We start from the raw sequence: 72,089 nt of genomic DNA, 5'->3' as shown, positions 1-72,089 counted from the left end.
GTTTAAAATTGTGTGTTTTGATAATTGTGTACTTTAGATATCATATATTTGGAGCACCTAGGTGGCTCAGTTGGGTAAGCATCCAGCTGTTGATTTCGGCACCATCATGATCTCATGGTTGTAAGCCCCATGTGGAGCTTCATGCTGGGTGTGGAGCCTGCTTCCGATTCTCTCTCTCCTTCTGCCCCTCCCCCTCATTCTCAACAAATGTAAATAAATAAATAAATAAATAAATACATCTTATTTTGCTCTTTAGAATGTAATCTGTAATATTAATTAAAGCTTACATTATATATATGTATATGTGTGTATATATATATATATACACACACATATATATTAATGTTTATTTCTGAAAGAGAGAGAGACAGAGTGTGAGTGAGAGAGGGCCAGAGAGGGAGAACAGAATCTGAAGCAAGCTTTAGGCTCTGAGCTGTCCACACAGAGCCTGACACGGGGCTTGAACTCACGAACCGCAAGATCATGACTTGAGCTGAGATTGGCGCTTAACCAACTGAGCCACCCCAGGTATCCACCATTTTATATCTTTTTAATTTGAAATATAGTTGGCATATAAAATCCCATTAGTTTCAGGTGTACATCATTGTGATTTGATATTTTTACACATTATGAAATGATCTTCATAAGTCCAGTTACCATTTGTCACCATAAACAGTTATTACAATATTATTAACTATATTCTTATGCTGTGCATTACATCTCTGTGACTGATTTATTTTATGTCTAGAAGTTTGTACCTCTTAATCCCCACTTCTGGCTATTTATCTGAAGACAAGGAAAATACCAATTTCAAAAGATATATGTATCCCTGTGTTCACTGCAGCATCATTTAAAATAGTCACATTTAATTCAAAGTCTCTCATCATTTTGAAAAGAGTACCCAATATATTCCTAGAGACACTGTGGAAACTATGACAACTCTTTTAGCCAGTAATTATTTTAACCTTGTAAATATTATCCAGTTAACTACAAAAAGAAATGTTATAGAAAAGTTTTACTTCGTTCAATATTTTGTCTGCAAACAGTTCTGCTGAGACTCTTTTAGGAGCTTACTGCCAGATATGTTCTTCAAGTGTTTTAAAAATGAGTGGCAAGTTTATATAAAAATAATATATTTTGTGATGTGATTGTCAATTTAAACAATGTGAAGACAGACAGAAAAACACCGAACACATTATTTTCATGAGAGTTGCATTGTTTTATTTCATTGGCCCATATACATCTGTTCACCAAATCTATAGGAATTATGGTAGAAACAGACACAGAAATAATCTATATTTAAAAACATTTATGGCAACACACAATGAAAGTGTCACAGTTCTGGTGGCCAATGTGTACACACAACACAAAAGAAAGAACATTCTGTGAGGTCAAATGGGTGAGGATTTAGCAAGAAAGATGATATATTGTCAACTCATTCCAGTTTGAACCATAATGATACTCATTCCAGTTTTATCTATAAACATAAACATAGTGATGTTCCCTCCCTTGGAGGAACATTGTGTTAGAAAAAAATTAATAATAAAAGAAAAGCATAAGCAAATGATTCTTTTATGTAAAGCATCAAAGAACACTGGAAAACAAGGACACCCTTATTTTCTCTACTTTTAGCTTCTTTAAAGGTATACAGCTTAGGAATTTTTTCCAGAAGGAAATGGATTAGGATCATTTTCTCAGTTGAAAAATAAGAAAATAAAATCATAAGTGACTTTGCATCTGAGTGGGTTAATTTTTTCAAGATTAATGCAGTAAGAAAGTTTAGTACCTTTTGAAATGATATTTATTTAAAATGATGGTTAATTTTATGTTAATTTGGTTAGACCACAGTATCCAGCTATCTGGTCAAACACTGGTCTGGATGTTGTTAAGGTATTTTTTAGATGGAATTATATCTATTTTAGAGAAAGAGATGGGGGTGCGAGTGGAGGAGAGGGTCTTGGGAGACAGAGGGAGGGAGGGAGGGAGAGAGAGAGAGAGAGAAAATCCCAAGTAGCTTCCACACTCAGTGTGGAACCCCATGCAGGGCTGGATCCCACAACCCTGGGACCATGACCCGAGCGGAAATCACAAGTTGAATGCTCAGCCAGTCAACTGAGCAACCCAGGTGCCCCAGATATAATTAATATTTAATCAGTAGACTAATTACCTCCATAATGCGAATGGGCCTCATCCAATCAGTTGAAGGTTTTGGTGAAAAAAAGACAGACCTCCCCAAACTAAAATGAAATCCTACCAGCAGACTGCCTTTGGACTTGAGCTAAAATATCAACTTTTCCCTGTGTTTCTAGACTACCAGATTACACTGCAGATATTAGACTTGTCAGCCATCACAGTCATATGAGTCAATTCTTTAAACTCTTTCCTTTTCTCTCTCTCTCTCTCTCTCTCTCTCTCTCACACACACACACATCCTATTGGTTCTGTTTCTCTAGAGAACTCTGAATAATACAACAAAGATGTGATGAAACTAATCATTTATTCTTAAAACAATTCACATTAGACATTTTAAATGTAAGATAATTCTACAGGTACTTGAAAGTTTAATGAGCAAGTGTCACAGAGTCCCAGGCTGACTTGTACTGACAGATTGTCATTTTTCCCTCAATATCCATGTGTCATGGGTAAATCCTTTTGAATAGTTAATTAAAGTGGGACACATTACCCGAGTTAGAGATAGCTCTAATTTCTAAGCTGGCTACTATTTTTAAGTGGATAGCTGTAGGGTTATTCATTCACAGTAAGTGGTTGTAATGAGCAGTAGAGAAGGAAAATCTCAATGGACAGAATTTCATGTTTTATATCTCTTGGTTTTTGGTTTATGGCATTTCTTCACCTACTAGAATAAAACTATCGTAATAATGGGTGCACTCATGGCTCTTGTTTGAGACTTTCCTTATGGCCTAGATCACCTGGCAAGATTCATATGGAAATACTATTCTGAGCGATTTTTATTAACATTTTTAAACAACAAAAAGTTGAGTAAGAACAAATGTAACTTAAAAATGCAATTTGAAGAGACAACTAGCCCATCACAATCTAACAATATCGTTAGAGATTTTTACTCCAAACTACCTTTTGATTGGCTACTTTAGCCACTCTTGGCAAATATTATACTGTGGTATTCATATAGTCTATACTTAAGTTTATTTCAGGGGTCATTTGATCATTCTAACCAGCTAGAATATGAGTTCAACACTCCTAGGACTACAAAAGTTTTAACCACGAATATATTCCTCATGTATAGCAGAGAGTCTGGCACATAATAGATATTCAGATAACTTAGAATGACTGAATGGGTTAAATATTTGATAAAGACCTATCATATATTTGAATAGGCATTTATCAAAATAGTTGAAACTATTGTGTATATGGATGTTTACTAACTATGCTATTCATTAATTTAAGTTGTAAGTATTTGTACCTTAAGTTTTTTTAATTTTTTTTAATATTTATTTATTTTTGAGAGAGAGAGATAGAGTGTGAGTGAGGGAGGGGCAGCGAGAGAGGGAGACAGAATCTGAAGCAGGCTCCAGGCTCTGAGCTGTCAGCACAGAGCCCAATGTGGGGCTTGACCTCAAGAACTGTGAGATCATGACCTAGCTGAAGTCAGACACTCAACTGACTGAGCCACCCAGGCGCCCCAGTTTGTACCTTAAATTTTAAGAAAACGTAAACACTTCTAAAATACCTGCTGTGTGTTAAACAGCATACTGTGAATCACACATACACATATAATTTAATCACTTTAATACGCTAGTTTAACTACTGTATTATATCTTATTAATGCATAAAATATCAAAAATAATAAGCAAAATAAAAGTGAAAATAAAATAATTTAAATTATTAATGTTGAGAGTTTTCATTTTCTGCATTATCACAAATTAAGTCTGTTGGAAGAGATAAGATTTAGAAGCTATGTATCCCATGAACATATATGTCTAGGCATAGCTCTGTAAAATAATTTCAAAATTGAGGCAATAAATAATTTCATGGAAAAAATAAAAGAAAGTAGAAGCAAACTTTTTCTGAACAACTTATTTGAAATATAACTTTGGAATTATTTCATGGACATGAAAACACGCTTATTATATTTGTCATGTTTCAGGAAATTACTAGATTTGTTATGGACATTATTTTGTTGTTGTTATGGACATCATTACTAAAACATTAAAAACAGGAAAATTCTATTAAACTTCATTTTTGACAGGTTTATTTCTGTAGCACATTGAGAATGGAAAGATACTGAACAACTTGCTATTCCTGTGATAAATCAAATATTTGACTCAAGAAGATTTAAAAATATTTATCTTTTTTTTTAAGTTTATTTATTTTGAGAGAGAGAGCATGCACGCAGCAGGGGGAGGGGCATAGAGAGGACAGAATCTCAAGCAGGCTCAGCACAATCAGTCCAAAGACCGACATGGGACTTCATCTCATGAACTGTGAGATCATGACCTGAGGTGAAACCAAGAGGACGCTTAAGTGACTGAGCCATACAGGTGCCCCTAAAATTATTTATCTTAAAGGGAAAATAACAGTATTAAATTAAGATGGCTTGAAGAACTCTTTTTCTTTTCTGTTTTTTTTTTCTGCAACAGGAAAGATTCATAAACTATTTCCTTTACAAAGAAAAAGGATAAATATTCTTATATAAAGTGGAAGCAAAATACTAAATATATATTTTTTGCAATCATTGCAAAAGCTTGTAGCTATTTTGATTCCTGCAGAACTTTAATGAGTATTATTTCAAGTGTAAGCCATACTTATATCTATTCAAAAAATTAAAACAATGTAATGCCAACTAAAATTTTAAACTAGTCTCTAATTAAATGATATTCTTGCCCCAAATAAAAACATTATATATCTAAATAAGAAGTGTTGAAAGAAGTAGCATTTTTTGTCATGAAGCAAATAATGGATTTCTTGATTTCTGGTAATTAGCTTTTTTGGGACTCATGCACAAATATTAGTTTGTTAGAATGAAATGTAAAACGAAATGTTAGGCATTTTTACATTTGTTTTCCTTTTCAAGGTTAAAAAGTAATTCATATAATTCTTATACCTTTGAGCAAATATATATTTAACATATATAAATGAACATGCATGTTTCAGAATAGTAATATTCTGAGATTTTTTCCAAATTTTCAAAAACACTAAAAGCTAAATTATTTCACTTCTTATTAGTCAATTAAAATTTTTGAGAGTCTTAGTCTCAGTAACAGGCCATAATATTCAGTTGCAGGCCTGAAAGATAAAATCAAATGGAATACTTACTCAAACATAAAAACTGCAATAAATTGTCAGTTGTTCAGTTTGGTTGACTAATGTAGAGATATCTCTGTTTTATCATTCATTTGCCTTTCTAAGTACTTCACTCCCTTGTCATCTGAAACTTAATTTGTCAACTTCTTGCTCTCTATCCGATCACTGTCATTGGCTCAAAAACATGCATTAGTGTTGCCAATCTTAAAAAAAATAAGCAAAAATCAAATAAAATACAAATAAAGTAAGCCTACCCTCCTCCAAATATTGTCCCGTTTTTCTATTCTCCTTAGTGATTACATTTATCAATCTGTTGTTTACTCCTGGTGACTGCATTGCAGCACACTTTACCTATCTTTCTTTTGTCCACACTCCCTTGTTCTTCGTGATGTCATAAAACCAGAGTATATCATCCAAATTTTAAGAAAAAAGGATAGCCAACACATTGAATTTTGTGTACAGAGACGGAACACTGTCTGACTCTCTACATCTGACCCTTCCAGTCTTTGTTTACTCTTTCTTATTCACTGAATCACCAAAGAATGAAACTCTTTAGAGCCCAGTTCTAGCTCCATCTTTTTTCTCTATGTACTTTATTCACAGATGATCTCTTCCATTCCTGTGAATTTGAATAACAATCTATCCAATGATGGTATTTAGATATAGATCTCCAGGGCAAATATATGTGTTGAGTTTAGTCATATATCTAGTGGCTTACTAGATACTTCTACCTGTATGACACAGAAGTATATCAAACATAACACTTGTTGAATTCTTGATTTTTTCCTTCAAGCCTTCTTTAACCTCAATCTTCTTTTGCTAATATCAATTTTCTTTGACCCAAATCAGTAATCTAAGCATCATTTTTTTTATTTAATAGTTTGTTGATTTATTTCTTTGTTATTGCCTTCTTCTATTCCTTCTAGACCGGAGTTTCTTAGGCTTGGCCCCAGTAGTATCGTCCCTAGCTGCAACAACTAAAAATGTTTTTGAACATTGCTAACTGTCACCTGGGGGCAAATTTCTCCTAGGAGAGAATTACTGCCTAGATTGTGAATTCCATAAGAATAAACATGATTTTACTTCTCTGCTGTATCTCCAAAAATCTATAATGGTGGCAGATATATACTTTATGAATACATTTGCTTAATTAATTGTCTAGTTTTCTTGATACATTGTTGCCATAGCATTGTGCATAGAATATAGACTGCATTTTTGATAAACAAGAAAAAAAATTAAATTCAATGCAGTGTTAAATGCAACACGTTTTCAGTTTTAGTGCCTATCTTTACCAGTTATTTCTGTACCTTATACTGTTGGTAGAAATGTGACCATAGGAATTTGGGAACTTTTCACTGTTTACTTCAGTATAGCACCTAATGTGTACAGATTTGTATCAACATGAGAACTGGTGGGGCTCACCTAATGATTCAAATGAAATCAGTGTACAAATTATTATTTGTGAAATATAACTCCGAGGGACCTTCTCTTTGTTACTTGGCAAAACACCTAAATTTTAATATTATTCTTATTTTTTTGTTGTTGTCATTTCTGCCAATGTTTTTAGACTGTAGAGTAGGCACTCAGCCTGTCAGTAAAGGCCATAGACTTCTGCAAAATGAATTTCAAATATTGTGTGACACATATTTTTACCATTTTGTGCTATTTTTGACAATAACACTAACTAGAATAAATTATTGTATCTTTTGGAACTTAAAACTATTTGTAAACTTATGTAATCATTACTATAAATTTATAAAATATTTACCATTATCCCAAATATAAAAATAAATAAAGAATGCACAAGGTCAAACAATGGCTAAGGTAGATAATGCTGAAGAAGTTAGTGAATGATAGAGTCCAGATTCAATTCTCTTTGACTTCAAATTCCATGTTTTAAATTATTATATCTATACTTCTTCATGTAAGTGGGCACTGAGTCATGACATGAGGGATACTATAAAAAGTCAAAAATTCAAAATGGCAGGCAAAAATGCCCAACATCCAGAGACCTATAGAAGTGACAAAGGGAATGTAATGTTTCTCAGAGACAGATAGATGGACAGACAGCACACAAGAGACTGCAATATTATGTTTTTTGGTTTTTAAAAACCGGAGGTATGAAGAACAGATGTAATCACATGATCATTTCAATAGATGTGAACAATAACATATAAAAAATTCAATACACTTTCATAATAAAAACACTCAATAAGCTAGCTATAGAAGGAAATTATCTCAACATGTAAAAGGCCCACAGCAAACATACTCAATGGTAAAAACTAAAATCTCTTCTCTAAGATCAGAAACAAAGCAAGGATGCCTACTCTCACCACTTGCTTTTAACAGAGTACGGGTCTTAGCTAAAAGAATTAGAAGAGAAAAAATAAAAGACATCCAAATTGGAAAGGAAGAAGGAAGTGGTCTGTTTACAGATGACGTGCTTATAGGTATAGAAAACCCTAACTACTCAACAACAACAAAACCTTTTGGAACTAGAAAATGAATTCAGTAAAATGTCTAGTTTTAACTGTAAATCAGCAAATACAGCAACCGTTGCATAATAGGGGCATGGGAATAGAAATTTAAAGCGCCCAGAGATGAGAATCTGGGTCAACTCACCAGAAATGCCACCTAAACCAATGGAAATGCAAGTTGAGATTGAAAGTTATCAAGAATGGGTGGTAGAAATAGTAAAACAGTGATGAACATTAGCCAAGGCTTTGGGAACAAATAGAGTAGTGGGGATTACTGTTTGTCTAACTAGCCCCCTTGTAGGTTTCCCCCAAATTGTGGTCAGCCATAAATCTATAAGCCTGGAGAAACTTTGCCTCAGTTATGTAATTTAGTATAAGAAGCAAATGTATCTTGGTGGTGCAGGGCATGGGTTATCGTGGGTATTGTTGATGCCCCAGCCAGCTTATGCACCTATATGCCAGCCATCGTGAAAAACTCATAGTGCTGTCTTTTCTGGAGAAAGGCCATTTGCCAAGTGGGAGGCACTATTCTCACAAGACTATACTCCCCATAATGACATACCAGGGCATCTCTCAATGACTGACTCTCATGGGGTATGTAAGACTGGTCATGTGTCCTTAAACGTGAGCTTAATTCCTTGGTGTAATTTGTATCCCAGATTATTCTCGTGGGATCAGCTTGAATATAGTCTCCAGCTGAGACCACATTCTTACTTAGTTTCTTATCTTGCCCTCTGTGCTTTCTTTTATTATTATTATTATTATAGTTATTATTTTTAGTAATCTCTTCACACAATGTAGGTTCATATTCATGACTCTGAGATCAAGAGTTGATGCTCTTCTGACTGAGCCAGCCAGGAGCCCCATCTTCTGTGTTTTCTTTATTCAATTTCCCCTAAAGTCACTTCTCCAATACATTGCCTAAGAATCCCAGTCTCAGGGTCTACTTCTAGAGAACTACACCTGAGACAGGGTTAATAATGGTATTAGCTTGTAAACACTAAAGTCGCGTTTTCAGGGTATTACAAGCAAATTTTGTAGTTGGTTTTATTACTATGAGTATTGAGATATATTTTGAATCATTCTTGCTAATATATTGTCTCTCCCCAAGATTAGTGTTTTATAATCTCACTTTATTTCCATAGGAAAACCGTCAGTGTGTGAAAAAAATTAACCATAAAAAATGGAGGTTATATAAAGGTAAATAGCTTGCTATGGATGTCAGTGAATACTGCTGATTAAATATTGATAGGAATTTCTTAAGATGGAGTTTGCAAATGAAAAGGGTAAACACTGCCAAAATCCATTTTGCTCATCATCCATTGTAGGACCTGCCGGGTACAGACAAATTTTTGTAAGCTTGAGTGAAGATAATTAAAAATGTAAAAACAAAATAAACCAAAAAAATAAAATTATTTGGCATTTTATTTGGATGAAACATTAAATAGAAAAAGAAATCCTATTGCCTAGAGTTAGAAGGCTTGAGATATTCTAACTGCTAAAATGAACTCTCACAACTTGGCCCAAATCAATTTAGCCTATTTTGACCTGGGTCATCACATCTGTAAAATATCAAAGTGGTTTCCCCACTTTAGGAGCAATTCTATGAAAATTATTATCATTGTTTGCATGACATTTTAAAAATTGCTTTTAAACCATGGGATGCAAAATAGAAAACTAACTTCAGAATTAAGCTTCTATAGTTGGACTACTCTCTGTAGGCACAATCAAAATATCAAACTTTAGCATAAAGGAAATATGTGGTAGAACATCATACCTGACACTGCTTAGGTGGGTCTTCATTTTCAGAAAGATACATAAATACCATTCAATTCTTTCGGCAACAGGAAGAAAGAATAAAATGAATCATAATAAATTTTACCTCTCTTTTTTTTACTTTCAAGGCTCACAGGTTACCAAAATAATCTTTTTTTATAATATATGTTTGTTAAGATATTCTTTTCTTTTGAACATAATGATAATGGTCAATGTGCAAAATGTGACAACCAGAGTTATAGCAAAAAAAAAAAAATAAAAGACAAATTAAGCAAAATCAATTTGGGAAACAAATTTAATTATTTTAGTCACTCTCCACTTGTCACAACTGGCAATATTTAACCAGAAAAGACACTATGATACTACACGAGGATAATTAATACTAATAAAAATTCAAAGAAACCAAATAATATGAATGGATTTTGTACACAAAGAAAGAAAGCAAGCTTGTAAAAATTCTAAAGAGGAAGAGCCCAGGCCTGTGGATTTTATGGCAATAATTATTTTACTGGGCCTTTTAAATGTCTGTGTCAAAAGTTCAGACATGTACTTTGTAATTTTAAATGGAGTTGGCTCTTAAAAGTAAGATCTGCCATTTAGTTGTAAAACTATAATATTGGGATATCAGAGAAAGTAATTATCTGCTCAAAAGCTTTAGAAAAGTCTTCCACTTATTCTGTCAGCTTGTGGTAACAACACAAAGCCACCCGGGAGAAACCTAAATTCTAAACCCTGTCCTTCCACAGGAAGGAGCTACAAAAGGAGGAGTTCCTTTGGTCAAGGTCTTATCTTTGTTGATTTGTTTTTAACCAGTAAGTTGGAGACAACTTTTTCCCTAAGATCTGTGTAGATGAAATGTCACCACTGTCTTTTCCCTAAGCCTTATCTTTCAAAACAGCCCTTCCCTGGCAACAGTAAGAACAGGATCATACAAACTGCTCAGCAAAAGTGTTCTCTTCTACCTCCTATTTGTGAGGAGAAAAAAAAAAAAAAAGCTATCTGGAGCGATAGAGAAGATCACTGGCGATAACAACCATGTATACCTGGAAGTATATTTGCTAAAACCAGTAAGAAAAAGCACCCTCGCTCTTCATGAATTATGAAATTATGTCTAACATTCTAATATTCTGGAGAAGGTAGTGATGGTAGAGACTCAGCTTACACAGTAACAATCGAAGTGTGTTTCAAGATGCCTCATTTTATATATTAGATTTGATGTTCTCCCAAAGCCCTTGCTTTTCGGATAGATCTTGAAATCTTTTCATGCAGTGTATAACGTGTGGCGTTCATTTAGTTACTAAGTTGAAAAGCCAAAATCTTCGCTTGATCACTGTGTGGTTTTGGTTCTGTCTCCACTACACTGAATCTCAGTTTCCTCACTGGCAAACTGGAACTAATACTATCCTATTTCCCAGGGTATTCCTACCCTTCCTACTTAAGGGTAAATATATATATATATATATGCATATATATGCATATATATATATATATATAATGTAAAAATATGTAATTATGTAATGTAAAAATGTGCTTGATAAATATCACTCAGCTGTGTAAACTGTAAGAGTATCTTGTAGCTTGAACCAGTTTATTCCCACAGGTTATTAGTTTTGTGGCATTATGTTTGCATCATTCTGATCCTTGCTGTTTTTGTTCAACTATTTCTCTTGGAATTCTTTCTGTGCCAGTCCGCAAAGTTTTTATTATTTTTAACAGTTGAAGAATATAGCAAAAATATACCATTTTTGTGCTTATATACCAGGTTGTGCTTAGACAACTCTCTATCTTACTATTACAAACAATGCTGAAATAAATATCCCAGTACTAAGCTAAAGGTAATAATCACTTTGAATTTGATAGATTATCCACATTATTGAACAATGTGGCCATACCAATTAAGAGAACCTCCAACAGCATATATACGTACCGATTTTCCGCACTTTTGCCAAAAATTGAGACTACCAAGTTTCAACCTGGTAATAATCTGATATGCAAAAATGGTGCCATTTTAATTGATATATAAATTACCTGCAGAAACTTGTACAAATCATAAGAATTCAATGAATTATTACACTCTAAACAAATGCAGGTAATGAATTGAAATGTTGCCAGCATTCAGTTGGTCCCCAAGGAATGGTTTCTCCCAGAGATCACAACCAACACTGCAGAAATACAAATAATAATAAAAGAATATTAGGAGCAATTATACACCAATAAAACGAGCAATCTGGAAGAAATGGACAAATTCCTAGAAACATATAAACTACCAAAACTGAAACAGGAAGAAATAGAAATTTGAACAGACTCATAACCAGTAAAAAATTGAATTAATGATAAAAAATCTCCCAAAAAACAAAAGTCCAGGGCCAGATGGCTTTCCAGGGGAATTCTATCAAACATTTGAGGAAGAGTTAACCCTTATTCTCTTGAAGCTGTTCCAAAAAATAGAAATGGAAGGAAAACTTCCAAACTCTTTCTATAAAGCCAGCAGTACCTTGATTCCAAAACCAGACAGAGACCCCACTAAAAATAACTATAGACCAATTTCCCAGATGAACATGGATGGGAAAATCCTCAACAAGATACTAGCCAACCGGATCCAACAATACATTAAAAGAATTATTCGCCATAAGCAAGTGGCATTTACACCTGTGATGCTAGGCTGGTTCAATATCTGCAAAACAATCAATGTGATACATCACATCAATAAAAGGAGAAGACCACATGATCCTCTGAATAGATGCAGAGAAAGCATTTGACAAAGTACAACATCTTTTCTTGATAAAAACTCTTAAGCAAGTAGGGATAGAAGGATCATATCTCAAGGCCATAAAAGCCATATATGAAAGACCCACTGCTAATATCATCCTCAATGGGGAAAAACTGAGAGCTTTCCTCCTAAGGTCAGGAACACGACAGGGATGTTCACTATCACCGCTGTTATTCAGCATAGTATTGGAAGTCTTAGCCTCAGCAATCAGACAACACAAAGGAATAAAAGGCATCCAAATTGGCCAGGAGGAAGTCAAACTTTCAGTCTTCACAGATGACATGATTCTCTATATGGAAAACCCAAAAGATTCCACCAAAAAACTGCTAGAACTGAACCATGAATTCAGCAAAGTCGCAGGATATAAAATCAATGCACAGAAATTGGTTGCATTCCTATACACCAATAATGGAGCAACAGAGAGAGAAATCAATTTATAATTTATAATCCTATTTACAATTACACCAAAACCCATGAAATGCCTAGGAATAAACATAAGCAAACAGGTGAAAAATCTATACACTGAAAACTATAGAAAGCTTATTAAAGATATTGAAGAAGACACAAAAATATGGAAAAATATTCCATGCTCCTGGATTGGAAGAACAAACATTGCTAAAATGTTGGTACTACCCAAAGCAATCTACATATTCAATGCAATACCTATGAAAATAACACCTGCATTCTTCACAGAGCTAGAACAAACAATACTAAAATTTATATAAACCAGAAAAGACCCTGAATAGCCAAAGCAATCTTGAAAAAGAAAACTGAAGCTGGAGGCATCACACTCCTGGACTTCAAGATATATTAGAAAGCTGTAATCATGAAGACAGTATGGTACTGGCACGAAAACAGTCATTCAGATCAATGGAACAGAATAGTGAACCCAGAAATGGACCCACAAACACGGCCAACTAATCTTTGACAAAGCAGGAAAGAATAACCAATGGAATAAAGACAGTCTCTTCAGCAAGTGGTCCTGGTAAAACTGGACAGCAACATGCAGAAGAATGAACCTGGACCACTTTCTTACACCATACACAAAAATAAACTCAAAATGGATGAAAGACCTAAACATAAGACACGAAGATATTAAAATCCTCGAGGAGAAAGCAGGCAAAAACCTCTTTGATCTTGGCCGCAGCAACTTCTTATTCAACACGTCTCCAGAGGCAAGGGAAGCAAAAGCAAAAATTAACTATTAGGACCTCATCAAAATAAAAGTCTTCTAAACAAGGAAGGAAATAATCAGCAAAACTAAATGGCAGCCAATAGAATGGGAGAAGATATTTGCAAATGACATATCAGATTAAGGATTAGTATCCAAAATCTATGAAGAATTTATCAAACTCAACACCCAAAAAACAAATAATCCAGTGAAGAAATGGACAAAATACATGAATAGACACTTCTCCAAAGAAGGCATCCAGATGGCCAACTGACACATGAAAAAATGCTCAACATCGCTTATCATCAGGAACATACAAATCAAAACCACAATGAGATACCACCTCACACCTGTCTGAATGGCTAACATTAACAACTCAGGCAACAAAAGATGTTGGTGAGGATGCAGAGAAAAAGGCTCTCTTTTGCACTGCTGATGGGAGTGCAAACTGGTGCGGCCACTCTGGAAAACAGTATGGAGGTTCCTCAAAAGCTTAAAAAATAGAACTACCCTATGACCCAGCAATTGCCCTACTAGGTATTTATCCAAGAGATACAAGTGTGCTGTTTCAAAGGGGCATATGCACCCCAATGTTTATAGCAGCACTATCGACAATAGCCAAAGTATGGAAAGAGCCGAAATGTCCATTGATGGATGAATGGATAAAGAAGATGTGGCATATATATACAATAGAGTATTACTCGGCAATCAAAAAGAATGAAATCTTGCCATTCGCAACTACGTGGATTGAACTAGAGGGTATTAAGCTAAGCAAAATTAGTCAAAGAAAGACAAATATCATATGACTTCACTCATATGAGGAATTTAAGATACAAACGAGATAAACATAAGGGAAGGGAAGCAAAAATAATATAAAAAAACAGGGAGGGGGATGAAACATAAAAGACTCTTAAATATAGAAAACAAACAGAGGGTTGCTAGAGGGTTTGTGGGAGGGGGATGTTCTAAATGGGTAAGGGGCATTAAGGAATCTCCTCCTGAAATCATTCTTGTACCATATGCTAATTAATTTGGATGTAAATTGAACAATAAATTTTAAAAAAGAAACGGTTTCTCCAAAACACCAATCTTTCCTCATCCCCCAAATTAAATTCTATCCTGATATTTTACACCACATATTAATCTGGGATGTTTGCAAATTCACTTAAATGGAATGTAGAGTATTTATTATTTAGTTCTGGCCTTCTCTTGTTCCATAGTATGCTTGTGGGATTTACTTATATTACTGCAATATTATGGCACTCTTCATTTGTAATTGCTGTATAATATTTCATTATATGACCCTACTATAGTGTATTTATGTATTTTAAACTTGAAACACATTTGCATTCACAGAAATGAAATTTATTTTTGTATATGCATCTTGTAACTAGCAAGTTTGAATTATTCATTTAGTAACTCTAAGTATTAAACTATTGGCTATTTGGTGTTACCCCATCAAATTAACTTGGCATCTTTACTGAAAATCAATTGAACATATAAATGTGAGTATTCTACACTTTATTTTGTTTGATTAAATATTTGTCTTTACTTACACCAGTACTACATTGTCTTGATTATTACAGCCTTATATTAAATCTTGCAATCACATGGTACATTTCCATCAACCATGTGCTTCTCTTTTTAAGATCATTTGAGCTACCCTAAGTCCTTTGTATTTCCAAGTAAAATTTGAAATAAGATTGTCAATTTCTCCTGAAAGGTACATAGGATTTTTAAAACAATTTTATGTGGTTGTCAAGGAATGTGATAAGATTTGCACCGAATCTCTAGGTCAGTTTGTAGGGACCTACCTTCTACAAAATATTGTCTCTCCCAACCCATGAGAATGATACTGTCTATGTAGTTAAGACTTTTACATTTCTTTTTGCAATATTTTGTAGTTTTTCACATTATGCGATTCACAATTTTCTAATTATTTCCTAATAAATACAAAGAATGACAATTTCTACTCCTAAAATATTATATATATATAATATATACATAAATATATATTATATAAATTATATAAACTAAATATATATAAACTAAATATATATAAAACTAAACTAAATAAACTAAATAAAACTAAAATAAAATTATATAAACTAAATATATATAAAAATATATAAACTAAATTTATATATAAATATATATATATAAATATATATATATTATATTTATATATATATATATTTATATATATATAAATAATATATATATATATAATATATATATATATATTATATATATATTAGGTTCTGCTCATGTTATGAGAGGAACAGGATTATTCACAAAAGAGTTGCAAAACCCTACTAGTGTGCACCATCTGGAATTAGCAGAACCTGGGACTGAAGTTTGAAAGTGCTAGAATAGGTGGAGTGGCACAGTATACAACTGTATATGAGAATTTATTTAAGAGGCATTCTTAAAATTCAACATTTAATAACCCAGTAATGTCACTTTGTGTCAACTCTAATTTGCTACTGGAATAGCTCTTTGAAAGTTGGAAAAGGATGCAAATAAAATGGAAATTCTGTAACTTCCTTGGTAGATAAAAAATAAAGGGTTTTTAAATGCCAAGGGAAGTGAGGAGTGCCTGGGTGACTCAGTCACTTGAGTGGGTGGCTCAGTCACTTGAGTGTCTGACTCTGGCTCACATGATCTCCTGGTTCGTGGGTTTGAGCCCCACATCAGGGTCACTGCTGTCAGCACAGAGCCTGCTTTGGATCTTCTGTCCCCTGGTCTCTCTGCCCTTTCCCCACTTGCGTTCTCTCTCTCTCTCTCTGTCTCTCTCAAAAATGCATTTAAAAAAATTGTTTTAGTGTCCAGGGTGGTATACATGTTATGCTATAAGGCCAGAAAATCCACAAAAAAACTGTGTTTCCAGAAAGAGTAAAAATGATACTCCCTTTACCAGATTGATAGGGAATTTGCTAATGAGAGGAGCAACAGTATTATTGAAAATCTTGGTGGTCCTCTCTGGGTCAGGATTGATTGTAGAGGATGCTGCTATGAACTTGACTCCCAAGTACTAAAGATAATAGAGTCCTGTTAATTTCACTTGACACAGGAATTTGTCAGTGGTTAAGAAACCATTGTCTCTAGGAAAGAGATAGATAGGAAGTCATTAAGTGCATTGCTTAACTTTTATAACCAAAATATAAAGAGTGGGTAAGCAAAGGATGATGTCAATTGTGGCAATGAAAAATTATCTGTAAATTAGTTTCCTGACAAGACCAAGTTCTCAGTGTCAGTAACACTGAGATTAAAAAATAAAAACAAAAATGTAGTCCCCATATTCCTAGGAAAGACTGACAACTCATTATAGCCAGTGGTATTAGGAATGTTTTTCAAACTATTTAATCAATCAATGACAACTCTATAGTCATAGTAACAAGTAACAAGTAGGCACCAGGATGGATTGTAAACCGGTATAATCAATCAATGACAACTTGCTTCAGTAACCATACCAGCCAATTGGTGTGGCCTCACACTTTGAACATCAGTCATTGTGGTAGACACTCCAGTGAACACACTTCCAAGACTGAATATCAACATACATCTGCTTTAAACCAACATTAAACACATCTTCTCTATACAACATAAATCATGATTTTACACTGATATCAACTACTCCTGTGTTTTTAAGCAGTATAACCCAAAACGAACTCTTTGTCCAATACATATATAAAATTAGCAGTTTGCTTTGCTTAATGAGTTCACATCCAACCAGCTCTCCTTTATCCAAGTAAACTATAAATACAACCCTATCTTTTTATATATTGAGACATACTTATTCCTTGATAATTCTGGAAGTTCCCTCAACATCATATTGGAGACCATTGTTTGGCATCATTCCATGATGCCCTCACATAAACTGAAACTAGCCATGTTCTCCAGCCCCTATATTCAAATGCCTTTTGTCTTTTCAGTTTGCTTATGAGTTGCTCTAAAACGTGATCTATCAGTTTGTTTTCTTATTCTAGACATTGTCACTAATAGATTATAAAATTTGTTTGTGTTAAAGTGATTTGATTTTTTGTTGGGAGGTGCACTATGTTTAAATAATTAGAACGGGGTCTTTGTGTAGAAATTTACATTTGTATGTGTAGCATTTGGTAAATATTTGTGGGCTATTAACCTGCTTGGTCTAATATTGTTTGCCTTGATTTTGCTCTTTGTGTCTCTGGTATGAGACTATTTGTACAAAGAAAAACACCCTGCAGTTCAGTTTTGTCTTGGATTTTTTTCCTGTATATTTGGATTTTTTTCTTTTTTGAACGCTAACACTCCATAGAGAACAGGTAAAATAAAATTATTAAATCTACAATCCAACCTGTCCCTTAAGACTAACAGCTAAAGGCAGACTAGACCAACAAACAATTCATGCAAAGGTAATTGGTCAAGTTTGGCCTCGGGTGTCTAAAATACTATTGTGAAACATTCTTGTTTGACAAATTTTGCAAGAAAATTGTTTTATTTAGTTCAGATTTCAGAATCAATAGTAGCTAAGTCAATGATCGTATTGTCCCACTAAAGCCTGTTTTGTGGGCAATTCCAAAAGAATGTTTATGAGCATCAATTTCTGACATATTTTTCCAGCCTTTTTCCTTTTTGTTATGGATTTATCTATGTGAAATCTGTAACTCACTTTTGGTAGAAATCATTCTTCTCAGATGCATTTTTAATAGAATGAAAACTCTTACACTTACCTTGGAAAATGGCAAAGTTATACTTTTCTCTGAATAACAATGGTCATTTTGGGGCAAGGTTGATATGTCAAAATTAACACACCTAAGAAGAATTCTAAACATCTCTGCAAGTCATATTCCACATTTGGTAGAATCTAAAAGTTCTAGTACTCTATTGAATAGGAGTAGCAGTAATCTTTGTCTAATTCCTGATTTCATGGGGAAAAACATTGAATCTTTCATTATTAAATATAAAGTTAACTATAGGATTTTTTAAAGGCAATGGTGTTTTTATTGTTTTTAAAATGAATTTATGAGGACTAAATAGGTAACAATTTCTGGTTATCACATTGATTAGTGTAATCTAAAATATGAGATCCATACATAGTTCTTTTATGAAAATTATATTTTGAAACTAATACCATGACACCACAAGAGAATATCTGGTCACAAAGAAAGCCTCAATATCTGAGGATAAGTAAGGTTATCTTCAAATAAGTGTATAAATAATGTATTTGTTCCAGGGGAACTTTATAGTTCAAGAAAATGTCATTAATGTACCTTCTGGAAGGTTTCAGGCAATGGTGTTTTCCTTAGATCTAATAAAAATGAGTTTCTTAATAAATCAATGTATATAGAAAAGTTAAGTATTTGTGAAATAGACTATTCCTTTTTACTATCTGCTCCAAATTTCCTTTATGTTTTTTCACACATTTTACCACTCTTCGTGATATATTTTGTTTCCTCTCATTACAACATAATGTAGCATAACCCACTAGAGTTTTCTTTTGCAGGCTGACCCTACATATCTGCCCAATGTGGATAACAGTTTTTATTCTGATATAATGTATAATGCAGTCAGACTGTACATACTCAGAAGTGCATAACCTTAAACTTGGTAACTTGTAAGTAATATTATGAGGGAAAAAACACTGAATTGACAAGATTTATCTTTAATCTCATTTCTCTCATGATTTATTCAAAGGAGAATATTATGCAAAAACATTTTTACAAGATGAATATGACAAAATAATCTGGCAAAGATATAGCCATGTCTTTTACATCTTTGCCTAGCTCTTGATTTTTTTTGGGGGGGGGCATTGAATCTATCATTATTGGTTATGAAGTTAGTTGTAGGATATTATTGTAGATGCTTTTTCTCAAATTAAGTAAGTTTCTCTGTTTCTAGTTTGCTGAGAGTATCATGACTAGGTACGGTATTTTGACATATTTTTTTCTTATCATCTTATTTTTCTTCCTTGTCCCTTAATATGTTGGATTAATTAACTTTTGAAGTTGAACCAATCACATAATAGCTTACAACTGTTTTTTATACATTGTTGAAAGTGATTTGATAATATTTGGGTGAGGATTTTTGCACTGACCTGTAGTTTTCTCCACTCCTTCCTTCCTTCTTTCCTCTCTTTGTTCCTTCTTCTTTTTTTTTTCTTTTTTTCTATTCTCTTTGATTTTGTATCACGGTAACATTAGCCAGCTAAAACAAGGTGGAGATCTATCTTTTGGAAGAGAATTTGCAATATTCTCCTTTAAATGTTTGGTAGAATTCTCCAGTGAAATCATCTGGACATACAGATTCATTGAGAGCTTTTGAGTTACTTATTCAATTTTCTTGATAGTTATAAATCTGTTCAGATTGTTTATTTTATCTTGATTTAGTTTGGTAGCGTATTAGCCTCCTATTACTACTAAACCAATTTATCACAGACTTAGTGGCTTAAAAAACCCACAAATTTGTTATCTTACAGTCTTGACAGATATTATCAGGACTGCATTTCTTTTGGATCCTCTACAGGAGAGAATAATTTTTCTTATATTTTCCAGCTTCTAGAGGTCTCCTGCATTCCTTGGCTCATGGACCTTTCCTCTTGCTGCAATCCAAAATTATAGTGCCTTCAAATCTCTCTACCACCTTTCCTTCCATTGTCACATTGCCTTTTCTGAAACTGACACTCCTGCTTCCCTTTTATAAAGACTCTTTGAGAGTGACTGTGACCACTAGAATAATTCAGGATAATCTTCCCATCTCAAGATCCTTAAATTAACCACATCTTCAAGTTTCCTTTCGCCATGAAAAATGATATATTTACACACTTCAAGGATTAGAAGGTACACATATTAGTAGAGGTGTACTATTCTGTCTACCACAGGCAATTTGTGATTTTCAAGGAATTAATCCATTTTTTTATAAACTGTTGATTTTATAAACATAAAGTTGCTCATTGTATCTCCCTAGGGCTTCAGGATCTGAAGTGAAATCCCTGTTTTTATTCCATATTGGTGATTTGTATCTTGTCTTTTAATTTTTGCCAGTCTATCTAGAGATTTATTAATTTTAATATTTTTAAAGAACCAGCTTTTTGTTGCACTGATTTTCTTCATTGTTTTCCTGATTTAATTTCTTTGATTTCTGCTCTCCACTATTACCTTCCTTCTAATTGCTTTGAGTTTAGTTTACTTTTTTTTTCTAGTTTTTTGAAGTAAGGTCTTTAGATATTAATTTTGAATCCTTTCTTCTTTTTGACTGTAAACATTTAGTGCTATAAATTTCCCTTTTACCATTGCTTTTTCTGTGCCTCACATATTTTGATATGTTATTTTTATTTTCATTTATTTCTATATATTTATTTTTATGAGACTATTTCTTAGACACATGGGTTATTTATAATATGTTGCTTAATTTCTACGTTTCCTGTTGTATTTCTTCTATTAATTTGTAGTTTGATTCCATTATGATCATAGAAATCATACTCTGTATAATTTTCTTTATTTTAATTGTTAAGGTTTGCTTTATGACCTAGGATATGGTCTGTCTTTTTAGAAGGTAAATCCTAAAAAGATTCTAAAGCCTGTGAGACTGTTGGAGGAATGTTAAGGGTCTGGTGGTCTGAGTCATTCTAAGATATCCTTTCCAAGATAAAGGACAGTTTTTTATCTTGCTTTTTTTGATTTTTAGGAAAGTGGCACAGAATTTGGTTGGCATACTCAGATTTTGGATGTAGTATACCACATACCTGGGAACGTCACTCTGATTCATTTACTAGGCAACTCAGAATGCTATCAACTTTAGAGTGAGCAATTATATCTGAAAACTCTTCAGACTTTTTAAAGGATTCGGGCTATAATATAAACAGCCCTACTCTGGTATATTGATGGTGCTATAGATTTCTTTTGTGGATAAAAACATACTATGGAGAACACTAAAAGAAAGATTAAGTCTGGACTTCAAGTATTTTGGAACAATGTTACACCTTCTACAGTAGAGAAGTATTCATCACTAAAAAAAAAAGAAAGAAAGAAAGAAAGAAAGAAAGAAAGAAAAAGAAAAGAAAGAAAAGAAAAGCAAGAAAAGCAGCTCCTGGAATTCCTGGAATGTCATAGCACTATAGTGGAAAACAAGCATTAGATCATGAACTATGATGGAATTATGTGACCAGAACTGTAATCTTAATTTGAGTCTTGTGAACCCCACAAATAATTATTTAGAGCAGAAATCCACTGTACAACAGAATTTAGTCCTATTACATATGGAAGGAACAATATACATTCCTAGATAGTGGTAAATGACTTGGATGGCTGGTCAAAGGTCTGTAAGGGTCAAGATAAGAAGTGTCAAGACCAAGAAGTTTCAACATAGAAATGGACTGGATACATGGAAATGGACCTAAATTGTGCATATCTTTTTATCTTATGACAATATTCATTAGGCGGTATTCACTACCAAGGAGACACTGATTAACCAAATAGAAGAATCAACAAACTTCTGTCCTTGCAGACACTAGGACCTGCACAATGAGTCTATATAAATTTTAGCCATTTTGGTAAAAATTTACTTATAACATGAAGCCATTAGCATAGATGCAATTTTACCACAGCTGATTCATCTACTGCTATGGCTGAATGTCCAACCTGTTAGTACACAGACTCATGCTAAACCACAGCCAAGATAGTGCTATTGTGATAGAGCCGTATCTTGGCCCATGATAATGTCAAAGGAGCCGTCAGTACTATTGTACTGATTAATACAGATTAAACGCCAATAGCCCAAGGTCCCCAACTTCTCTCCCAAATATTTCTGGAATTTTTAGGCTATAGTGTGTTTCTAATGATTGTGATGTTTGATAAAGAAGTTCCATGCATACCTGCTGCTGATTCTGTTTCCATGAATTTTTCTCATAAACAATACTCTGGCACACTGGGTGAGTTTGTTAATTTTTTTTTTTTTTGCATGACCCTTGTGAATGCCATTTTAAGGTTGTTTTCTTTTACTTTCAGCTATGCAAAGTCTTAGCTGATACAGTTGGCATGTTATAATTTCAAGTCATAATGATAACTTTTTTTACAACAGTAATATCCAATTAATAAATATAATTAATATATCTTAGTTCACAATAACAATTTAAAATAAGAACAGTCACAGGTATGCCTGGATGGCTCAGTTGGCTAAGCGTCCAACTTTGGCTCAGGTCATGATGTTGCGGTTCATGGGTTCAAGCTCCGCATGGGACTCTGTGCTGACTGCGCAGAGTCTTTGTCTCCTTCTCTCTCTACCTCTCCCCGCTCATGCTCTCCCTCTCTCTCTCTCTCTCTCTCTCTCTCAAAAAAAAATATTAAAAATCATAATAAAAAATAAAATACAGTCTCAAAGAATAAAATTGGTAAGATGCACAATACCTACTTGAATTATGGTCTACAAAATGTTATTTGACCTTCATGTGTATGTATGGGCATATGTGTGTCTGTGTTTATATTTGTATATTTTACCGGCTCAAGTTATACCCAAATTAACCTGTAAACTCAAAGATCCCTGTCAAATAACAGCATTATATTTTATGTAACTTGATAGAGTATCCTGACATTCATTTGGAAGAGACTATTTGAAGAAAATACATTGTTTTTTAAAAGAGGAAGAGTTACATTACCAATTAGCAAAATTAGCATTTGGTCAGAGTAGCATAAGAATACAAAATATTACACCTATATAACAATTTCTAGTTTAAAAGAGGTAGATCCTATAACAACATAAAAATTGACCACCTTATACTTTTTTTTTTTATTTTTTAAGGTTTATTTATTTTTGAGAGTGAGAGAGAGAGAGTGAGTGGGGGAGGAGCAGAGAGAGAGACACGCAGAATCCGAAGCAGGCTCCAGGATCTGAGCTGTCAGCGCAGAGCCCCACGTGGGGCTCGAACCCAAGAACCTCGAGATCATGACCTGAGCCAAAGTCAGACGCTGAACGGACTGAACCACCCACGTGCCCCCCCTTATACTTTTTTTTAATTTACTTTCTTATACTATATTATTTCCCATAACAATGGCATTTAAATCCATAGAAAGTAATGATTTGTTCATTGTTTTGAAACAATTGTCTTTCAATTGGAAGAATAATGAAAACTAAATTCCCACTTCACATCAGTTAGAAAAAAAATGAGTAATAGATTTGAGAACTCAATATTATTAAAACAAAACAAAACAAAGCAATCTATGCAATTATAGTGGAACACATGATGAAAATATTTTATCAGTTAAGTTAGACCTTCCTAAGAACAGAAAATGAAGAAATCATTAAAAATAGATGACAGATGGATGAATGGATGGATGGATAGGTAGATACACAGACATATTTATAGGTAGATGTATACAGACTTTTGCTATCATTTGTTATGTGTGTTCTTAAAAATTTTTGAGTTTAAAAAATCATGAATTAAAATTACAGAGCTTAAGAGAAACAATATGTACTAATCAAATGCTATGCAGTTTTGTAGCAAAAGTACAGTAGTCTCCCATTATCCAGGAGGGATACATCCCAAGACCCTTAGGGGGATGTCTGAAACCACAGATAGTACTAAACTTTATATACTATAGTTTTTCATGTATTTACCCACCTGTGATAAAGTTTAATTTGTAAATTAGGCACAGTAAGAGTTCAATGATAATAAATAATAAAATAGTACAATTATAGCAATGTACTATAATAAAAGATGATTGTGGTCTCACGCTTTCAAAATATATCATTGCACTGTATTTACCCTTGTTGTAAGTGAGATGGTAAAATGTCTGTGTGATGAGATGAAGTGAGGTAAATAATGTAAGCATTGTGACATAGCATTAGGCTACTATTGACCTTCTGAAGATTCTTCAAAAGAAGGATCATCTGCTTCTGGACCACAGTAACTGAAAGGGCACAGAGCTAATCAGCTGAAAGTGAACCTCAGATAAGGGGGGGACTACTATACTAACAAACACACTGAAACTTTCATAACAAAGGCAGTACTAGGCATTGGGAAGATAACTTGGACCATCCAGCAAGGCTGAAAATTGCTTTAATAGATATTGACAATAAAAGAGTAGAGCGGAAATTCTGGCAGTCCTTTAACTCAAGCAGGGCAAATTCTTGGGCAAGGTAGATGGAGCTAGCCTCAGGACAGGAGGGCCATCATTAAGATGGGCAAGTTGGGTGTAATCTCCTGAGTCCAAAACTTTCTAAGATTATATAAACATTTCTGAGGTAGGACTTCTGGATGCAAGCATGTGACTGTAATTTCCTTAAAATATAACCCAAATAGTCCCACTCCCAGTGCAGCAGTCAAGATGTGTTGTTGTTTCTTTCCTAAAGGAGAGTATATGACTTCTGCTATTTTACAAAATTGCCCCTGAAAAACCACCTGAGTTCCAGGTACTGTGCTTATAATGACATATTTTCCACAATTTCTAATCATTTACATAGTAGAAATACTGTATTAGAAAAGACTGGAAAAAAATAGAGACAGAGATAAAGACAGAATATATATACTTGTATATACCTGATAATATATCTGATATATACATGTATCATTAGATGATAGATCGATAGATAGATATAGATGAACGGTCCCAGCTGCAAGGAACAAATGAAACAGCAAAATTGGATAATTAAGGATAACATAATTAAAAGACTATTTTCATTTTTATTATTTATTTTATTTTTTTAATGTTTATTTTTGAGAGGGAGGGAGAGAGAGCACCCACGCAAGTGAGTGGAGGAGGTGCAGAGAGGGATGGAAACACAGAATCTGTCAGCACAATCCGATGCTTAACCAGCCAAGCCACCCAAGTGCCCCCAAAAGACTATTTGTAAATGTGTAGGAAAATTTGGGGAAACAATAAAGGAAGGGGCAGTAGGATGCCTACAAGAAATTGTTACCACAAGAACCTTTCAAAAGAACAATAAAAAAGGCCACCTGGCAGAATGGTGGAGGTTTTTACAGAGGGAGTATGCCAACTCTTGTCCACCTGACAGGGAGGATGTAGTGAAACATATAACTCATCTTACTCTTCCCACTCTGTGATCAACATACTATAGAGCAGGCTAGTGACTGACTGATGTGGTCCACTTACATTATCCTCACGGGTTAGAGAGCCAAGTGTTGAAAGATGGAGACGGCATCATATCTATGAGGAAAATATCTGTGTGTATGTGTTTGGGTGTGCTGTAAAGTTCCTTAAAGGTTCATATCAAAATGGTAATAGTGATTACTGCTGAATCTGAAAAAGAGGGCACACTTTCTCAGTGGACTTTTGAAAGTGGACTTTTCACACTTTTGAAAGTGGACTTTCAAATGTTGCCCTCCCAACTAATGTGTTGTATAATTCAAACATTTATGAGAAATTAAATTTTTACAACCTTTTACTATGATTACCCTTTTTAAAAACAATGCTGGATAATACTACTGAATTGTTTTACGTAGTCTCACTGTGGAAGGTTACACACTTCTTTAATCCATAAAATTAAAGAACAAAGCATGTTTATTCTAAAGTGTTTAGTAAAAAGCCTTTAAATAGGATACAGAAAAGTTTTATGTGCATGACCTAAACTGTGCTTTCCAATACTGTTTTTTTTTAAGAAGAATTTACTATCTTTGTATGGTTTTAACTGTTTGCTTGAGAGAAAAGGAAATCTATAATTTTACTATTTATATTTTTAGGAGCATATACACATTGCAGTAACTCAGTGGAAATGGAAGCTATAAAAATCTGTGTTACATCAAAGAATTACATTACTGACATCTGCCAGACCCTGGCTTTCCCAGCTCTCTGAAACAATTATTGTTCAAAGCACGTTATTTCCAGTAGTGACATCAACAAAGAAAAAAAATGCACCTCTTTGATAGAATCTTAGTGTTTCATTACTTTTCCCAAAGCAAAAACAGTAATGCTACCTCACTATTATTCTTGCAAACTTCTTTTTATCACAGTATGACAATCCATTTGTTCAAAAAATATTTACCCAGCAACACAAAGGAGATTTTTTCCCCCTCACATTATTAAATCATGCCAACTTTTAAAGTATTTAATTGAAGGCTACTGCAGGAGACAAGACATTTATACCCTGAAGAATGATAATTGTGTTTACACGTAGTTTATTCAACCTAATCCACAAGGGGAAAAAGTAACTTCCATGAAAACAAATTTTTATGGAACTATGTAACTTAATATACATCAGCTATTTGCAGCTTTATAAAACTCCTCAAGATGGAAATAATGATTGTAATATAGTTCTTACTTTTGCTGTACTCCCAAGCTACACACCAGCACTAAGTAAAAATAAATATAAGTATAATCAGTCATATATTATTTGCATGCAATAAACATGCAGTTGATTTAGACACTGAGACCACAATGCACCTATCAATCTACAACCGTATTTTTCAGTAAAAATATAATAGAAATCTTAGTATATTCAACAAAAATTCAGACTGGAACAAAAGTAAAATGTAATTTCTAACCCAAAATATTGTTTTGGTGAATTTTAAAATATTTATGATGTTAATTGTAGGTAAAGGTTTTCAGAAAGAAGCACCTTTATTCATTTTCAATGAGTATATTAATAGTTAAATATGAAATAATTTTATTATACATTAAATATGATTTTACCAGTTGTTGAAAAAAATCAAATAATGGTAATGAAAGCAAAAATATTGTTAGACCCTAATATAACAGAATATAATGGGATTGTTTTTAGAATTTTATCATTATATATGATATTATATGTGTGCATATAAATGCATACATATTTACAAATATTGTATGTGTGTATGTATACACATGCACATATATACATGCACATTATTTATCAGAGATTTTACCAGATATATTATAAACTAAACCCTTTTATCAGAAACAGACTATGTATTTAACAAATAGCTCTGACATTAATAAAGCTAGGTTATTTTTCCTCATTTTGACTATTAAAACTATAAACTATGATTTATATACCTAAATTTATACTGTTAAATTAACTTTATATGATTTGCATACTAATACTGAAAATATTATCAATAATGTTGATACAGGCACTCATAAATTGCATTATTTACACTTGGTCAAAAGTAAGCTATTTTAATAAATTATTTGATTTAATTTGCCAACTTTTTTCTTGTTTTAGTACTTGAGCAGTTATATTCAAAAGTGAGAAGGGCTTTTTGCCTTACTGATAACATTTTGACATCAAATATAAAAATAAATATTTATAATCTCTGGTAGAGAAAATATTAAATAAAAAACATTCCAAACCAGATTATTTTTTTCTAAGACTCTATTTAATGGATTTCTCCATTTTGTCTATGACTCAAAGTCTGTATCCCTATCTTATCTTGAACTAAATTTTAGTAATTTATAAGTTCCAAGAAAGCCATCCATTTATCCAGAATTGAAATACATTAATATGGATATGGCAGGGATAAATATAACTTAATGCACAACATATTTGTGGCTGTTTGATTTTTGTTGTTGTTGTTGTTCTTAAATTGTTGTTTGTTTTGTTTTGTGTTTGTGGTTATACCTCATGTGTTTGTTTTTATTTGGGGATTTGAGCTAATTTTTTTAATTTCTTTTCCAGTCACTTATTGCTTTTTTATTTCATTGATTTTATTTTGTTTTGTTTTGTTTTGTTTTGCTTTTAGGAACCTGATCAGTTTTATTATTTCAACATTTGAGGATATGTTTGTTTTAATATTTGTTCCTTCTCTCTTTCCTTTCTTTTGGATGATCTATTACCCACTTCTTATCTTCTTGTATGCTAATTCATTTTATTTTGTTTTACCTCAATTAGCAATGAATGTGTTTATAACTATGAATTCTTCTTTAAGTGAAGTCTTAGTTCCTCCTATGCTCCAAATTTTAACAAGTAGTATTCTCACTTCCATTCATATCAAGATTTTTTTTAAGGAAGCTTTGAGGTTTGTTTGTTTCTGCCTGACTCACGGATTTTTGAGAGATTTTATTTAATTTTTAAATTGTTTATGTTTCTTTGGTTTTGAAGTCATTTTCTGATGAATTCATTTCTAATTGTACCTTTGATTTTTTTGTTTTAATTGATGCATAAACTGAGAGAAAAATGCTGAAAATAAGAACAGGGACTTAGTGACTTTGGAGACAATATCAAGCAGGTTAACCCACATGTACTTGGAGTTCCAAAATAGGAGAAAGGTAATAATAACTTTGTATGATGACAGATAATAACACTTATCATTGTGAACAGTGCATAATGTATAGAATTGTAGAATTACTGTGTTTCACACCTGAGGATAATATAACACTGTATGTCAACTACATTTCAAATAATGTAATAAATAAATAAGTAAATAAATAATAAAGGATATATAGCTCCTACCTTCACTACACTCAGAGATTATTAGGTCTCAATTCTAATAATATCTGGGAAATGCTAAGGCAGAGAATGCAGGGATCTATAGCACCTTGTAGAAATTGCATCTGGGGGGACCTGGGGGGCTCAGTTATTTGAGCAGCTGACTCAGTTTCAGCTCAGGTCACCATCTCACGTTTTTGTGAGTTCAAGCCCTGCATCAGGCTCTGTGCTGGCATCATGGAGACTGTTTGGGATTTTCACTCTCCCTCACTCTCTGCCCCTCACCCACTTGTGCTGTCTCTGTCTGTCTCAAAATAAATACATAAACTTAAAAAAAAAAAGTTGCATGTAATTAGAACATGAGGAGTTTGAAAAAACTTTCTAGAAGTGATGTCTAAATTGAGAGGTGAAGAATGTGAGGCACTGTCTAGATAAAAGAAAGGAAAGAAAGAAAGGAAAGAAAGAAAGAAAGAAAGAAAGAAAGAAAGAAAAGAAAAGAAGGAAAGAAAATGGGAGGGAAAAGGTTCCACGGTGGAAACAACAGACTTGATGATTGAGAGACAAAACACAACATAGGATATTAGATGAATAGAATGAAGTTCCATACATTTGGAGCATACATTTTGGATGATGTAATTTGTCTAAAGAGTTTGGAGGGGAGGGGAGGCTTTAAAACTGTGGTAAACACTCTCTAAAACATTGTGAAGTTAATTGGAAGTAATTAATTTATAATAAGAGAATATAACAGTGAGATTTTCATTTCATAATGGTGACTCTAACTGCCTGTAGAGTAGGGGTAGAGAGAGGAGTGAAAGTGCTCTGCTAATAATTTAGGCAAAAGTATTCTAGATTAGGGTAGGCCAACTGGTGATGGAATGAAGGGGATGAATTCAAGATCTATTTAGGCTTCGGTGAATTTCTGGATATTTGTTGGGTAAAATAATGAAGGAGAGAGTTATGAATAAAATTGTATTTCCCTACCAAAGTCCATATGTTGACATCCTAACCCCGCATGTCTGAGTGTGACCTTACTTGGATATAAGGTTGTCACAGATGTAATTAGTTAAAGTGAGGTCATTACGGTGTCCGCTACACAAATACGACTGGAGTACTTATAAAAAGAGGAAATTTAGACACACCCAGGGAGAACATCAAGTGACAATGAAGGCAGAGATCAGAAATGATGCTTTTATAAGCCAAGTAATTCCAAAGATTGCCAGTAAAGCACCAGAAGCTAGCAGAATGGTGGAACAGATTCTTGCACCTTCAAACAAAGCCAGCCCTGCTGACAGTCTGATCAGACTTCCAGGCCCTTGAACTGAGACAATAAATTCTTTTATTTATGCCACTGGTTTGTGTAAGACTTTGTAATGGCAGTTTTAGCAGACTAATACAGACCTAAAAAGCTCAAATGTGATAACTATCATTTTGGCTTGAGAAACTACATCAATAATGGGGCCTCTCACTTAGGAGTACTAAAGAGGAAAGAAAAATTTGAAGAAGAATGTTAGCATGTTTCATGTGAGTTTCATATGTCTTTGGACGAATAAGATGCACATAACACTGTATTGAAATATATATTAGAGAATTATCAGCATAGAAATGTGTATTGAGTTCTTGGAAGTGGCTGAAGAGAATGTGTGGAATTGGAAGAGAAGAACATCCAGGATATGTTCCTAACTAATAATACAGGAGGTATTAGAAATGTAAAATTAAGGGAAATGTTTTGTGAATTCTCAACAAAGAATGGGAATACAAAGGCATAGGTATAAGAAAATTAAATGTTTAGAAAAATGCTACAAAGAAAAGTTAAAGAAAAAACCCCAAAGTTTAATATATAGCTTCAATAATAGCAAAGTAAAGATGTTTTTATTTACATTTTTCTTTGTGACATTGTAAAAAAAAGTATCTGTTGAAAATAGAGTTGAGTTATGCAGCCTTCGAATATTATGGATTTCTAGACTTACTAGTTTATGTGATTAGACATCTGAGATTTGGGCACATGTTAGATAGCCCAGTAGGCAAAACAGTAGTACTACAGGGGAAATAAATTAAGCATATTTACCAGGGACAGATCCATTACAGTTATGAAACATGGAATCTATACTGAGTAATGTCAATAATAAAAGAGGTCACAACTAGGGAGAAATTATCAAGAGATTTAATAATATGAGATTTTTAAAAGTAGATGAAACCTAGTAATGTGAAAAAATTGGAAATCAAAGAAGCAGCAATTAAAGAATAGAATGACTGAATTAATCGTTTCCAGGTTGAAGAGATTCAAGTGAAGACAAGATCCATGTTATTGCTAAGGGAATGGGGGAAATGTGAAATTGAAGTGAATATAACTTATTTTAAAAGGAGGCGAAGGAACTGACACAGCTGAATTTTGAATTTCTCCACATTTGTAGAACCACTTAGAATGACTGACAGACGAGCTGGAGAGGAAGATTACAGTAAGTAGCAAAATTTTCAAGTAATGCAGTAGATAAAAGTCACATAAGGGAGATGTTGTATACGAACTGCCTAAGACAGGAAACTTTTTTGTTTGTTTTACTCAAGGTAGAAGAGTAATGATTATACATAGAAGAGATTTAGACTTCAGAAAAGATCATAAAGTGAAAGGAATATACAGAAAGAAAATGAGATTTTTAAATTTGACATTAATAACAATGAAAGGAAGTTTCCAGGTGGCACAATGCAAAGTTTTGTAAATGGAATTAATGTGGAATTGGATTAGAAAATAGTAAATGCAGAGTAACATGTGAATGAGGTTAATGGAGGGGTTAAATAAGTAAGGGTGAGGACTGCAGCAGTTAATATCATCATCGTTGATGGAATATGAGGCCTGATGAATTTAGGTGGCTTTAAGATTATTAGTCAGGACAGTCTTCTACTAGAAACAATATGGGAGAAGGATCAAACAAGCAAGTTTCTAAATTGGAGTTCTGAAATGTACAAATACTGTTTAGTTTAAACATGACTTCATTATTCCCATCATTTCTAGCACTGGATGCGGTGGTACAATTATTTCAGTATTCAGATAAATAAGGTTTTTTTTCTTTCATTTTTTTTGTGGTTAAATTTGTATCTCTTTGATCTATCATTCTAGATTCTGATGTTACCAGTGAGTAATGTTTCCTATTACTTTTTTTTCTTTTTTTCCCCCCTACCAGTTGTTAGTACACAACTTCTCTTAAAAGGCCTGGAGCCTTACTGTTAAATGCAATTACTTCCTTTCACACTCTATATTTTAATTATGTTTCAGATATAAGAACATTTTCTAAATCCAAAGATATGGGATGCTCAAGTGAATATTATATTCAAGTTGAGATTATATTTAATTTGAGAAGAACATTATATCCTTGCTAAATGTCACACCATCCAGATACTGATATAGCTTTGATTGAAATGCAAAAATACTAAATAATTATGTCCCGTTTGAAACTAAAAATTGTCTGATTGCCATTTCAAAAAAAAATAATAATCTTTGAGCAGGAGCTACTCAGTGCCTTTAGTTGAAAAGCAAAACAGACAAATAAACAAAACCACTATGGAAATACAAGCATCTGGAAGTAAATGGTATTTTTCTTTAAGGAGAATATAATGTGATTAGTGACTCAGTGCTCCATCAGATAAATCATTCTACCACTTATCAATAATTACATAAAATGTTATAAAATTAGAGGTCTAAATATGATATTTCCTTCAATAGTAATCATTTCTTGGCCATTAATAAATAGCTATTCATTCAACTACTGGCCTGATGATCTCTAAAGAAAATTTAAATCACTCTTAATTTCTAAAAATCTTTCTCTCTCTCTCTGTCTCTCTCTGTCTCTCTCTGTCTCTCTCTCTCTCTCTCTCACACACACACACACACACACATTTAGGTGGTGTTTTAGAATTGTGAAAATTATAAAATGCTCATAAACAGAAACAATTTATAACCTAAATTCAACAAAGATCCTAAGCTATATTTTGCTATAATTTCATAGAATGTATTCTGGTAGCATACATCAATAATTATCCATAATTCTATTTCATAAGGTGTAAACTTCCCTCTCTTATTATGTTAATGGAAGATTAGCATTTTTGGCTCCGTAGTAGTCCGTTATCTGGATATTCAGAAATACATGTAATCATTCTGCTATTGGAATAAAGAGTATGCGCATGCTTTCAACTTCGTAAAAAAAATCGTGATAAACATACTTTATTCATATTAAAATATAATGTTTATTATTAAAGAAAAATGTGAAAAAAGTTTTCAAAGCCAAATGATCCTACAAGGTCTATTATGCAAACACAGCATTCCTGTTCTCCTCTTTTCTCCCCTTTGACCCACTCTGCACAGTCAACCACTTCCAAACCTGTTAGCTACATTTCTGCATCTTCTGGTTATTTTAACTAGAATTTAAAAAAAATATAATACTGTTATTTTTTGATCTTTCATTTTAAGAAATTATCTAAGTTTTTCTCTTGTCACTCAGAGCATAACTGTTATAATAAACCATCCCCAAATCTCAATAGTTTAACAAAAAAATTTTTTTCACTGTATTGTCTAAAGCAGGATTGTCCAAAAATGATTCCTGGAGCTCACTGTTGATTGGCTACACAAAGAGCCAGCTGGGTGTTGGGCCCCCACTTTTCTTCTTATAGCAGAAAATGTGCTCAGATTCAACTTCTCCCACTTTGACACTTGCTAGCTTTCTGTGGTGAAACAGGCTGCAACATCCACAGTCCTTCAAGTCTTGGAGAAACTAAGCAGCAGGATTACCGCAGTCAGCTACCATCTAGGAGCTGGTATCTTAACCCAGACAGTTAGATCCAGTCAGTTTGTACCCCAGCTTCCCACTTTGTTCCCATGTTTCCTTTTAAGAAGCGAAAGCAAGGTGGGAGAAGGGAATTGGCAAAGACCCTTCACTGGCCATGAAAGGTCACAGCTGCTAAACAATTCTATTTCCAAAGACCTCTTTCGCTGCAGCACACCTTTATGTAAAGTAATAGGTGTTGGGCCATTAACATGTCTCCTTTGGTGGGACTTTATTTGGCAAATCGCCACTACCACCAAAAGATCTTTTTCTTTTTAACCCTTAGAATCCAAAGTCTTATGCATGTCACCTGTGGACGAAGGGTATCATACTCATGCATTGTCTAAATCATGCAATCCTAGCTGAATATATCTCCTGGCTGGTTCTTTACTGAGATATGAGTTCAAGCAAAAGTTCAAAGCTTTGGCTGGATTGTCTACAAGGCTGACTACTGGAGGAAGGAAGGGAGAGAAAGGGTTGTAAAGCATGAAGTGTTTTCAGGGGGAAAGGTCGGGACGTGTAGAATGTCACTTCAGGCCATGTTCCAATAGATAGAAACAGTCAAATGACTCCCTTCTAGCTATAAGAGGACTACAAAACTGCCTGTTAGCTGTTTGCCAGAAAAAAGTACGTGCTTAGTAAAGATCTAGCCAGCCTCTGTAGTCACGTCATACACGTCGCACTACTACGTGTCTAGAACTCCTTTCACTCTAACCAAAGGAATTCACTCTGTATCACACAACTTTTATTCACTCCCACTATCTCTAATGGTGTTATTTTGTAAAAGTGTGTGTAAAAGCAATTATTTTTAAAGTTTTCATTTCTTTAAATTCCTTTATATTATCTTACACTTAATTGATATTTAGCTTAATAGGGACTTCTAGGATGAAATCATTTTCATTTAGATCATTGAAAGCTTTGATACTAATATACTTTCAGCACGGATATTAAAATTCCCATAATTCTAGCTTCTTATTTTTTCTACTTGATTTTTTTTTTCTGGAAGCTTAAAACAGACAAAAATCTGGCAGTTTAATTGGATTCCAAATTAAATCATTGAATACAAATTATCATCCATTTCTCTAATTATTTACATAGGCTATATTCCCACTTGTGGAATAACTTGACAAAAACCTCATTAGCAATCTTGGTACCTTATTGCCACATTACTTCTGAACTAGTGTAACAATTTGCATCCAAAGCTAGGGATATGAGGACCTCTGCTCACCAGAACTACTGTAATATTGCATAGTATTGTTTACATAAACATTTTCCCATTTAATATGATGACATAATATAAGATGACATAATTTTCTTTTACTTTCTTATTGATGACTTTGAATATCATTTAATGTTGAACATTCTTTCATATTTTATTTTTTTTAATTTTTTTTAACATTTATTTATTTTTGAGACACAGAGAGAGCATTAACAGGGGAGGGTCAGAGAAAGAGGGAGACACAGAATCTGAAACAGGCTCCAGGCTCTGAGCTGTCAGCACAGAGCCCGACGCGGGGCTCGAACCCACAGACCGCGAGATCATGACCTGAGCCGAAGTCGGACGCTTAACCGACTGAGCCACCCAGGTGTCCCTCTTTCATATTTTATTATGTAGTTGTATTTCCACTTTGTACATAATGTGTCTTTTTTTAATCTATTAAGTTTATATTAAACCTATTAATTTGTATGTTTCTTTTTTATTTCTTGTATCATATATTTATACATTTTGTGACATATCTCCAATTTATTGTCTGCTTTTTAATTCTTGCATGCTGTATGTTATGTACAAAGATATTTTATTTTGCTTTCTATTGAAGTTCCCTATTTCTGCATTATCTTATATATTAGGTTTGGTGTTTCACCTCTTCCCCTTCTGTTCTGTGTCCTGCTTTTCATCATCTCTCAAGGCTGATTTTTATCTTTGAATGCTTTACTCCTGGATGATCAGTTAGAGCTACATGCTAACTAAGCTTCTGATTTAACTGGTTTCTCTACACTGCTCAGTCAATTACAACTATCCAAATGCTTTTGACCATGGGCTATTTATTTATTTACTTATTTATTTGAGAGAGAGAGAGAGCATGTGCATGCATGCACGCTCATAAGCAGGGAAGGGGCAGAGGGTGAGGGAGAGAGAGAATCTTAAGTAGGTTCCACATCCAGGGTGAGCCCCACGTGGGGCTCCATCTCACAACCCTGCGATCATGACCTGAACCAAAGTCAAGAATCAGATGCTTAACCTAACCAATAGAGCCACCCAGGTACCCCAACTATGGGCTACTTAGATGGACTACTTAAGATGCTGAAAAAAAGAGTTAAAGAATTTTTTCTTTTTCGTAAACAGTACCATTTGTTACTCACACTGTGTTTTATGGGTGCCTTTGATGACTTCACTGGTTGAACGAACAAGGGTTCCATATGATCCATTTTGTCTTTTGTCAATATCATAGTTAAAATGATCTTGACATTTTTCTCAATTATTAGTGATAATTCATGCAAGGCAATTTTCATCATAACTGGGACATAATGACACTCAATAAATTATTGTTGCTATTATTATTTTAACTCTTGCTATTATTTTTTTAACTGTTGATATTATTTGAATTGTTGCTATTATGAATTATATGGTCACCTTTGACAATATCTCACCATGTGTATGAGTTAAGGGACAGTAAACATCTTGAGTAGAGTAAGAGATATTGGAGTCTGGGACTTGAAGCCCTAGTTTTTGGATGCTAGTTTTGTCACTTAATATACGCAAACTTGAGCAAAAACTTGGGCCTTTTTTCCTCTCGTGTTTAAAATGCAGATGGGGGGTGCCTGGGTGGCTCAGTTGGTTAAACGTCCAACTGTTGATCTGGACTCAGGTCATGAGGTCCTGGTTCAGGGGATCAAGCCCCACATGGGGCTCTGTGCTGGGAGGGCAGAGCTGACTGTCTCTGTTCCTCCTCTACTTGTGTGTGGACTCTCTGTCTCTGTCTCTGTCTCTCTCTAAATAAGTAAACTTAAAAAAATAAAATAAAATGCAGATAGTAATAAATATCTCATAGTATTATCACTTAATGAATTAACTAACTCATTCATCCATTAAATCACAGTTATTTATTAAGAGTATGTCATGTGGGTATAGAGGATAAAATAGGAACCAAGACAAATATAACCTTTGCCATTATGGAGCTTAGAATCAAACAGAAAAAAACACATTTAACAAATAATCAAAAATTAGTTAATTTTAATTATAATTATTATGCTTAAGGAAAACATGATACTGTACTTCCCCAGGTAAGAATACTCAGTTTCACTAATTATGGTGACATTATTTATTTGTGTTTTAAGCCAAGCCCTGCACTGCTGGAAGGGAACTTTTAGCTTCAAATGTTTACCAAAATAACTAAAATGGTTTGTTGTGAGAAACAAATAAAATAATGGATATACTTTGCTCCTAATAAATATGGAATAACTTTTATTTGTTATTTTTGTTTACTGTAATCCAAATCACCCTTAATAATCTCCATTCATATATGAACACATATGATCTCCCTTCAAGGATCCTCATCTAGTGGTACAATTGGAATGAAAGGAATTAAAGGCTTTGTCCTGGACACATTCCTGTATTCTGATCTTTTACTCTCACTCTGCTAATCATTAATACTTAGGACTCCTTGTTAACGCAAGATTAGCAACTTCTCTTGATAAAATATGATCACCACTATCCCTGCCTCTAAAGAAAGACAGTGACCACTCAAGCACATATACAAATGCTCTTCAATTATCCATAGCAATCCCAAGGCTGTTTAGGTTTGTAGTGATGAAGCATACTATAGTGAAGGTATGCAGAAAAGTAAGATACATACAATATAAAGAAAAATAAGCAAATATTGCATGGTAAATGTGCATAGCTTATCACTTAGGAAACTACATTAAAATGATCCATCAATAAGCCTACTTTCTGTGCCTTCTCTTGCTATCTATTGATTACAGGTTCATAAGATCAGGAAAGATGATTTATTTTATTTGTATTCTTAGCACATAACAAATATTTTATCAATAAATATTTAACTGAATTAAATATCAACTTAAATAGGACCTGAAGTGTTTATCCAGCAATTCATCAGATGCTTCTAGCATCCTATGAATTTTTCCTCAGACCCTCATGGTCATCCTCATGAGACCTGTCACAACATCCTCTGCCTAATCTCCTCTAGCCCAGAACATTCCCTATATTCTTCACTATCAGCAGTTGGCTTTTTTTTCCCCCTCAGCTATCATTTTTTTTTATTCCTTCTACCTTCTTTTTTACTTAGGAAGTAAAGGATCAAAGAATTTGGTATAAATAAAGCTTTTGTACTACGTGCTTTCCCTAACTATTATTAATTTTTTTCACAGGAAAGAATTATAGTATATGTGAAATACAGATGTTTTAATATCTATCATTCATCTCTATTGAAAATACAAGAGAAAATATCTGCCTAGAATAATTATCAGGTTTCAAGAAAGACATGACTTAGGCAAAAAAAAGAAAAAAAAAAAAGAAAGCAACTGGTATGTTGCTTTCAGTACATATTTTGAATGCGCGTGTATGTGTTATCTTGATAAATCACTTACCTCAAGTATTTTTAGACAAATGAACTCATCAAGCTACAATTTTTGAAATCATTCTTGAATCTCATTTTCTTTCACACTCTATATTCAATCCATTAGAAAATTCTGTCACACTTATCATTAAAATATATCCTAAATCTGATACTTTCTCAGCATTTGCCCTGCTGCCAACATCATATCTATTCCTTGACTACTTCCTTTTCCTTTGGGTTCACTAGCTATCATACAAAACCTTTTATACAAAGAGAAGCCAGGATGATCCTTTCAAATATAAATCTGATTTGTTGACAACTCTCCAATTGTTAACAGTCAGCATGTGTCTTAAATCCATATAGTGTTATAAAATATGTATATTTGATTATTACTAAAAATGAAGGATTTAGAAAGCTTTGAAATCAGCCTTATAGTCGCCATTGGTAAACTTTGTTCACGATTGAGAAATACTGTAATAAAGGTAAAGTTTTACTTTCTTCATTTAACCATAATGGGGGAAACTGGAGATGATAAAAAAGGTGAAAGAGCTTATATTTTATACATTTTGTATTCCATTAAGAAAGGAAAACAAAGCTGGAAACAGAATTGGCATTACAAATTCTGGTTAGAAGTGGAGAGGAGGTAAAGATATACTCATTGATAAGATAAATAACTATGACAGTGATCCATTTATTGCTTCTCAGCTGTGCTATTTCTCCTTTGTGAGCTGAACTAATGTGAAGGTTCACCAGTAAAGCACTTTGCCAGTAGATATTCTATAGGAGGAAGGGGCTTTCTCTTCCTGGTTCTGATGTGTTCCTCTCAGCCTGTAGCTTCCATAGCTCCTGGCTCTGCAGTTCAAGGCAGCCAGCAGCACTCAGCAACAAACAGTTTTCCCTGGCATCCATTTGTTTTGGTTCACAGAAAACTCTGAGAAGTGGCACTGAGGTAGGAAAACTAAAGGACTCTATAAAAATCTGCTTTTTCTCCTTTTCTAGTTTCTATTCTTGCCAGGACATTCACCTCCATTTTAAACATGCCTCATAATGCAAATAGTGTATGTCCTCCTTGCAAGGGTCAAGGACTTAATGATTTCTTTAGAATAGATAATGTCTAAGGAAGAACCAGATAAAAATGACCAGATGGAATGACCATGTGTGTATTTCAGACCACCAGTGATAGACTTCTCAATACCAAGACACCTGCCTCTAAGGAAGAACACCTGAACCCTCGCATTTGTTTTAACTGGTTCTTGGACACCTGAGAGGACTGGTACACCAGACTACAGTCCTCAATAAGAACTCCCAGGCCTCAAGCAAAGATGAGACTCTCTCCCTTCTTTTCTGAGTCTCCCAGACACTGCCCGCACCTGCACTCTCTCTATACCTTCAATAAACTCTGCTTTCACCTCCTGCTGACTCAAATTTGATTTCTATTTTGCATTGCATCCAGGACCCCTCTTGGCTGATTCTGTGGAAGCCCTCTGGGTCCCCAGACCCAGCCTGCTGGCATCAGCACTTCCATGTGGGTGGCTTCACCAGGCACCCCGGAAGACAGGTTCCCAGCAAGTTCCAGAGCAAGGACTTCCAGAAAATTCCTCCAGCACAGCACCAGCACATCTTCTCTTCCATTCAGTGAGTCATGGCCATGCCTTCTCCAAGGAGATTTGGATCTCACCCCTGGACTATGAGTGAGGGAACACTACACTGGGTGCTCTCTCTCAGCCACTGGGGATAGTGGTTATCCTAGTTCAGGCTGCTATAACAAAATATCACAGGTAGAGTGGCTTAAAAAACAGAAATTTATTTTTCACATTTCTGAAGTTTAGAAGTCAGACATCAAGAGTGCAGGCATGGTTAAGTTCTGGTGAGGGCTCTTGTCTGGGTTTAAGACTGCCAACTTTTCCTTGTATCCTCATGTGGTCAAGCAGAGAAGGGATTCAAGGTCTTTCTATGATTTGTAAAGGCTAATCCCATTTGTGAGGGCTCTACCCTGTGAACTCGTGCAATCCTAATTATCTCTCAAAGGCCCCACCGCCTAATACTACCCCATTGCAAGGTAGGGTTCCAACATAAGAATTTTGAGGGAGATAAATTCATCCATAACAAGGACAGTAACATGAGGGTCATATGCATAAATTGCGATAACATATGGAGCCTGTTTTAGATAGGGCAAAAATAGAGCAATGAATAACATAAATAAATAATATTTATATATGGTACTACTGTTAGAGCAGTCATTATTTCTTAGCTTCTAGTTCTATAGAGTTTGCCTTTGATGCTGCGCTTTCTGTTTGCACACAGCATGCACCCTTGGGGTTCACCTTGTGTTCGGTGTTTTGCCTGAATAGGCTGAGGTGATAGAAAGACATTCAACTTTTCACTCCTCTGATAAGCTGTATATCCTCTGTACCCTCTGTGATCCTCATCCATCAATGAACAGATAGATCTGAAGCACGGCAGGGTTCAGTGCTGCTGTGTTGGAGCTGAGGAAGCATTATTTCCATACAAAGGACCACTTTACTAACGAGTGCTGCAGGGAAAGAAAAAGCATGCCCCAAACCACTGAGAACTGGGGATGTAGAGTAAACCACCTAATGAAAATACTTCTTTAATGTGATCAAATTCCTTGTTTTTAGTCAAAACTATATTCTTTTTAAAAAAATCAAGACCTTAAATTTATTGAGTACTTAATATAAGCATTGTTCCACATACTACAGATTTTGGCCTTACCTTACTTAAAAACTCTAATATTTTTAAAATAGTTCTGATATTTTAGTGTTAATTAAGAATATTCTAAAAACTGATATGGATTGTTTATTATGAAGCCTGAGACAAATTTTATTAATATGAAAGAGATACTTTTTCTTACTTATATTGGATACCTTGCTGTAACCGTATCATACAAAAATAGGAAAAAAAACATTTAGAGTACACGGTGCTTTCAATTTACTCATTTATTCAACAACTACTGGCTGAGGTTTAAAACATAAAAGACACTCTGCTAGTTATATCAGAAAATGATAAGCAAAAGAGACAAGATTCTTCTCATGAAGTTTTCAGTTTAGGAGGATGGGAGATGTCCAATAATCAATAACAAAAAATAAAAAATGAAATAAAAATAAACATGATCAGTGCTATAAAGAATCTTGTAATGTACCATAAACACATTAATAGGCAAGCTGAGTTAAGCTGCAGCACTATGATAAACTTCGCTACGAACAGAAATGTTGCTTTTAAATATGAAGGCTAAGTAGAATAATTAGGTCAAGAGGGATCTGGGGATGATGGACCCAATGGGTTTCAGGTAGTGGGAAGAACACTTGGAAAGTTCATGGTCCTGAAATAAACACTGACATTTAAGAATTTCAAATATTATTCTTATTGGAATATAGGGAGAGGCATGGTGTGAATTAAGATGGGGCTAGAAAGAGACACAGCCTAGGATGTAGAAAAGTCTCTACCACCTATGATTGACCATATTGAGAGCCCTTCTTAAGTTTTTTTTTTTTTTCTTCCCTTAAAGCAGTGAGAAGACACTAAGATTTATAGCAAAAGAATAACATGATAGGGTCTGAAATTTTTAAAACATTCCTTTCTATAATGTGAAAAAAATTGCTTTGAAGGGAAATTTTTAATGTAGTGAGGGCATTTGAGTTAGAACACTATTTCCAGTAGTTTAGATAATCAATAATCTCAACCATCGCTATGTAATGCAATTGTAAAAATGAAGAAAATTGTAGAAATGAAGAAATCAATGGGGAATTCATATGCATGCAGTTCTATTTCTGAAGAATGTTGGAGGTAGGGAAAATATTGCAATACTGACCAAAGCAGCAAAAACAATGAGCCAAACCATCAGATTTTGACAGCATTTAGTGAGGAATAGACCTGAGATCTAAAAGTCAAAATTACAGTACAAATTTATAAATCTCTTACATTTTTCATTAATAAATTCAGACACTAAGTTCTAATGATTTAATAACGATATTGGATTTATAAATCAACTCGATGTTACTAAATTAGGACTGGCATATGTATTCGTAAGATAAATGTGTCCACTCTATAAGTAAAGACCGGACAGGAAAATTGATTAATTTTTTTTTTACTTAAAAGAAGTCTCATTTATCTTTAAATAAACATTTTTGTTGAGTAACCCCTCTAGTGAAAAGCTAATCAAATGTGGAAATAATTAAAGAGTTTGGGGGCGCCTGGGTGGCTCAGTCGGTTAAGCGTCCGACTTCGGCTCAGGTCATGATCTCACGGTTTGTGAGTTTGAGCCCCGCATCTGGCTCTGGACTGACAGCTCAGAGCCTGGAAACTGCTTCAGATTCTGTGTCTCCTACTCTCTCTGCTCCTCCCCTGCTCACGCTGTCTCTCTCTCTCAAAAGTAAAATAAAAAAAAATAAAGAGTTTCAATCAGAAAAAAAACGATTTATAGGTTTTAGCAGTAGGTTACAAAAATGGGATACATATTAAAGTAAATACAGTGACTAGCTGTATTTTGGAAGAATTAAGAAACTATTTTTTACTTATATAACAGCGTTCTTTTAAAAGTATATAATTTTAAAAGTATATCTACATATATCTTTAATAACCAGCAGAAAAAAAAACTAATTGGAAATTTTAATAGTTCATAATATGGTCATTCTAAAAACATAAGAGATAAGAAAATATAAAAATAAGGGGGGAAACTAATTTTTTAAATTGCATCAGAGCTTATCAACATCATGAACAAAGCTTTTGGGAAATATTCTACTGACTCCTGTTCTAAACAAAAAAAGATCTTTTAATCATAAAATTTTAAATAGCAATAGGCAAAAATCATCATTCTCCACAACCCATTCCTAAAATATATCTATCACACAGTAAGATCAGTGAGGCAGCCTGTCTGCAGCTAACACATAGCTACATGAATTCAGATTTTGCACCACATGTTCAAAGAATTTAAAGGTAAGTTGTTGATTTCTAATGAGGTGCTTTTGTAAAAAAAAGCTTTGGCCAGCTGTGCAGTGTTTTTGATAATTTATCACAAAAGATATAAGCATACTAAGCACATAGCTAGGCAAACAGGAAACTTAATTACATTGTAAATGTAAATTAAGTACCAGAATATATTAGAATATATATGCTATAAAACTTGGAATTAGGAGTTGTTTTACCAGTTGTTCGTCTTTTTTATCCATTTCATGTAAGTACTCATTTTGGGAAATAGCAAACAAAAATGTAAGAACCTCCTATCTAATGTTTACTATTCCTCTGTGTTAAAAAGTTCATTGTCTCTATTCCCTCCTCACCCATCCCATATTGAATGCGCATTTTATTTCACCTGCCTAACCCATGCCATCATCCTACAAAATTCCTGACAGTACCATCTCAAAAGTACTTTACAAATCTTCCTACTTTGCTCCATTTCTGTTGATTTGTTATTCAATGTAAGCTACCGTATACTGTCACCTGGATTGCTACTAGAGTTTCTCAGTTTTGTTTATCTACAATCCATTCTCTGTATGGCGTCCAGAATGGATTTTTTTATTAAGGTATATTGAGGTATATAATACATGAAGGTGCACAAAATTAAGAGTAAAACTACCACTCTGGTCAATATATGGAACCTACATAGCACTTCAAAGGATGCCTCTATACCGTATTCTTATTTAGCACCCCCTGAAGTAAGAACTACTCTGACTTCTGTCATAATAAATGAATTTTGCCTATGTTTGAAGTCCTTGTAAATAGAATTATGTTGCATGTATCTTTTTGCATCTTTCTCCTTTTGCTCGATACTAGGTACATGAAGCCCATCAATGCTGTTGTGTGTAGAGTTCTTTGTTTTTATTGCTGTATAGTTTTCTAATAAATATACCACGATTAATTTATCTATTCCATTGTAAAAAAAAATGGATGGGGCAATTTTGAATAAAGATGTTGAGGTCATTCTTCTACAAGTTTGTTAGTGGATGCTGCCATTCATTCTTGAGGCATCTATCCCTAGGAGTGAAATTGCTATGTGATAGGATAGGAATAGCTTAAGCTTTAGTAAATACCAACAGAAAGATTTCCAAAATTGTTTTACTCATTTGCATTCCTACTAACAAAATAAGAGTTTGTCTTGCTCCTCACATTTACACTTAGCATCGTTGGACATATCTTGTACACGTCAGTGAGTGACTGGTACCTCACTGCAAGTTTAGTTTTATAACTCTTGATGTTGAATAGTCTTTCCTATGCTTATTAACTATCTGTAAATATATTTTTCTGAAGTTACTATCTAAAATTTTGCCCACTTTTCTTGGGTTTTCTGTCTCCCTATTCATTAATTACATGTGTTTTAAGTATTATAAACAGAAGTTATTTGTTGGTTTTAGATAGGTAAGTAGATAATGAACGTAACCACATTAATATATGCACATATATAGGGAACAAATATATACATATACATATTAAAATATGTGGCAAATATATGTCAGTCTGAAGATTGATTTATCAGTATTATGAACAAAAATTCTTAATCTTTATCACCAGTTTCTTCCTCTAGTCCTCATTTTTCTTTTCCCAAAAATATGAATAAATAATTGTAATATAAACAAATATATTTCAGATATTGTTGCTGTACTTAAGAAACTAGAGGGGTGGGGCGCCTGGGTGGCTCAGTCGGTTAAGCGGCCGACTTCGGCTCAGGTCACAATCTCGCGGTCCGTGTATTCGAGCCCTGCATCGGGCTCTGTGCTAACATCTCAGAGCCTGGAGCCTGTTTCAGATTCTGTGTCTCCCTCTCTCTGACCCTCCCCTGTTCATGCTCTGTCTCTCTCTGTCTCAAAAATAAATAAACGTTAAAAAAAAATTTAAGAAACTAGAGGGGTGTCTGGGTGGCTCCCTCGGTTGAGTGTCCCACTTCAGCTCAGGTCATGATCTCACGGTTTGTGAGTTCAAGCCCCGCGTCGAGCTCTGTGCTGACAGCTCAGAGCCTGGAGTCTGCTTCAGATTCTGTGTCTCCCTCTCTCTGCTTCTCCTCCACTCACACTCTATCTCAAAAATAAATAAAAACATTAAAAAAATAAAGTAAAATACATTTAAAGAAAAAGAAACTAGAAAAAAAAACATCATTTCTTCTGAAGGACTTTTTGTTCTTTGTTGAAATGAATTTATTGTTCTTTCAATAGCCCTTGAAGAAGTTTTTGCTTTGCATCCTCTGTATTTAAAAAAATCTGGAAATATGAGATACCTTTTTAAACTCCATTGAATACACTGATTCAATTTAATCACCATTGAATTTTAATACATCGTCTTGATACTGAGTAAATACTGATAAATTATGCTAACTTCAAAATATATGATGGTAATTATGTACGTGAAGAATGGAAAATTATTAAACTTTTCTCAAAATTTCTTGATTACTTTCAGCTTATTCAATGAGAACTGGAACACTCTATTGATTAAATTACTCTTACTAGTCACCCAAAACACATGAGGAAAACATGCAGTTGATTTTATTTAACACTGCATAGTCTGTGAATATCTCAACTGTGAATCTAGAAATTTTAAGTTGCGAGCATTTTCTTTCAGAAGCAAAGATACTTTACTTTTCAAGAAGCATACATTTTAATTACCACTGGATTCCTGTATTGTATTTGACTTATGCTTTTCTCCTTTAATCAACTAGTACTGTATCTATTTCATAGGAATTTGACTGACATTTAAGGAAAACTCTCTTCCCCGCATGTTAGCAACACACATTGGTGGACGACTAATACTTTAGTTATGAAAATTTAATACTAATTTGTATATTTACCTTGAGCATTAAGTATCTCTTATAATATTTGCTTAATATTATTGTAAAAAGATAAATGAGTCCCAGTTTGCCCTCCAGGAGTCTACAGGAATTATAATGAAATAGACCTCAGCCTGTTCTCTTGGAAAGAAGTCGCAAAAAGGGAAAGGAATTGTGGCAGAGCCATCTTTATTTCCAGAAAATGAAACATAGTAAACACTCATTAAATATTTAGTGAATGAGTTTCTAAAGGATAAGCATAATAACATAATATAGGTATAATGCCCAAAAATGTATTTAGTACAGTTGGTATATAAGATTAATTAGTGTTCATGGTTATTAAAGTTATTAACTACTGTTATTAATTAATAGTCCAATATAGGGTTATTGACTCCACCTAAGGTGATACTGAGCGATCTTGAAAAGTTAGTATTCGTTCACATATAGAATCTAGAACACTATCCAAGAGAAGTATAGCATGAGTTACATACTATGCAGTTTAAACCCTTATATTAAACACACTAAAAACTTTAAAATAAACAACTAAAATTAATTCTGATAACATTTTATCTGTATATATCCAAAATAATAATATTTTCATATCCAGTTACCATGAATCATTTTCAATTAGGTATTTACTCTTTTATTGTTTCTGTACTAAGTCTTCAATCCAGGGTGTATATGATACTAATGGTACATCCCAATTTGGATGCAAAATTTTTAGCAGAACTCTTTTCTCTTTCTTTAGAGGTCAAATTTTTCCAGGGAATAAAATAGAATCACATACCCAAGTTTCTCCAACCACACTTAAAAGTTTTTAAATTGCTGGATAAATGAGTCTGTAAATGTAAATTTTAATTAATTAAAATAAATAAAATTACAAACACAGTTCCTCTTCTGCCCTAGACACACTTGAATCTCATATGTGGCTAGTGACCATCATATACTGGACAGTGCAGGTCTAGAGAAGATTCATGATAAACTAAAAACGGTTTAAAAGAATGTGGCTCAAGTAAACTATCTTTATTTCACACTAAATATTAAAATGATTCTAATTTAATCCTGTCAAAATGACAGTACTCTCCATATTGATCTACAGATTCAACACAACCACTATCAAAATCCCAAAAGAATTTTTGTAGATATTGACAAGCTGATACTAACATTTATATGAAAATTGAGGGGACCCAGAATTGCAAAATTCTGCCCCCAAAAGAAGTAAAAATTGGAGGAATCATACTTCTTTGACTTCAAATTTAGTACAAAGCTATGTCACTGGTCAAGACATAGTGATAGCAGGAGTAGATAGATATATCAATGAAATAGAATTCAGATTCCAGAATAAAACTCTTACATTTATGGTTAATTAATTTTCAATAACATATTAAGACAATTCAATGAGGTAAGAAGAATCTTTTTAACCAATGATGCTGGAAAAACTGGATACTCACCTGCAAAGGAGTGAAGTTAGAGTCACATTTAAAGATTACATAAAATTAACTCAAAATGGATCATTGATCCAAATGCAAGAGATAAAAAATACGACTTAGAAGATATATCTTAGAAGAAATATTCTCAGAAAAATATTTCCTAGAAGAAAGTTTATGAGGAAACTTTGTGACTTTGAGTTAGGCACTGGCTTCCTTCTTTCTTTCTTTCTCTCTTTCTTTCTGTTTCTTTCTTTCTTTCTTTCTTTTAATCTTATTTATTTATTTATTTATTTATTTATTTATTTTTGAGAGAGAGAGAGAGAGAGAAAGAAAGAGAAAGAAAGGGAAAGGAGAAGGGGCAGAGAGAGAGGAAGAGAGAGAGAGAACCCCAAGCAGGTTGTATGCTGTCAGCACAGAGCCTGACATGGGGTTTGAACCCACAAATTGTGACATCATGAACTTGCCAAAATCAAGGGTCAGATGCTTAACTGATTGAGCCACCTAGGAGCCCTAGCACTTGATCCTTAAAGAAGACATCAGAAGCACAAAAGGCAAAAGACAAAAAAAAAAAAAATAAGATAAATTTGACTGCACTGAAATAATAAAAACAAATTCTGTGCTGCAAGCAATACTATCATGAAAATCAAAAGAAAACCAACAGAATGCAACAAATATTTGCAAACCATATATCTGATGAAAGACTTATATTTAGAATACAAAGTACTCGTAAGTCAATAATAAAAACAAACAACCCAATAAAAACAGAGACAAATCACATAAGTGGTCTTTTGCCCAAAGTAGATAAATGGTGAATAACCACATCATTAATCATTAAGAATTGTTTGTGTACAGGCTTTGTGTAAATATAATTTTCTCAATTAATGTGGGATTAAATAAGTAATTACCTAGTTACATGGGTGTAAGATTAAATCATATGGTAGATATATATTTAACTTTATTATGCAGTACAAAACTAGTTTCCAAAATGACTGTACCATTTTATGAGAATTCCCATTACTCTTCATGTTTGCCAACACTTGCTATTGACATATATTTTAAATATAGCAATATGTATGAAGTGATACTTTTTGTGGTTTTAATTCATATTTCCCTAATGACAAAATAATGTTCAATACATGTCCACATGTTTATTTGCCATTTCTTTATCTTTGGTGAAATGTCTACTTAGATCTTTGCTCACATTTAATTGGGCATGAATGAATCTTAAATTATTTTCTCTACAGGTTGAATGGAACTAAAACCACTACATGATAAACTCACATATGACAACTAGAAGTGTAGTGTAGTATATTCTGTAACATGGAATTTGGTATATGTAACAAAACTATGTATTAATTTACCCCTTGAAAGAGTAATCTTTCTTCTAGAAGTAAACTCTGGAGATATACTCTATTGAACACACACATCCACATGTATCATCAATGAAAGTATTACTTGTAATAATTGAATATTGGTAACAATCTTAGATACTCATTTATGGAAACTTTGCTATTTAAGCTGTGAAACACCTATATAATAGAGAAATATACAGTTATAAAAAACAATGAGAAATATGATGTGATATCAAGGATATACGGGTAAGAAAAAGTAACAAGATGGTTAGTATAAAAATGTATACATAATATGTGATACAAAACCTGTTGTTTAAGAAAGGGGAGAAAATAAGAATACATTTGCTTATTTTCAAGAGTAAGCATAGGAAAGATAAATCAGAATCAAATGGAAATACTTAGCCATATAGGGTGAGTGAGGATAGGCTAGGAATGATGGAGATATCTATAATTTCAATGTAGTTTTAGTTACATGTACTTTTGTTTTGATCATAATCTTATACTACATATAAGACATAAAATAAAGTTAAATTAAATATAAATAAAAATAAAATTAATAAAATTAAATAAAATTGTGATAAACTCTAAAACTGGATAAACTGTAAAATTGAGGAAAAAATGAGTTTCCCTAAAACTGGATAAACTGTAAAATTGAGGAAAAAATGAGTTTCCCTTTTTATCAAATTAATAATGTAACTACACAGAAAAATATATACAACTCAAGTAAAATTTGAATACATAGTCTTCCAGGATATACATAGTGTGAATCTATCTTATGGAAAAATATATATATATAATATAAAATATTTTGCATGTTAACAGCTTTTTCTTTGTCATGGCATTACTATAGTGTTTTGAAATTTTGTGTTGTTGTAGGATAAAACAAATGAGTAAATATATTGATATTTTGGGGAACCAAGTTTCTTATTCTGAGAAAATAAAGTTACAATAATGGATATGAGGAACACAAGGAAGAATACTGTGATTTTTTATATTTGAATTGGAAATAGTGGTATGAATTCTCCATATTTTAAAAGTATATATTTCTAGCTTTGTCCTCTGAAGGGACTTGAAGTTATAATACTCTAATAGCATATATAACCTATATGTTTGTTATCTGTAATTCTTGACTAAAAGAAATCAGGACACTTTGAATATATGGCAAATTCCATGTCAGGCGCAGGGAAAATATAAGATGGCCGTGGCCTACCTTGTTCTGTCAGAAAGCAAAGACGTGTTAGAAGACTACAGAAAACATATAAACAATACAGGAAAATGCTTGAACTGGTTCCCAATTTTGAGGATTTTGACCATTAAAAAAAGGGCCATGTGGATAATAATATATTAAAGAAAAAGCCCATGAATTCACAGTGACACTTGAAAATTGGGAAGAGAGGGAACTCTTCATAGAAGGGTGTTAGCTACTAAATGTAGAAGACAGAATGTAATTAGAAAATCATCATTGTAAATTTTCAAAATTATTACTCCTTCAAATACTTCATGTAACAAAGAGAATACAAAGACAACTTTTTGATAGAGAGCTCTGGGGGAGACCACTCTAAACAAATATTCAAATTCAACATTACCAATAATAAGATAAAATGACACAGTATGCCTCCTGATGTGATACTTTGAAAAGTAAATAATGTTAGGGGAGAAAAATGTTTAACCTGAACATAATCATGAGCAAAGATTTACTCAGCTTCAGATCGTGACATTCTACAGAACTGGTCCCTTAAAATATCAATATCATTAAAGACACACACATATATAAGCACACAGTGAGACATTTCAAGCATTTCTATATTAAAGAATATGAAAAAGACATGACAAATAAACACAATGGCTTAATAGGTGGATCCTGAATGTAGAAAATAAAAACCATGTATATTGACCTAGTTTTTTAGGACCAGGAGTTTTTAGGATGATTAGAGTAAATTTAGTAAAGATTTGTGCAAGGTCAAGGATTATGACATGTAAGCATAATTTAAAATAATACAAAATACATCATTTAAGTACATCTTAATAAGTAGATGATGATGTTTCTAAAGAGGTTCAGGAAATAGATCAGTGGATTGCTATTTACTTCCCTCTCAGTAGCATGCATCTATTTATTGGAAACAAAATAAAATTGCCTATATTGAAGTTTCCATAACTGACTATATTTATTTCCAAATAGCTTATGAGTGCTAGTAAAGTTTAACAACACATAGCTAGATTTATCTGCTTTTTTATGAATTAGTCAAGATGTGGGAATTTCTAGACTCAATCCCTTTTAGGGAAAATGAAAATGAAAGTAAATGCTCCAAAGGGAAACAAATAAATTAATGGAAATCAGAAAAAACAAAAAACAAAAACACAATTTACTTTTATATTAAATAATGAGAATAGTATATATTACATAACAGAACTTTTTTCCCCTTTAAATGAATATACTTTAATACAGAAAACACAGTATATTCATCTTGACTAATATTACATTCTATAATCTTTAGAGAAAATGACGAGGGGTAACGTGCCAGGTACTGGCAATAAATTTAAAGGATTTAGCCATGTTACTTTACATTAATAAACTAAAACAATATTTCTCAGAATAAATATTTTTATTTATTGCTCTCAATTCCAATATGTATGTTAAAAACAAAAGGCAAAAAACTGAGGATCATAAATAGAGAAAGCTAAAATGGGATCTCGGCTATGTTGAAATACATACAAATAAGATTAAATAAGAATGGGAAGTAAAGCTCTTATTTTCAAATATGCCATATTTTGTTTCTCAAAAACTTCTATGTAATGCAAAATAGTGCCAAGAGCAATATAAATAAAAATTGAATCTAATATCGAAAATACCAATTTAATGCAATATTGTATAGTATTTGTGTATAAAGATTTTAAATCAGATGAAGATTCAATAAATGGTAATTCTCACTTAGAATATTGGAAAGAAATAGTTTACGTATATTTAATGTTACATAAGAATGTATGAAAGTATACGCATGTGCACCTGTGTGATTTTAGGACGCTTTATTTTCAAATGACCTAAGCTAGGACCTACGAATATCCTTCTTAAAATGTCTGTCCCTCTTCTCCCTGGAGAATTGCTCTCATAAACTTTATCAACTGCTCTGTAATGTCTTCTATGATGCATTCAAAAAGATTAAAAAAATTGATTACTCTCGCTACTAAAGTCTCATATTTTAACATATTTTTATTATCATTTAATATTATGTTGTTCATTTCAGCTACGTGTCCAGGAGAGAAATTTATAGACTGGCATTTAAAAAGGATAATTTAGGGGCGCCTGGGTGGCTCAGTCGGTTAAGCATCCGACTTTGGCTCAGGTCACGATCTCACGGTCCGTGAGTTCGAGCCCCGCGTCTGGCTCTGGGCTGATGGCTCAGAGCCTGGAGCCTGCTTCAGATTCTGTCTCTCCCTCTCTCTCTGCCCCTCCCCCATTCATGCTCTGTCCCTCTCTGTCTCAAAAATAAATAAACGTTAAAAAAATTTTTAAAAAAATTAAAAAAAGGAAAATTTACTGAAAATAAACACAATTGTGATAAGGTAATATTTACAAGTAAATCATCAAGCCAAATACTCTTACTTCTGGGCAGATCATTAATCAGGGTCCTCAATCCAGTGTCAGTCACACATTCTACTGGGTTGTAGTCACTTTATTTCCTGAAGATACAATCACCTCTGATTAGCTTGGTCAGGGCCAATAGCTCCTAGATACAATACTTTTCAAATTATTTACAGAATACCACAAAGAAACTAATTTAAAGCATTTCTTTCAGTTCTATGTTGCTTTCTGTGCTTCCATCATGCATTACAAAATTTCTCAAAGATCCACGGTAACCCATACTGGACCTTAATCAGCAAAGGTAGGTATATAGATAGAGAGTTCCATGGCCCAAAATTGTTAGATTATAGTATAAGAGTAGAGTTTGTTTCCATGTATATGTGGTTTGTATGCACACACAGAAGTGTGCTTGAATGGACATGTGTTAAGCACTAAGCAGGCCTTTGTTAAAAGCAAGTGACGCTTTTTACATGTTTTATACTTTTCTTCCTCATAATAGTATAGATGTTAAAAAAGTAGAAATCATATGGGGGCGCTTGGCTGGCTCAGTCAGAAGACTTTGCTACTCTTGACCTCTGCATCGTGAGTTTGAGCCTCATGTTGTGTGTAAAGTTTAGTTAAAAATAAAAACTTTAAAAAGTAAAAATAATATATCCTTCTTTTTATATCCATTGCTCATTATAGTGAGAAGTATATAAAACTGGTGAATAAATGAATAATATATTTCAACATTATTAACCATTATAATTAATTGAGAAATAAAAATAAGTAAAATAGTTCTAAAGATAGATAACTAATAATATTGTGATATATTTCATTAAAGAGAGACACAACCTGAAGATATTATTTATTTTAAACTCTCCGCTAAGAAATTTGTCAATCTAATGAATATTTATTGCTAACAAGATACCAGAGATCATCTACTTTAAAAACAAAACAGTATTTCAAGTGAAGATACTGACACTCAGAATATTTAAGAAAGTGCTTAAACATACATGGGTAAAAAATTGCCAAATCAGAATTGCCACATAGGTCTTCTATCTCTGCAACCCTTAACTTCAAGATAAAATATCTCAAGGTCTTAGATGGTTAAAATGAATGCATTAGAAAACAATCACTAAATGTAGATACACTATTGATAGGAATAAACATTAATTGCTAAGAATAAAAGCAATTAACAATTAGCATATCAATCATAACAAAATTAAAAGTCAAATTTATATAATAGGGACAAAGATACAAATACCACAATAATATCCAAGGACTACATAAAAATAAGTCAGTTAATTCTTTTTCAGTTTACTCTTTAAGAAGAAAGGAAATTATTTAGTGGGTTTTTGGCAGCATGGGGTAAAATTTCAACATACTTAAAATAAATAACGACCCAAACACTGAAACTAAAAGATTCAGTTACCTAGAAAAGTACACTTAATTTGAATAGCTCATTTTACATTGGAAATGCGTAGCATGGCAAGTTAATTTATCTTCCAAAATGACACTTTCATGAAAGTGAAGGGGGACTCTGAATAACTGTACAGGGAGAAGAGGCATAAACCAAGCCTATCCCAGGCCAACCATGGCAAACATTCATGCCAGGAATAAATACACAGTTTCTATGTATTTTAGAGATGCATATTTGTGCATAACATCTCTACGTAGCACAAAGCCTATACTACTACCTTCTAGACATCAGAAGTGAGTAAAATAAAATACGTATTTTGTTAATAAAACTGTAGCCAAGTACCCAGTGCAAGTTGTTTGAACCCAATCTTAGCAAATACAGGGCACCAGTGAGGATATTTCAAAAAAAGAGAACAGCGTGTAAAATGTATCATGGAAATGAGAATTACATGGCATATATGTGAATAGGGCAAGTCCTAGAATAGATGATATGTAAGCAAAGAACATGCAAAATTATTTCATAAGAGAAAACTTTGAGATTACAACTATGACCTGAAATCCTTTGTATTTGACACTGTAGGTTGGAGCTCTAGAATACACCATCAGGGCTCTGTTATAGAAGATTACTCTTGAATTATTTTCAAGGGTAGTTCTGAGGGGTTGTTTTGTTTTGTTTTGTTTCGTTATGAGAAAGGCTACTGAACTGAGATTAAATTGAAATACAGACAACTTACATTAGGGTACTGGTCAAGTGGATGGAGATATAAGACATTATGCATGGAATAGATGGTCCCAAGCAAGAGGTTAAATGAAAAATGAGTATGGCCTGGAGAGGAATAAACACTCAGGAGTCAAAAACAACAGTGGGATACGACTGTGTTATTAATAGATACAGGAAACACACGGTAAAACAGGTTTCAAAAGTAGGATGAGTTGAGGTTGAATATTTAGGTTAATGTCACACAAACTACATGTTTTGTAAGTCATAATGAACTTCAGTCTATTTTATCAATAAAAAAAAATTAGAATCAAGACAAAATTGACAGGATAAAGTTGTGTATGTAGTCATTAACTAACTTTGTTCATCAAAGATAGATATTCATTGTAATATTCCAGAGTAGAAGATAAAGCAGTATTTGAAGTCCTTAAAATACAGAATCAAATTTTAGTAAGGATAAAATAAGGCAAATCTATTAGTGAAATTAATCCTTTTTAGTATAATCTTAAAACATGTTGTTTTTGAATTGTTCATGCTTCAGATGTATATTAACTTTATTACTTTGATTCTTTCAAGGGAAATTTTCTTCTAATAATCACTTCCAATGTAAAGAAATTTAAATAATTGTTCTTCAAAGCAATTAAATCTGCCAAGATTGCATATCACACACACTTTTATTAGTCACACTGCAATTGTTGAGAATGTGCTGAGACCCAGGCAGGTTAAATTCAAGGAAAAGACAATCAGTCCTTCAAAACTTGATTAAAAGTGCAAAAAGTTTTATTTCATGCTTTTAAGAGCTTGTAGGAATGAGTTTGTTCTGATCTACTAGTCTGAAAACAACATAAAGGCCCAGAAAGGAAGGTTTGCCATATACATTATAATTTTTTTTTATGTTTATTTTTTGACAGAGAGAGACAGAGTACAAGTGGGGGCGGGGCAGAGAGAGAGAGGGATACACAGAATCTGAAGCAGGTTCCAGGATCTGAGCTGTTAGCACAGAGCCTGATGCGGGGCTCAAACTCACAAACCATGAGATCATGACCTGAGCCGAAGTCAGACACTTAACCGACTGAGCCACCAGGCACCCCTGGAATGTATATTTTAAAAATAGCGGGGCGCCTGGGTGGCTCAGTCGGTTAAGCTCCAACTTCAGCTCAGGTCACGATCTCGCGGTCAGCGAGTTCGAGCCCCGCGTCGGGCTCTGGGCTGATGGCTCAGAGCCTGGAGCCTGCTTCCGATTCTGTGTCTCCCTCTCTCGCTGCCCCTCCCCCGTTCATGCTCTGTCTCTCTCTGTCTCAAAAATAAAATAAATGTTAAAAAAAAAAATTTTTAAATAGAAACCAACAGTATCATTAGTTTATAGACTTTTACAAAAACCGATAATATAAAATGAAAAGATCTCTTTTCCAATTTATCTTGTTGCTCCTCATTTTATTGGATATTGTTAAATTTTTAATAACTGGAAAAATTGCCACAATAATATACACTGTTCAATTACAAGAAATTCCTCCAATTTACTTTAAAATCCGCAAAAATACATGACAATTTTCATATTTTATGGCCTTTATTATTTCTTAGACAGTTTAAACTTAATACCATTTACCCAGTTTTCTTTTGATCGAGAAAGCTTTTCTCTATATTTTTTATAATAATTTACACTAGTTCCATTAGTTTTCTACAGTTTTAATATTTTGCTAGATATTATTTATTAACTAGGTTAGGCAAAACAGAAAAGCAGAGAAAGAAAATCTATTTTTAAAAACTTTAGTGCAATTATTTTTAATAGATAAATTAATTGTCACATATCCAATGGTATTTCCACAACCATGCTTCTCTTTGCTTTATTGAAGTCTTTACTATACCTGAATATTCCTTTTTTTTTTTTAATTTTTTTTTCAACATTTTTTATTTATTTTTGGGACAGAGAGAGACAGAGCATGAACGGGGGAAGAGCAGAGAGAGAGGGAGACACAGAATCGGAAACAGGCTCCAGGCTCCGAGCCATCAGCCCAGAGCCTGACGCGGGGCTCGAACTCACGGACCGTGAGATCGTGACCTGAGCTGAAGTCGGACGCTTAACCGACTGCGCCACCCAGGCGCCCCCTGAATATTCCTTTTTACTGATATATTCAGGACTCCAGTTTTCCTCATGCCTCTCCATGTTCCCTTCCAGTGACATCTCTATCTCTTACACCTCCAAAATGGATTACACGTTTTGTATATCTATCATGTTTATTGTATGCCTCCTATGTCTATTATTAAATTTATTAATAGGTGAGTATATCTTAAAATATCTACATCCTCATTCTTCTTTTGCCTAATGAGCACCTAACATACACACAAAAGCTTTCTACTTAGTTTATTTGGCTGTCCAAATGTGCCTAAAACCAAAGGCTAAAACTGTTCTTATTCTTTAACCATAGTTATGCCCGTGTGTTTAACCGTTTATTCCCCAAACTGAAGAATCACCTTTGAATTCTCTTTCCCACTACTCTAACATATGCAGTCTTGTATCAAAATCTGAAAGTTCTGCTCTTCCAATATCACTCACATTTGTCACTCCCTTTCCAGTCTAACTCAGTTTTGAAGGCATTAAGCTCTTCATATATGCATAATTATAGTACTATCCTAAGTGTTTTATTGGAGTCCATTCTAATTTATCACAAATAACACTACTGGATCAGTCTTCATTAAATAATATTTTCATTACAATTACTACTCATCTCGATGTGATCAGTTTTCAGTTATCGTGGACTATCAGAAATCCAGTACTTAAAATGATCCAGTATTTACCACAATTTTATCTCAAACTTTCTGTCTCACTATACTTTATAACCAACTGTTTTTGAACATCACCCTTCTGAAACTGCCTTTAAAATGCTACTTACTTTCTCCTCATCATGTCTCATCAATGTAATTTTTGTACAAGTGGCAATCTAAAAGTGATCTGTGACAGTAAATGTTTTGACATTTAAAATGTTTATTTATGTATTTATTAAAATCTATATAAACTAACACATTAAACTATGATTTCACAGATAATATATTAGATTACATATTACATAATATCCATAGATTACTGGATTACAGTTCAATTCTCTGATAAAATCCCAAACCCAGTAAAAAAGCATTGGCAGTATTCACATTCTAGATGTTTTAGTGTCTTCCTTTGTATTCTTTTAATGGAAGTTCAGCAACAATAATTGTATTCTTATCTAGATTAAGACTTTTTCTATAACCGCATGCATAGAAATAGGAATAAAATTATTCTTTTTCTGTTTAACATCTCCTTATTTTGCAAACGATAACTCTGTTCCTGCTTTCATCATGTTACCACTTGAATAAATTCCTAAGATATATACATGATGACAGAATTTCCTTCACTTTTTAACAGTATCCAATCCAGAACTGGTTCTTAATTATGGAATCCTCCCGAGTGCAGCAAAAGCTCGAGTTCCGGCAAAAGGCCTGGTGTTAGGCAGAATGATGACCCCCTCCAAGAGGTCCAATAACTAATCCCTGGAATATATACACATATTACTTCACATGGCAAAAGAGACTTTGTAGATGTGCTTAAATTAAAGATTTGATATGAAAAGGTGACTTTGGATTATACAGTGTTCTCCATGTAAGCACAAGGATGTTTATAAGCATGAGGGAGGAAGCAAGAGAGTTCGTGTCAGAGAAGATATGACTGCCGGCTTAGGAGACAGAGGAACGGTCTCAAGCCAAGGAATGTAGTTTACCAAAAAGAATGGAGAAGACAATCACATGAATGTTTCAAGAAGGAACACAGAGCTGCCAACACTTTTATCCCAGCCCAGTGAGGCCCATTCAGAATTCTAATCTATAGAAAGCAAAGGTAATACATTGCATTCTGTTAAGCCACCAAGATTGTGGTGATTTATTAACATAGAGTTTTTCTCTACTGCCCATTAACAAGATGCCGCCTTTATTCCCCTGCAGTGTATCATCCCTTACTGCAGTAAAATTATTAAACCTGGATTTTTTTGATCACACATATGTTCCTACTAAACATTTGTTGGTTAACTTCATGAAAAGTGGAGGTTACACTGGCCAAGATTCCCACGGCCATGGACAAAACCATGGACCCAACAATTCTGTGCCCATCTAAGATCTCTTGAGGCTACCTTACCTGAGGAACAAATTAAATTTTCATTTCATTCATTATACCTATATATATTTTAGGTTTAAAAAAATCTTGATTATTTAATTGTTGAAAGTTGTACAACATATAACTTGTGAACATAGATGCTTCTTTAAATATATTGTTACATAAAGAAGAATATCAATTTAGGAATAAACATTGTCAGAAACAGTAATAAATTAGAATAAATGTGTAAATCCAAGATCATAATGTATTATAATTTTTCTATACTGAATTAATTTATTGTTCAGCATTAATTTGGACATGACAGCTGATGTGTAGAACAAAGGCAAAAGAGAAAAATTAAATGTCTTACAACTCACAGCCCATTGTCAAATCCTTGAGACAGGCAGAGTGACCTTCTTCTAGGAACTCAACTGCCGCAATGTTAATAGTTTGCCTAGGCCAAAAGGCAACTTTAACTTATTATTAGCCCTACCTCCAAGATCCTGTAAGTTTCCTTTAATATATAAAAATTCTTTTGGAAACTTCCTTTGTCTCTATCCTTCAAGATATATGCTAGCAATCATCCTCCAAGCATATGGCCCACCAATATATATCTGAAGCGTCTCATGACTAAGGTTTTACTTGACAGTAGTAAATAACATTTTCCTAACAACACCCGGCCACTCAAGGTCCTGGAAACCTTGCTTCCAACTTCCTTGGAGACTTATGCTATCCCTACCCCCATCCACTTGAAAGAATAAAATCAGCCACTCCTCGCAACCCCAGCGCAGCTCTTTCTGCCCACAGGTCCTCTCCCCAAGCTTTAATAAAAAAAACCATCTCTTTGCACTGAAGACACCTCCAGGATTCTTTCTTGACCATTCACTCCTGACCCCAACATTTCCAATGAATAGCTATTTTAGACAGATATCAGTTTAAGTTTGGCAACTACTGTGGACAATCCTGTGTCTACATTTATATGGATTAATGTTCTTAAGTGAAAGTAAGATAGTTTGTTTCCGATTATCATAAATCTGTACTTATCCAAAATTAGTGATTAATCAGTATGTATTCTCTTTGCTTTAACTCTTGTACCTTTATGTTTATAAAAAAAGGGGGGGGATAACCAATGTTAAAGTCCATTTGGAAAAAAGGAAATTCATAATTCTAAAACAGAAATAAAAACACTGGTTATGCCCATACAATATGTTTCCTAATTATGGAACTATGGAAAAAATTCCATCACATGAATTTTTTCTCTTTATAAGAGAAAAAGGAGAATCATAAATGTTCTGGGCAGACATGGCCCAGAAGAAAATGTTTCTTGAAAGAACATATTTCTCCTATACTCTTTATCAGTCCAGATGAAAAAATATCATCTATTCATCCTTGAATGTATCTACAGAATGGTTATATCTTTGCATTAGAGTTTTTTTCTCTTACTTTTTTTTTCTTTCAGATGACAGCTTTGGGTATACATTCAAATGGAAATAGAAAAGCATTAAAAAGTGCAGGTAAGAATATTGCACAATATTCAGTGACTTTCTCTAAATGGAGTCAGCTCATTTTCATCAAATTTTAAAGGGAAATGATTGCATTTATACAGCAATGCTTTTTTTTTTTTCCTTAAAAAGATATACTGAATATGGAGAAGAGAGTATAAACAGGTAATCAGAAAATATCTGTTCAGAAAACTATTCTCAAATTATTAAGGAAAGTAATCTACTTGAAATAAAATACATACCACTCATGAACTAACAAGTGTTATCATTTAACTAAATTTGAGAGCACATCAATAATGTTTAAGTTAGTGAAAGTATTTTAAAACAAGGAAAGTGTGTATGGATGATGTTGCCTCACAAAATAATACAGACAAGTGTAGTATCTGTATTAAAAAATAAAAATAAAATAAAAACATATCCTTAAATATTCTTATTTAAGCACTACAAATATTCCAAAAATATTCCATCCCCTGCTCTTGATTCGTCATACTTAATAGTTTCTATACAAAAAGTCAATATTGAGACTGTTCTTTTCAGTGTACAAGAAGGACTAGTCCTGACTGAATCCTATTATGTATTTCTAATGATCAGTGGAGTATACTCATCATGGTCACAGTCAGATAATATAAAAGGATAGGAAAAAAGGAACTATATGGAGAAAATAATAAATACACATATTCTTACAGGTTTACATTCTATTCCTCTTTTCTAAATACCTTCTTTGTATACATTGTCTTATGCTACTTGAGATTCAGTTTCTTTTGTATTTTCATTTCAAACCTTGAATGCTGTCTGAAATTTATATATGTATGTATGTATGTATTTATTTATTTATTTATTTATTTTTTATGCATATATTCCTTAAATAGAAACTTTAGCGTCATCTGATCCTTTAATTTCAGCTTCTCTTTTATCATCACTGACTGTACTGAAGATCCTTTGTCTTCTGGCTTTACTAACCAACCATTGCAGGGGTGAGTGTAGATATAAACTAATCGTTACATCACTTGGATGAGACTATCTGAGGGCTAACATGGTGTAGTAGAGATATCGCAGTACTTGTAGTTGGACCACTCAAGTTTGTAACTTTTATACCTTTATTGTCACGTTCTAGCTACATTATTTGGACACGTCACTTAAGTTTCTTGAACCCCATTTGTGTAAACTGATAATAATGCTTAGACCAATGAGTTAGTGTGAATATTATAATTGATAATATTTATCTAAGGGGTTAGCACTGTGTTTCATTCATTGAATTTTTCATTGATTTATTAACTGCATAAACTACTGTGACACAGAATGCAAAATGTTATTTACTCAGGTTCCTTCATACACATTCAGGAGTTTTATATGATAAATAACAGAATTTTCTATCTTCTTTTTGTTGTTGCTGTTAGCACAATACAAGTAAGAATGCTATATAATCAAGATATATAAGCTTTATTTTTCTTTTTGTTTTTTTTTTATTTTTAAATGTTTGTTTATTTTTGAGAGAGAGAGGGACAGAGTGTGAATGGGGGAGGGGGCAGAGCTGCCCAGGCGCCTCGATAAGCTTTCTTTTTAAATGACTTTCTTGTTTTTCATTTCAAAAAAATCTTTTTTCTATAGTCATATTTGATAGAAACCAAAGCAGTGCTTAGGTCAAGGACTTTATTTTCTTGAAGTTTTCAGTGTTTTAAAACAGCAAACTCTTTCCTGTTTATTCTAGGTGGAATTGAGAACCAGATAACACATTCATAAGAAATACCATTACAATAAAAAAAATAACCTGGGATTCCTGGGTGGCTCAGTCAGTTAAATGTCCGACTCTGGATTTCAGCTCAGGTCATGATCTCATGGTTCATCAGATTGAGCCCCTTGTCAGCCTCTGCACTGTCAGCATGGAGCCTGCTTGGGATTCTCTCTTTCCTTCTCTCTCTGCCCTTACCCTGCTCTCTTTCTCTCAAGATAAATAAACATTAAAAATTATGTACTAAAAAAATTCTGAGTAGCATTAGAAAAAAATCCCTTGCCTATTGAAAAAGTAAATTTCCAAAACCGTCAAGCATACCGAGAATACCAGGCAATATAGTTATTTTGTCTTTAGAAATTACAATTTAAACAATAGAAATAAATCTAGCAATGTGAAAAAATATTTGTCATAAGACTAATATTAGCAGAAAAAATTGTTTAAAATGTCTCATCAGGAATATAAACTTCATTTAGCTTGAATGCTATGGCTGATGCTTAAAACAGACCATAGGAAAGCAGTTTGGAGCCTAATTTCAGAGAAATCTCAATCCATGGTAGCTGAGCAAAAGAAAAAATAAAAACCTTGTAAGAGTTTTCTCCTATTGTAAATTACCACACGTGGATATTTATTTACATCAAGTTTATAAGAGTTCTACTCAGTTGAAAAATTAACTTATGTTGGGCATAAAATATTCAATTTATTTAAAGAAGATATGTCAAAAAATAATTCTTGACCTAGATCCTAAGTTACAAATCTGTGATACTTCAACAAATTCATAACTTTTATACATTGAAAAAGAATTAATTCTATGTCCTTAAAACATCATTACTTGGTCTTACTCTTGATCTAGTCATATAGAAAGTAAACTTTTTTTCTAACGTCTTAATCTCAGTCAAATATAAGAACAAAAGTGTTGGTTTTCACAGATTTTTTTGTGGGGGGACAGAAACTGTAGATACAAATTTTATTGACAAATAATGTCACCATTTCAGAGTGGAGAAAAGCAACATTTAATTATTAGGATGCTGAATAGAAAACGTACTTGCTTTGATTTTAGATATAGTTAACATCTTCCTCTTATATTCAGAAGTTATAGAATATTCATAATATAAAGTAACTTTGGTTCCTAAAGAGTTTTCTATAATTAATTCCATAACATAGATATTAATGTTCAATGTGCAGTCAGAAACATTGGGGGAGTCTCCCCTTTGGTACTGGGTTGGTTAGCAAAGATCTCTCATGTTCTATTTCTGTATTTGTAAAATAAAGATTTTATGAGCATCTTCTTCAAATATGACTGTCATGTGAAATATCGTATGCAATAGCACTTAGAGTACAAAACATCTTTCCTCTAGTTCTTTTTATGTTAGAAGAGTTTTTGAATAAATATCTTAATTCTTCAAGTCAAAATTAAATTACTACAAAATTGTTATCTCATGAGAATACAAATAGCATTTTTTTTTTCTGAATTGGATTTATACTCCCTCTCCTTTTTCCTTTGTATCTTCCTTTATTTCGAAACAACCTTAAGGATTCTTTATTCTGAACATTTTTTTATCAGAAATTTCATAAAATGGATTTTACTATTACATAGAAAATTTAGCATTATAGGTCAGGGGAGAGGTTTCTCTGGCTTTTCAGACTATCTTTTGGTGTGGGGCTATGTCATTTATCTAACTTTAACAGATGAGATAGGAGTGAACAAACAAGACTGGATTTTAAAAATAAAAGCAAAACATCAAAGGCAAATTAAGTGAATGTGTAAATAGGTATATCCCACCCAAAATAATAATAATAACAACAACAATAATAATAACAATTCTTCAGCATCACCCAATGAGTGTATAAAATTAAAGAATTGGTTTTTGCCCTAATATTTTAAGTTCTGCCTCACAAACGTATCTTAATGAACCCAGCAGTGCATAGGTCAGGTCTCAAGTTTTCACACACGCACACACCCCAAAAACAGACAAACAAAAAACCGTGATATTGTCAGAAGATATTCAAAATGACTTAATTTTTTGAGTTTTAGGATTACACAGGAGATTCACTTTATGCTGCCATATTACTTCTTTGCCGAACAACTTCCTGCCTTTACCAGTTCTCTTAACTTCAGAGCTGCTCAGATGGCATCTCCCGTAGGCCTCAGTGGAAAAGACCCCAACCCTTCGTTAGTAATTCATTAGGTCTAATGAAGTAGTTTCTCCACTGGTAAGCAAGAATTTTTCTTCTTTAAAGAATATGGAAAATGAAATAGATAATATTTTTTCAATTAAAATTTATTTTATTTAGTGGACAGATAGAATATTTGTCCATTATATATATATATATATATACACACACACATATACATATATATATACACATATGTATATGTATATGTACATATATATGTATATATATGTATATGTATATTTATTTATTTATATACACACATTTAATTTTTTTAAATATTTATTTATTTTTGAGAGAGACAGAGACAGAATGCTAGTGGGAGAGGGACAAAGAGAGTGACAGAGAGAGAGAGAGGGAGAAAGAGAATCCAAAGCAGGCTCCAGGCTCTGAGCTGTCAGTACAGAGAGCTCAACCGGGGCTTGAACCCACGAACCATGAGATCATGACCTGAGCCGAAGTGAGCCGCTTTAACTGAGCCACCCAGCTGCCCCTAAAAAATATTTCTGAGGGAACGTTTTGAACATATTGGGAAGTACATTCTTCTTGGGTAATCACAAATGAGAAAAATTGTCCCAGAAAACTTATTAAAAGTTATGACCCTCACAAAAGTTACAATTCTTGCCTTCTCCAAATGTAACTTAGCAACTCTGAAAAATTAACAAATGCCATGAGACAAACAGTCCTAACAATGGGGACATAACCATAAAGTAATGTAACATGAATGTGTGTAATATGCATAAACTCTTCAAAATGTGAAAGGTAAGCAAAATTACACAACTCTTCTCTCTAAAGGATATAATTAGTAATAGAAAAGAAGTTCATATCAAGATACTCATCACAGCATTCCTCATAACAGAAAATAAATTTAAAATCCTATGAAATCAGAGAATACTAATTAGGTAATTATGGCTCTTAAAGTGGGATTGTATACAAATTTTAACAATTACTTTTACAAAGTTTTCATAAATAGAGGGAATTAGGCTACATCTTAAATGAAAAGCAAGTAGGAAGTGCTATTTACTATGAAGATATATTCAGTCTCCCCAGTTATTAGGAAACAGGATACATGTATACATATATGCTAAAATAGTTTATGCTAAAATATATAACATTATATCGTATTACACACACACACACATTCATCTCTAGATGAAGAATAAAATGTTAAAAACTTGGAAAATTTGAAGGGATGATAGCAACATAGAGAAATGAAAATGGCATGCATGGTTGGTGGAGTGTAAAATAGCACAGCCATTTTAAAAATTGGAGTCAGCAGCTAATAAAATTAAATTTGTTAAAATTCCATAAATCGGTACATTATTATCCTATTTGTGATTATATCTCAGTATAACTCTCATGCAGGCAAAGGAAGAAACTTGCATGAAGATATTTCTCTCATAATTATGTTGCAGGTGGTGGTAACCTATACTTAATACTGGATATATAAATACTTAATACTTAATACTAAATACTAAATACTTAATACTATGTTGGTGGTAGCCTATACTTAATACTGGATATATAAAATTAGCTATAGTTAAGTAAATCAAAGTAGTGTTGCACAGCTATTAAAGATTTTAAATTGGTGTTACAAGCAATTAAATGAGTAGGTTTTTAAAGGCAAGTGTTTTTTATAAAATAATAAATAGAATTTATCTATAGAGCAATAACCTTTTTGTAAATTAAAATCACATCTGCTCATAAAGCATTTTATATTTTTAAATATGACACATGTTGAATGATATTTAATATACATGACTCTTAAAAGAAAAGATAAAGAACTCCACTCTTCATTATAGATGTTGATTTTGTAGAAATAAATTATACCTTCTGAAGAATAACAGATGCAATAGATAAATGTACATTTTAGTTACAACTCTAGTTTTGTGCTGTACTTAAAGTTCATATACAATATATCTTCATCTACTATCTATCTATGCATGCAGCTTTATAATTCTTTTAACAACACTTAATTTATGCTTCAACATTTTCAGTTGAATTTACATTGCCTTAGTCTTGGTATCACATTTAATTCAGTTTGTAAATGTTGGGATTCTTGCCAATGCTGAGAACAATTAGGTTACTTAAACTAAGTGATAATTTCCTAATTAATTCAATTAAATAGTCATTTAAGCTTACTTGGCTTGGGGGAGTATAATGTTAAAAATCTATAGCTGGACTTGTAATCTGGCTGTGTGCCTAGAAACACTGAACTGTGATATTAAGTAGTCACATGAGTAACTCAGAACAAATGGTAGGAAATATTAAGCCATCGTGTCTAAGAGCAAAAAGCTTACACAGTGAGTAGGAGAGATATAATTTGTCTTTGACTCACAGTTTAAAAGCTTAAAAAATTCGTGACTCTAAAACACAAGGATTGAGATTTGGAGTTTGTATCCTAGAATAAAATTTGTTGTAGATGTGTATCGCTGGGGGTCTAACTTGGAGTTAGAGGTTTGCATGCAGTGGGGTTTGCTGGGGCAATCCTTGGGATTAACACCAGTGAGCGAGGGTTAGAAAGTAGCTGGGGGGTTCTGGAATTGGCATGACCCCACAGAGTTGTTCTGCACTGAGCCTACTAGGTTAGACATCAACAACCAGTCATTGGTGAAGATTGTTTAGCCCAGGGCATTTCTTAGAGAGGCACTCAGCTGGGTCCTGGCAGCAGCTAGCACTTCCAACAGTCGGGGGAATGATTTCCGGGAGTCTAGAAGGTGTAGTCTCTGAATGCAAGTTTTTAGAAGACTGTAGGAGATGTTGAACTTAATAATAGCTATTAATAGCTATTTGTGTTTTAAAGTAAAATTTTTTTCAAATTTAAAACCTAGTTTTTATCAACCAAGAATTCTAACCTTCTTTTTAACTTTCTACAACTCTAGTTGTAGAACTCTAATAAAAATAATCACATTCAAGTTTTCTTTCATTAAACAATATACTTTGACATCTTTATCAAAAATACCCTGACTACCTAAAAGTGAGTCTATTTCTGAATTTTATAATCTATTTATTTGGTCTATGAATCTATCCTCTCACTAATACTATAATGATTTGATTACAATAGCCTTTCTCTAAGTGCCAAAAAGAGGGGTATCATTCCTTCCAGTTTATTTTTATTTTTCATTTTGTTTTTACTATTCTAGATACTTTGCCTTTACATATACATTGTAACATTAGCTTTTCATCTTAAAAAATAAAAGCCTATTAGCATTGGAGTGTAATTACATTGAATTTACTGATCAATTGGGAGAATTTCCATCTTAATATTGAGCCTTCTAATACATGAAGACTTCATACCGTTCCATTTAATTTGTGTTCTTTAATTTTCCTTGATGACATTGATGACATTTTGTAGCATTTAGTTTCTAAGAGTAATACTTAAATGTGTACAATGTTTGCATATATAAGTAGTTAAAATTATCAATATTTAATATTGGTACCAAGAACAGATAAAATTAATTTTGAAATGTTTTTCTATATTGACCTCTAAAAGGTCAATTATTTTTATCATTTGCTATTGCATTAACATTATGTTATGTTTACATATTTTGTTCCTGCTCAAATTTCTGGAATGGATAAGATGGCTGACTTTTCTCCCCAGGTTGTCTTCACATGGGATCACATCCTCAAGTAAGATAGATTACATTAGTTCAAAAGGTGGCAGTGTTCTAAGAGCTAGACTTAACAAGCTTATTTGCATTATGCTTGCTGATTTCCTGTCAGTCGAAATCATTGAGCCAAGCCCTGAGTTATCTGGAAGGGAATTACACAAGGGCACGGACATCAGTGGACATGGTGTCATAACAAACCATACCCAAATCTCAGGAGTTTACAACAAAAAAGATCTCTTCCTTATTCACATTATATATCCATTGTGGTATGGTTGTGGCTCTACTCCATGATAATATCACTCTGGGAATCTAATGGATAGAGTTGTCCCAATCTTAAATTTCACTCATATTTCATAGGCCAAAGCAAGTCACCTGACCATACCTATTACAACAGGAAAGGGATGTTTTATTCTACCTTGCAGAGGGATATTTCACACCAAATATGTGTGTAGTAACACTGTATAACACAGCTCATATTCTCCTTGACACTTACTAAGATCTAATTTACTAATGTTTAAGTATCTAGATGGAATAAAATGGTATCACACTATGCTAATACTTTGTATTTACCTGATAATTACTATGTGAAGAATCCTTTTATAGATTGACTTGCCATTTATGTTTTCTTTACTGTTAAATGCTGACTGGAGTCTTTAGCCTGTTTTTATTAGGTTTGTATCTTTTGCTTATAAATTCTTTATTATTTTTCATTATATTCTTAATGAAATTTATTATCAAACTATAGTTGATATGCAGTGTTATATTAGTCTCAGGTGTACGGTATAGTGAGTCAACCATTCTATTCCATTCTTTAATGCTCACCATGATAAGTGTAGTTGCCATCTGTCACCATCCAACACTATTACAATATTGTTGGCTGTATTGGTTATGTTGTACTTTCCCTCTCCATGAATTATTTTATAACTGGATGTTTGCACCTCTTAATTTTAATATTACATAATACTTATGTACTATTTAATACATATGTACTATTTAATACATATGATTTCACTTAGATGTGGAATCTAAAAAACAAAACAGTCATAAATACAAAGAACAAACTGATGGTTGCCACAGGGGTGGCGGGTTGGGAGATGAGTGAAATAGGTGAAGAAGATATACATATATATATATATATATATATATATATATATATATGTATATACTGCCTCTTTATCCAGTCATCTATCAATGGACACTTGGGTTGCTTTCACATCTTGGCTATTATGAATAATGCTTCAATAAACATAGGGGTGCATAAATCTTTTTGAATTAGTGTTTCATATCCTCTGGGTAAATGCCCAATGGTGGAATTACTGATACAGTATTTTTTTTTAATTTTTTTTTTTGAAGATACTCCATACTGTTTTCCACAGTGGTTGTGCCAATTTACATTTCCACCAATGGTGAGTGATGGCTTCCTTTTTCTCCCCATCCCTACCAACACCTATATATTTCTTTGTCTTTTTGATAGTAGCCGTTTCTCACTGATGTGAGGTGATATCTTATTGTGGTTTTGATTTGCATTCCCCTGATGATTAGTGATGTCAAGCAAATTATATAATTCTGATATCGATTATTTTTCAGATGTATGGGTTTATAAATGTCTATTATATTTACTTCAAAATGTATTTTATTACTAATTTATTCATTTGGATTAATTTTATTATATTTTTTCATGGCTTGAACATTTATGCCCTGTTTACAATACCTTTCTCTAACTTGAATTTAGATTGTGGTAGATTATTTGCAAAAACAATTACAATTGTTCTTCCTCCCGTATCCATGCACTTGCAATATGTGTAACTTTGTAATTGCTCCCAACAAAAAGTTCAATGTATATTCCCACTTCTCAAATCTGTGCTATCTTAAATTAGTTTGTTACTTTGAAAGTGATACTATGTGAGTTCCATATTAGGGCCTTAAGAGGCTTTGAGTTCACCCAGTCATTTTCTTGGGATCCTGCCTTTCTGCCGTATGAACATTCTCAGCATAAATGCTGGATGTTGAGAGACATGTAGCTTAGTCATCCCCTCCTTGACCCAGTTAATATTTCCAACCAGCTTCCAAAAGTAGAGCCACTTAGCTGACCAGTAGCTGACTGCAGATGCACTGAGTTTAACTAAAATGAGAAGAAAAAACCATTTGTGCCCAGTCCAAATTTCTGACCAGGAAAATCATTAAACAAACACATCACTCTTGGTTGAAACCACTAAGTTTTTCTTTGGTTTGTTACATAGTAAAATATGACTCTAGATCCTAAAGACATTCTTCTCTATTTTCACATTAAAATTTTATACACTGTAATTTTTCACTTATACACTGTAATTTTCACTTAAGTTTTAATTTAATCATCAAACACAAATTTTCTGAGCATGGTTACATAGAGTTCTGATTTTCTTTCCAAGTGATCTACCACCTCTCATTTCATAATCAGGTGCATCATACTGCAGTCCCATGTATTCATGTATTTCTGAGACTATTTCTGGAACCTCTGCATTCTTTTGCAGATCAACTTGTCTATCCTGAATCTTTCTACACAGTCTTAATAAATATGATTACAAAATATTTGAAATCTGATAGAACAATTCCCTTAGTTTTGTCTTTATTCTTCTTCAGGACAACCTTGGTTATGATTAGGCTTTGAATTGTATCAAATCCACCCCAAAATTATTGATATTGTTTTAATTTCATCAGGCTTATAAGTTAATATGGGGAGAAATGTTATTTTTGTGATAATAGAGAAACGGCACCTTTAAATATGGTCTTCTGAACATCAACGGATATCATATAGTTTTCTCAATATTAAGGTTCTTATACTGTTTCTTTAAAACAATGTTTAAATTTCTCCATAGAGGTCCTATAAGTATATTATCATATTTATTCTGAAAAGTTATTTTGCATTGCTTATGTAAAGAGTATATTCTTGTAATTTATTTTCTGAGTACAAATAGATATATAATTATTAATATTAATGTTTTATTTTTATCTAACAAAGTTGTTGATTTCTCTTGTTAATTCTAAGTCTTTTGAATTTCTTGTGTATGCAATATATTATTTGAAAATAATATACACTTATTTTATCATAAAGATTATAATTTATAAAATAATCTTATCTTTCCAAACAGACTGTTGGTGTGATAGTAGTAATATTCACTTTATTTTTAATGTAAAGAGAAGGTTTTTAATGTTTCACTGGTAAACACATTTGCTTTAATTATTTACATATTAATTTGCCAGATTAAAGAAGTTTCTTTTCATTTCTAATTATAAGGGGTTTCATGCATAAGTCTTCAAATCAGTTATAGTATATAACATGTTGGATGGCAGACTTTAATCATAAATGTAAGCTTCTATTTTCAATTTTCCTTCAGATTCTGTCCTTTTGGAAATTAATGTCTGACTTTTTATATCATAGATTTAACATCACAAATTTGAAAACATAATTTGAAAATCATTAGAACCTACAGAATATTTTGTTTGCATGCTCAGAAACACAAACAAGTATACTGTTCCCCACGACAATTGTATTAAAAGTCCAAACAACTGACTTGTTTTTGTGTTTTTGTTTTTTGATTTTTTACAAAGACTGTAAACTGTAGTTCAGCTCTTATAATAGAATACCATTGGCAATAGAATACATTGCCAATAGAATACAGGGGAAAGGGTGCTATTACTGGGAACAAATGAAACAAATCAGAAAATAGAACTTTGTATTCCTCTATTTTCTGATCTGTCTTTAAATCAGTATTAGTTGGTAATAGTAGTAATAGTAAGGGCACCTGGGTAGCTCGGTTGGTTGAGCATCAGACTCCCAGGTACAGCTCAGGTCGCGAATCCAGGGGCATGGGGTAAAACCCTGCATTGGGCTCCATGCTGAGCATGGAGCCTGCTTAAGATTCTCTCCCTCTGCCCCTCTCCCCTCTTCATGCTCTCTTTCTCTTAAAAAAAAAGGCAGTAAAAGTCAAATTCTGATTTTCATACTAATTTTAGGGGTACAGAGAAATATAACAGTTCCTAAAAGAAAGTTTTTCTAAGACATCCACAGTCCAATCAGTATGTATGTATAGTTAGTACTATGTACACTTCTATACATAAATAAAATGAATCAAGGGAGATTGTGACTTGGTCAAGGTCACAAGTATATTACTGTATTTTATATTTATGATGTGAGATGTGTTTATCACATTTAAAATGTTTAGGAAACATTCTATGTTGATTCATGAAAAGAATGATCTTTCCTGGTAATCTTCTACAGTAGGAGAATAAATGTTGGTTGACCTCTCTTAACTGTGCTACCAGTGTATGAATAATCGTGAACAGCTCAGAAATTGAACTTAAGCAATGGAGATGCTGAGTCACAGCTAAAAAGTGATATATGAAACACTTAATGGCCCTCAGCAAGACTATCTCTTTTTTTCTGGTGCCAATAACCCAAAAGATGAAATGTAACTCACTGTGAAGGACAAAAATAAATGTGTCAGATATGATATGTTAGTCCT

The 72,089-nt window shown here is 33.2% G+C and overlaps 1 long non-coding RNA gene across 1 annotated transcript; it reads left to right on the top strand.

Annotated features, from left to right (window-relative positions):
* The first annotated feature begins 28,283 nt into the window (after window positions 1-28,283).
* Window positions 28,284-71,122, top strand: LOC125922763 (uncharacterized). Its single transcript, XR_007457772.1, has 8 exons — window positions 28,284-28,656; window positions 31,228-31,272; window positions 39,655-39,836; window positions 60,030-60,084; window positions 60,975-61,046; window positions 67,557-67,606; window positions 68,941-68,993; window positions 71,006-71,122. It is a non-coding gene; the product is annotated as an uncharacterized LOC125922763 (long non-coding RNA).
* Window positions 71,123-72,089: the final 967 nt, after the last annotated feature.

This window comes from Panthera uncia, chromosome B1 (assembly GCF_023721935.1).
Source record: "Panthera uncia isolate 11264 chromosome B1, Puncia_PCG_1.0, whole genome shotgun sequence".
NCBI classification, from domain to species: Eukaryota; Metazoa; Chordata; class Mammalia; order Carnivora; family Felidae; genus Panthera; species Panthera uncia.
Note: the sequence above shows the minus strand (reverse complement) of the source record. Positions and strands in the feature narration are given on the sequence as shown.